The sequence below is a fragment of the Salvelinus alpinus genome, chromosome 5 (genome assembly GCF_045679555.1).
Source record: "Salvelinus alpinus chromosome 5, SLU_Salpinus.1, whole genome shotgun sequence".
NCBI classification, from domain to species: Eukaryota; Metazoa; Chordata; class Actinopteri; order Salmoniformes; family Salmonidae; genus Salvelinus; species Salvelinus alpinus.
The window spans coordinates 20,099,505-20,160,618 of record NC_092090.1 but is presented as its reverse complement, the minus strand read 5'-3'; the positions used below and the strand labels follow the sequence as shown (position 1 = coordinate 20,160,618).

General features: G+C 44.0%; 1 protein-coding gene across 1 annotated transcript; it reads left to right on the top strand.

The window, feature by feature from the left end:
• The first annotated feature begins 20,395 nt into the window (after window positions 1–20,395).
• On the top strand, window positions 20,396–55,918 carry LOC139575668 (alpha/beta hydrolase domain-containing protein 17C). Its single transcript, XM_071400861.1, has 3 exons — window positions 20,396–21,268; window positions 44,120–44,299; window positions 54,781–55,918. The coding sequence occupies exons 1-3, from the start codon at window positions 20,784–20,786 to the stop codon at window positions 54,998–55,000; spliced, it is 885 nt and encodes a 294-aa protein (XP_071256962.1). The 5' UTR covers window positions 20,396–20,783; the 3' UTR covers window positions 55,001–55,918.
• Window positions 55,919–61,114: the final 5,196 nt, after the last annotated feature.

The window sequence follows — 61,114 nt, the reverse complement described above, 5'->3', positions numbered from 1 at the left end:
GATGTCAGATAGGTATTTACAGGCTAATCTTAGAGCGTGTCATGTCAGGTAGGAATGCAGGCCAGGAGAGCCATTGATAATTGACTACCTGTACATTGAAGACCTCGTAAATAGATTCTGGAGAGGTGTTACCAAGTGAGCTTGCCAGCGTGCTTGCGGTGTGTGTGAATTGTATATTCTGCAGGGTACTTTTCTACATTCCTCTCACTGTCAGATTACAACCTTGCTAAAAAAACATTTCCTTTTCCAGAGGGGAGTGTTTTCCAATGCTAGTCCTGTGGTGTCGTAGTCGGGGAAAAACACCTTAGAGCAGTATTTGCCAAACTCCATCCTAAGGACCCCAAGGGCTGCATATTTAGATTTTTGCCTTAGCACTACACAGCTGATTCAAATAATCAAAGCTTGATGATTAGTTGATTAGTTGAATCAGCTGTCTAGTGCTAGGGCAAAACCAAAACACAGGGGGTGTGTGGGGCCCAGAACCAAGTTTGGGAAACCCTGCCGTAGGACATCAATTATAACTGATGTTACCCACTTCTATACATCAGCCACATTGTAGTGTTTCATGGTTGAGTGCTTTTACAGCACAGGTACATGAATATGATGGTTTCCTACCACACACACTGAGGGGCAGGAAGGAAAGGGCGCTCATTGGCTAGGAGCTTTACCCGCAGGCAGAATGTGTGACTTTGTTTCCTTGTCATATCTCTCACAGGAAGAGAGGCTTTAAAGAACAATTCTTTGGGGATGAACGGAATGAATTAGATTCTGCTTGTTTCATATTTCTCTCGATCTCACGTCGAGAGCCAGAGGCAGATTCTGGAGTCTTTTATGTATTTTTCTGTGCATTCAACTGTTAAAGGTTCTACAGTGTATTTAATATGATGCCTAAAGCATTTCACTGCTGTCTTATTCAGGTGTTTGTAGCTTCAGGACATTAAAACTAGTACCATTAGTAACATACTTGTGTACTTTATCCAATCAGTGTAACACCTTACCAGCAGCTAGGCTACTAGCTGAAGGCTGAATACAACAATCTGCTGAAGTCACCAATGACCATTTGCCTAAGTAAATAAATATAATTTGTCATTTTAACGTCAATTGGATGATTTACACTAAAGGTTATTGAGTTAAACTCATTCATTTAAAGTCAAACCTCTGTCTTTTAACCCCAGGGGAGTGAGGTTGCTGAAAGCAGGAATCCTCCCCCGGCCTTCTATCCTGATCGGCCCAGGCCCCGGCTGGACTGAACCCAAGGAGGAGGTATGCAGGGCTGGTGTCTGCCAGGGGCCTTCTGGGGGTCAAATCTCCTCCAGCTGGGAGCCTATCAGTGTGGGAAACCGTGGGGGTCAAATATGTGCGTGATTGCATGTCAAATCAAAGTTTATGGGTCACGTACAGAGATTCCCAGATGTTTTCTCAGGTGCACTGAAATGCTTGTGTTTCTAGTTCCAACAGTGCAGTTATAATACCTAGCAATACAAAACAATAAACACATAATCCATAAAGTAAGAATAAAGAAATTAAGAAATATCAGAACGAACAATGTCAGTCTGGAATATATACACACACAACCAAAAGTATGGGGACACCCGCTCGTCGAACACATTCTCATTTAAACCACTCCAGCCGATGCTTGGCAATGCACATGGTGATCTTAGGCTACTTGGCCATGGAAACCCATTTCATGAAGCTCCCGATGAACAGTTCTTGTGCTGATGTAGCTTCCAGAGGCAGTTTGGAACTCGGTAGTGAGTGTTGCAACCGAGGACAGACGATTGTTACACGCTTCAGCACTCGGAGGTCCCGTTTTGTGAGCTTGTGTGGCCTACCACTTCGCGGCTGAGCCGTTGTTGCTCCTAGACGTTTCCACTTCACAATAACAGCACTTACAGATGACCGGGGCAGCTCTAGCAGAGCAGAAATGTGACAAACTGACTTGTTGGAAAGGTGGCATCCTATGATGGTGCCACGTTGAAATTCAAATGAGCTCTTCAGTATGTGCTATTCTACTGCCAATGTTTTTCTATGGAGATTACATGGCTGTGTGCTCGATTTTAGCCATGCTGGTTAAGTGTGCCTTGAATTCTAAATAAATCACAGATAGTGTCACCAGCAAAGCATCCCCACATCATTACACCTCCTCCTCCATGCTTCACGGTGGGAACCACACATGCGGTGATCATCAGTTCACCTACTCTGCGTCTCACAAAGACACGGCGGTTGGAACCAAAAATCTCAAATTTGGACTCATCAGACCAAAGGACCGATTTCCACCGGTCTAATGAACATTGCTCGTGTGTCTTGGTCCATGCAAGTATCTTCTTGTTATTAGTGTCCTTAAGTAGTGGTTTCTTTGCAGCAATTTGACCATGAAGGCCTGATTCACGCAGTCTCTTCTGAACAGTTGATGTTGAGATGTGTCTGTTACTTGAACTCTGTGAAGCATTTATTTGGGCTTCAATTTCTGAGGCTAGTAACTCTAATGAACTTATCCTCTGCAGCAGAGGTAACTCTGGATCTTCCTTTCCTGTGGCGGTCCTCATGAGAGACAGTTTCATCATAGCGGTTGTTGGTTTTTGCGACTGCACTTGAAGAAACTTTCAAAGTTCTTGACATTTTCCGGATTGACTGACCTTCATGTCTTCAAGTAATATTGGACTGTCTTTTCTCTTTGCTTATTTGAGCGGTTCTTGCCATAATATGGACTTGGTCTTTTACCAAATAGGGATATCTTCTGTATACCACCCCTACCATGTCACAACACAACTGATTGTCTCAAACTCATTAAGATGGAAAGAAATTACACAAATTAACAAGGCACACCTGTTAATTGAAATGCATCCCAGGTGACTACTTCATGAATCTGGTTGGCAGAATGCCAAGAGTATGCAAAGCTGTCATCAAGGCAAAGAGTGGCTACTTTGAAGAATCTCAAATATAAAATATATTTTGATTTGTTTAACACTTTTTTGGTTACTACATGATTCCATATGTGTTATTTCATAGTTTTGATGTCTTCACTATTATTCTACAATGTAGAAAATAGTAAAAGTAAAGAAAAACGTTGAATGAGTAGGTGTGTCCAGACGTTTGACTGGTACTGTTTATAATGTGTGTACATGAATAGAAAAGGTGTGTACAGCACTAGTTATAGAGGATGAGCCATGACTAGATTACACTATATACATAGAAAGTGGGTTAAACAGTATGTAAACATCATACACCACGACGCCAGGTCAGCGGTCAGGTCAGCGGTCAGCGGAATCAATCACCACCTTCCGGAGACACCTGAAACCCCACCTCTTTAAGGAATACCTAGGATAGGATAAAGTAATCCTTCTAACCCCCCCCCCCCCCTTAGAGTTAGATGCACTATTGTAAAGTGGTTGTTCCACTGGACATCATAAGGTGAATGCACCAACTTGTAAGTCGCTCTGGATAAGAGCGTCTGCTAAATGACTTAAATGTAAATGTAAAATTAATGTGACCAGTGTTCAATGACTATGTACGTAGGGCAGTAGTCTCTAAGGTGCAGGGTAGAGTACCGGGTGGTAGTTGGTTAGTATCAGTGACTAAGGTCCAGGGCAGGGTACTGGGTGGAGGTCGACTAGTGGTAACTGTTTAACAGTCTGATGGCCTGGAGATAGAAGCTGTTTATTAGTCTCTCTGTCCCAGCTTTGATGCACCTCTACTGTCTCCTCCTTCTATATGGTAGTGGGGTGAACAGGCCGTGGCTCAGGTGGCTGAGGTCCTTGATGATCTTCTTGGCCTTCCTGTGACACTGGGTGCTGTAGATGTCCTGGAGAGCAGGCAGTGTGCCCCCGATGTTGCGTTGGGCTGACTACACCAACATCTGGATAGCCCTGCGGTTGCGGACGGTGCAATTGCTATATCAGGCGGTGATACAACCCGACAGGATGCTCTCAATGGTGCATCTGTAGAAGTTTGTGAGGGTCTTAAGGGCCTAGATGAATTTCTTCAGCCTCCTGTTGCGCCTTCTTCACCACACTGTGTGTGTGAAGGGACTATTTCATCTCTTCAGTGATGTGCACGCTGAGGAACTTTAAGCTGTTGACCCTCTACTGCGACCTTGTCGATGTTGATGAGGGCGTGCTCTCTCCATTGTCTCCTGTAGTCCACAATCAGCACCTTCATTTTGTTGACGCTGACGGATAAGTTATTTTCCTGGCACCACTCCACCAGGGCGTTTGTGTGTGTGTGTGTGTGTGTTTATTTGCGTAATGGAGCATGTGTGGACTCTTCAGACGATAAGCGTGCAGCTTGCCTGAGAATGGACTCCCATAGGCCCATTAAGGCATCATTCCTACAGAAAATGAATCCGTCTCGATCTAAGTGCAGATGCTGGCGCCCAAATCCACCCCCCTGCAAGACATCTCAGATCAAAAAACAATGGACTTTGGCTGCTTGTCTAGGTGTCATTGAGTGTGTCTTTGCTTTTCTGTGGGAATGAGGGCTTTGATAATGGAAGTCTAATATCGGGGCAAGAACGTCACATTCAGTACTGTTGTTGCGCTAGCATAGCTGTGACTGCAGTCTGATGACCTCAGATTGTTGTTGTTCCGGGGGGTGATCATAGCCGTAAAACATCTCTCTTCTCCATCTCCCCAGTGGGTAAAGTATCATTTGTCGTGGTCCCTTTGATCGTTAAGTGCCGCATAATGGATGTTTCCTCTCTCTAGCTGAAATGAACACTGTTATTTAACTCTGAGGATTTTAGATGAAGTCCCTCAGTGGTTGGTAGTGATGTGATTGTGGAGCGTGTGTGTGTGCGTCTGAATGTTTGTATGATCTGTATGTGTGTGTGCCTGAGAACGCTTCTCTTCCCAGAAGGAGTGAGTCAGGTACTGTTGAGTAATCAGCTAAATTGGCTCCCTCCATTGTTGATGTGAATACTGTGTGGCTATGGTGAAGGAACCAGGTTATATTAGTGTCTTTGACGTTGCCTGAACAAAAGCCTTGGGAGAGTCCTGGTCAATTGCGAACGTAAGCTACCCGGTGACTTCTCCCTGTTTGCTCAAAGCCCTTTTTATTGCACCATCTGGGTGCGTCGGCTACTGTCTTGTTATGCTAATACAAGAGGGTTACGTCCCAAATGGCATCCTATTCCCTATATAGTGCACTGTTATGAAACACAGCTGACCAGCCCTTGTCAAAAGTAGTGCACTATATAGGGAATAGGGTGCCATTTGGGTTGCAATCTAGGATATGGCAATGAAAGGATTTACGGTCCCCAGCATTGAGTGAACCGGAAATTGGAGTTTTGTTTTTGGGCAGGGATTTCCCCCTGGCAGACGATAGGCATGACAGGGAGAGGGAGGGGAGCAAACACATACAGGAAGTAGATGCTGATAGAGTTGGCAGAAAGAAGAGGTACGGGATGGGAGTGCTGATGCACAAAGCGGAAAGCTGGCTAGAGTGTGAAAGGCGTCATATCCTCATTGTGTCCTCTGAAAGAACAAGCTATGGTTATGACACACAGCCGGTTATCAAATGTTATGACACACAGCCGGTTATGACATGTTATGAAACAGCTGGTTATGACATGTTATGAAACACAGCTGCTTATGACATGTTATGAAACAGCTGGTTATGACATGTTATGAAACACAGCTGCTTATGACATGTTATGACACAGCTGGTTATGACATGTTATGACACAGCTGGTTATGACATGTTATGACACAGCTGGTTATGACATGTTATGACACAGCTGGTTATGACATGTTATGAAACACAGCTGGTTATGACACGTTATGACATATAGCTGGTTATGACACAGCTGGTTATGACATATAGCTGGTTATGACACGTTATGACACACAGCTGGTTATGACACGTTATGACACACAGCTGGTTATGACACGTTATGACATATAGCTGGTTATGACACAGCTGGTTATGACATATAGCTGGTTATGACACAGCTGGCTATGACATGTTATGACACAGCTGGCTATGACATGTTATGACACACAGCTGGTTATGACCAGTGGAAGGTAAACGCACTTAAACGATCCCACCTTTTTATTTTGTGCGTATGGTTAACCCACCTTTTGCAGAAAAGTGCAAAGTGTAGCGAAGTATAGGGAGCTTTACTTTACTCACCCTGACCAGCGTTTTCCCACCTTTTTATTAGCACTACATCACTAGTTATGATAGTCTCCTTATCACACTCTCTCCACAGTATGCGTCTTCCTTTGTCTCTCTCTCCCTATTTTTGACATCTTTCTCATGTCTCTGGCCTCTCACTCCCCACCCATCTCTTTTTATCTGGGCACTTGCTCCCTCACCTCCATTAAACCTGTAATGGATTTAACGAGTTGGCGGTACGAAATGATGAACTAATCAACCTCACATAAAACCTCACATAAAAACCTACTTTAAAGTTGTTCGGCGTAAGAACAAAGTCTTGTTGTTGCAGTCTAGTATTTGTCTAGTCGATTTAATAGATATGGTGCTGTACACATTTTAGTGGTAGCCATTGTAGGTCTAGCATGAAAATAATGTTTGTTTAAAGTTGAGAACTCTTCCAGATATTGCTGTCATAAGGATGACACTCTTAAAAAGTCCTTTGTTTAAGACTGAAAGTCAGAAAGCCATTTTAGCACCACGTGTTGATATGCATTTGCAGTGATTGTGTGTCTGGGTGACTGTTACCAAATCCTTTGGGCTGGGGTGTGAGTGGTGAATTGGTGTAAGTACAGGCCTTAGAACCAACCAGAGTAGCCTCTAGAATTCCAAAATAAAGGATCTTATGAAATGTGTTCCTTTAAAAATACATTCTGCTTCGTTTGATTACACTTACTGTTTCAAATGTAGAGTTCTCTTCTTCTCACTACCACAGGCACAGCTGAGTATATGGACATGAGATACCATCAGAATAAAAATACTGCAATGTGTCAAAACATGGGATGGATTATTGTGCAGACAGCTTGGCAGCAAGAGGTCTGTTATAGCAGAAATTCAAGACGGTGATTGTTGTCCCTGCTTGTGACCGGACTTTAACCCAACCCTCCATACTCATCGGTCTCAGAGAGACAGATCTAAACCGCTCTCTCTCATAGCTGGAATCAGATCCATTTAAACAAACATTCACTCCAGGTTAAAAAGTTGCCCTTTGGCACTGATCTAGGATCAGCTTACCCCTCTCGACATCCAACCCTTAACCACTAAGGGGACACTCAAAATTGGCCTAAGATCAGTCTCATACTACTCTGCAAACAAATCATATGGAGGGGAAGCCATGCCATGATCTTCCCAGTTGGGTAGAGGCAATGATCAGCAGGCTGTCTTTGTATCTTATTTGTCTTGGGATAGACAAACCCTTGTTCTGTCCTAAGGGCAGAATTTCATAACTAGAGGGCAGCTTGTGCAACTGAACCAACTTGCCGCCCACCAGTACACATTTTCATTGTAGCCCCGGACAAACACTCCTCATTCAACTCACTGATGGCTTAATGATTAGTTGACGGGTTGAATCGGGTGTGCTTGTCCGGGGCTACAGTACAAATGTGTACTGTTGGGGGAACTCGAGGACTGGAGTTCAGAAACACGGTTCTAATGCATTTGATCAGCTGATTTTCATAATAAATGTCCTAAGAAAAGGAACTCTACAGTTGCTTCATCCATTTTTGGACTTCTGAAGCGATGCAATGTACCCATTGATTCTTGAAGAATATAACTTATGCCTCATGAACTTAGTTCAACTGTCATACCCCATCAGAACCCAGAATATAAGCTTGTTTCACGCCAATGTTTGAAAAACAAAGTAAATGTAAAAACACCATATAGCCTATCATTTTGATATTATGGATCGTCAGTCCTTGCATCCATAGCTCTGTCTATGAATCTGAGTGGTTCCATTTCTCCAGCCCTAACCCTCATCTTTTTAACGAAACAGGGGTGGGGAAAATGCTTTATTGTTTCAACTGCTGATTTTTGCTTTAAACCGGGCATTACTAGCACGTATTAAACTAAATGTTTAATCTCTAATAGCTTTGCTAATGAGGCTTTTGTAAACTTGAAATGTGTGAACTTGTTCAAATGTCTTACTAGTGCTTTTGCTCAAGTGCAGTGTGTGACATGCACTTTGCTCAGGGCTCAGATCGTGTTACATGATATGAAACAAGGGACATGGTGGCCAATCTGGCCATTGCTAATTTCTCCCAGTTTCTCCCACACTGAAACTAAGAGAAAGACAACATCGGATAACTACTAGGACTCAGAGCAACGTGCCTGCAAGATGATCAGGGTTTAATCTGACATTCATTTCTCTGGTTCATCTTTCATCCCAGGATGATGATGATGTGTATTGCCACTGTCTGAGGTTAAAGATCTGCTTCGATTGGACAACTAGACATTTGATACAGTTAAAATGATCCCTGTCCGTCTCCTTCCATTCATTTGAGAATGCGCTTCAACGTATACAAACAAGAGGAACATAGGGCAGAGGATGAAAGAGGTGTGTGCGTTGTGCATACCTACCTAGGGATGATGAAGGGCAGATGATGACGAGGAGAGTAGGTTCATGACATTCTAGGATGCTTCTCTTTTAACATGTGCATGACTGAGTGACTGGTAGATGCCTAGAATACAGAACACACTAACATGCGAGTGACTGGTAGATGTCTAGACTACAGAACACACTAACATGCGAGTGACTGGTAGATGTCTAGACTACAGAACACACTGTAACATGTGAGTGACTGGTAGATGCCTAGAATACAGAACACACTGTAACATGTGAGTGACTGGTAGATGCCTAGAATACAGAACACACTAACATGCGAGTGACTGGTAGATGTCTAGACTACAGAACACACTAACATGTGTGTGACTGGTAGATGCCTAGAATACAGAACACACTAACATGTGTGTGACTGGTAGATGCCTAGAATACAGAACACACTAACATGTGTGTGACTGGTAGATGCCTAGAATACAGAACACACTAACATGCGAGTGACTGGTAGATGCCTAGACTACAGAACACACTGTAACATGTGAGTGACTGGTAGATGCCTAGAATACAGAACACACTGTAACATGTGAGTGACTGGTAGATGCCTAGACTACAGAACACACTAACATGTGAGTGACTGGTAGATGCCTAGACTACAGAACACACTGTAACATGTGAGTGACTGGTAGATGCCTAGACTACAGAACACACTGTAACATGTGAGTGACTGGTAGATGCCTCGACCACAGAACACACTAACATGTGAGTGACTGGTAGATGCCTAGACCACAGAACACACTGTAACATGTGAGTGACTGGTAAATGCCTAGACTAGAGAACACACTAACATGTTATTTATATGGTGCATATGGGTATCAGTGGAGGCTGCTGAGGGGAGGGCGGCTCATAATGGCATCAAACACATGGAAACCATGTTATTACCAGCTATTACCACGAGCCCATCCTCCCCAATTAAGGTGCCACCAACCCCATGTGATGGGCACATGCCTCCACTTTACAGCTGCATGGGGCTCTACATGGGAATTGAAGTTATGCTTATCTCCTCTGAATATTAAACAGATGGGTTGGAGCAATCGGCACTTTATACTCCACTTAATTTCCCAGGCAGCCGAGTGGTTTTCAGACAAGTCCCAGGCCACGTCTCTCTGCACCCTGCCAGCTTTAAGCACATTAGTCTATCTGGTCATGTGCTTCACCCTTCTAGCTATGATAAATCCAGCCCAGTCTCGACTCCATATGGTTATTACTGATTATGGCAGTGTGTCCGAGTGAGTGTTTGAGATTGCAATGTGTGTTTGTGTAACGTTGGTGGATCCCCACCAGAGGGATTCTATGATACTGCAGAAACACTGCAGAAACACCACTCCCAACACACACACAAGAAAAGGATGCAAGTTGCAACCTCTATGGTAGGGGTGTCAAACTCATTCCATGCAGGGCCTGGTGTCTGCAGGATTTGGGGTTTTCCCTTTCAATGAAGCCTTAGACAACCAGGTGTGGGGAGTTCCTTACTAATTAATGACCTTAATTCATCAATCAAGTACAAGGGAGGAGCGAAAACCCGCAGGCACTCGGCCCTCCGTGGAATGAGTTTGACACCTGTGCTCTATGGTATTCAAATATGCTTTCATGCTAATTCACATTTCCACTTACCAGGAATACTTGTGTTAAGAATTAACTACAATTCAGGTGAGAGGACTAGACTTGAATGCAACACTTTAACTAGTTGCCTTATACACAGATCCCTAGCTCCTCAACAAGCACCAGCTGCTACTAATTGCCAATCAGCCTCCACACTCACCTTAATCACCACTGCCTCCCTACCTAAACCTGACCAAACTAACATTCCTCCTCTTTGCTCTGTAGTGCATGTCAAGTTACTAGCCTTATCAAGTTGTGCATCCCATCTCCACCTTCTAGCTAGTATCTCTTAGGTTCTTCCACAGATCTCCGGATTGCCATCACCACAGCAACCTAACGACGATGTCTACCTTAGACTCCAAGCCCCACTCTAGAGTCCACTGATCAATCATGAGCTGCCCAATTCTGTACCAACGTGAAAATAAAATTCAAAACCAAATAAATCCTTAACTTCGACCACACCCTCCCCAACCCCATTAAACTTTATCTATGTCATGCTGAAACACTCCACCCTTAGAATTGTTCAGCATATCAACAACCATTTGAACAGTAACATGTTACCTCCAATATCCATTTTCCCGTCTCCACAATAGCATTCAACCTGGCATTTGTGCTTTCCACAACCCGAGTCGTATTGATAACCTTACCAATAAAAGCTATGAAGTCAACTTTATTCATTATCAAAGTGTCCTTTGACACCGCACATTCATGAGGACAACATTTCTGAACAGGCCTTGAAACCATGCCAAGACCACTTGAAGCACCAGCCTCTACAGTAGGTCCACTTACTACAAGTACATCAATGTAAACTCCAATCTGACAGTAGGTCCACCTACTACAAGTACATCCATGTAAACTCAATCAGTCTGACAGTAGGTCCACCTACTACAGGTACATCCATGTAAGCTCAATGAGTCCACTGTAGTTCTACCAATCTGTTTTACGGCCTCTGCACATGATATATAGGATCATTCATGATGTCTCTGAGCCTCTCTCTACACCTGGCATCCACCAAATGCTGCACTGTGTTCTCCCCCACAATTACAGCACTTAACCTTCACATTGCTTCCACATTCACCATAATCACACCCCCTCCACACTTGGCACATCTTTTCTTTCCTTTACCCTGAGCAGCTACATGTCCTATTATTTGACATTTAAAACACTGCAGTGCATGTGTGACAAATTCTCTAACATTGAAACAAAGGAATTCTATCTGTACTTTTCCCAGCAAGACTTTCTCAAACCTCAGCATCACTAATAAGCTTCACTTATTTGACCCTCTTTCCTACTGATCAACTTTTTTGCCTCAATCACTCTGTCCCCCTTCACATTTCCTTTAATATCTGTAGCCAGATTATTATTTAATTTTTTACCTTTATTTAACCAGGTAAGCCAGTTGAGATCAAGTTCTCATATACAACTGCGACCTGGCCAAGATAAAACAAAGCAGTGTGACAAAAACAACAGAGTTAGACATGGGATAGACAAACATACAGTCAATAACACAATAGAAAAATCTATATACAGCGTGTGCAAATGTAGAAAGGCAATAAATAGGCCATAGTGGCAAAATAATTACAATTTAGCATTAACACTGGAGTGATTGATGTGCAGATGTGCAAGTAGAGATACTGGGGTGCAAAATATAAAAAATATAACAATGTGGGGATGAGGTAGTTGGGTGGGCTATTTATAGATGGGCTGTGTACAGGTGCAGTGATCGATAAGCTGCTCTGACAGCTGATGCTTATAGTTAGTGAGGGAGATGTAAGTCTCCAACTTCAATGACTTTTGCAATTCGTTCCAGTCATTGGCAGCAGAGAACTGGAAGGAAAAGCAGCCAAAGGAGGTGTTGGCTTTGGGGATAACTAGAGAAATATACCTGTTGGAGCCCGTGCTACGGGTGGGTTTTGCTATCAAATCAAATCATAAATCAAATCAAATTTTATTAGTCACATACACATGGTTAGCAGATGTTAATGCGAGTGTAGCGAAATGCTTGTGCTTCTAGTTCCGACAATGCAGTAATAACCAACAAGTAATCTAACCTAACAATTCCACAACTACTACCTTACACACACACACACAAGTGTAAAGGGATAAAGAATATGTACATAAAGATATATGAATGAGTGGTGGTACAGAACGGCATGGCAGATGCAGTAGATGGTATAGAGTACGGTATATACATATGAGATGAGTACTGTAGGGTATGTAAACATAAAGTGGCATAGTTTAAAGTGGCTAGTGGTACATGTATTACATAAAGATGGCAAGATGCAGTAGATGATATAGAGTACAGTATATACATATGAGATGGGTAATGTAGGGTATGTAAACATTATATTAAGTGGCATTGTTTAAAGTGGCTAGTGGTACATTTTTACATAATTTCCATCAATTCCCATTTTTAAAGTGGCTGGAGTTGAGTCAGTATGTTGGCAGCGGCCGCTAAATGTTAGTGGTGGCTGTTTAACAGTCTGATGGCCTTGAGATAGAAGCTGTTTTTCAGTCTCTCGGTCCCTGCTTTGATGCACCTGTACTGACCTCGCCTTCTGGATGATAGCGGGGTGAACAGGCAGTGGCTTGGGTGGTTGTTGTCCTTGATGATCTTTATGGCCTTCCTGTGACATCGGGTGGTGTAGGTGTCCTGGAGGGCAGGTAGTTTGCCCCTGGTGATGCGTTCTGCAGACCTCACTACCCTCTGGAGAGCCTTACGGTTGTGGGCGGAGCAGTTGCCGTACCAGGCGGTGATACAGCCCGACAGGATGCTCTCGATTGTGCATCTGTAGAAGTTTGTGAGTGCTTTTGGTGACAAGCCGAATTTCTTCAGCCTCCTGAGGTTGAAGAGGCGCTGCTGCGCCTTCTTCACAACGCTGTCTGTGTGGGTGGACCAATTCAGTTTGTCCGTGATGTGTACACCGAGGAACTTAAAACTTTCCACCTTCTCCACTACTGACCCGTCGATGTGGATAGGGGGGTGCTCCCTCTGCTGTTTCCTGAAGTCCACAATCATCTCCTTTGTTTTGTTGACGTTGAGTGTGAGGTTATTTTCCTGACACCACACTCCGAGGGCCCTCACCTCCTCCCTGTAGGCCGTCTCGTCGTTGTTGGTAATCAAGCCTACCACTGTAGTGTCATCCGCAAACTTGATGATTGAGTTGGAGGCGTGCATGGCCACGCAGTCGTGGGTGAACAGGGAGTACAGGAGAGGGCTCAGAACGCACCCTTGTGGGGCCCCAGTGTTGAGGATCAGCGGGGTGGAGATGTTGTTACCTACCCTCACCACCTGGGGGCGGCCCGTCAGGAAGTCCAGGACCCAGTTGCACAGGGCGGGGTCGAGACCCAGGGTCTCGAGCTTGATGACGAGTTTGGAGGGTACTATGGTGTTAAATGCTGAGCTGTAATCGATGAACAGCATTCTCACATGGGTATTCCTCTTGTCCAGATGGGTTAGGGCAGTGTGCAGTGTGGTTGCGATTGCGTCGTCTGTGGACCTATTGGGTCGGTAAGCAAATTGGAGTGGGTCTAGGGTGTCCGGTAGGGTGGAGGTGATATGGTCCTTGACTAGTCTCTCAAAGCACTTCATGATGACGGAAGTGAGTGCTACGGGGCGGTAGTCGTTTAGCTCAGTTACCTTAGCTTTCTTGGGAACAGGAACAATGGTGGCCCTCTTGAAGCATGTGGGAACAGCAGACTGGGATAAGGATTGATTGAATATGTCCGTAAACACACCAGCCAGCTGGTCTGCGCATGCTCTGAGGACGCGGCTGGGAATGCCGTCTGGGCCTGCAGCCTTGCGAGGGTTAACACGTTTAAATGTTTTACTTACCTCGGCTGCAGTGAAGGAGAGCCCGCAGGTTTTGGTAGGGGGCCGTGTCAGTGGCACTGTATTGTCCTCAAAGCGGGCAAAAATGTTGTTTAGCCTGTCTGGGAGCAAGACATCCTGGTCCGCGACGGGGCTGGTTTTCTTTTTGTAATCCGTGATTGACTGTAGACCCTGCCACATACCTCTTGTGTCTGAGCTGTTGAATTGCGACTCGATTTTGTCTCTGTACTGGGACTTAGCCTGTTTGATTGCCTTGCGGAGAGAATAGCTACACTGTTTGTATTCGGTCATGCTTCCGGTCACCTTGCCCTGGTTAAAAGCAGTGGTTCGCGCTTTCAGTTTCACGCGAATGCTGCCGTCAATCCACGGTTTCTGGTTTGGGAATGTTTTAATCGTTGCTGTGGGTACGACATCGTCAATCCACTTCCTAATGAACTCGCTCAGCGAATCAGCATATTCGTCAATATTGTTGTTGGACGCGATGCGGAACATATTCCAATCCGCGTGATCGAAGCAGTCTTGAAGCGTGGATTCAGATTGGTCGGACCAGCGTTGAACAGACCTGAGCGCGGGAGCTTGTTGTTTGAGTTTCTGTTTGTAGGCTGGAATCAACAAAATGGAGTCGTGGTCAGCTTTTCCGAAAGGGGGGCGGGGGAGGGCCTTATATGCGTCGCGGAAATTAGTATAACAATGATCTAGGGTTTTTCCAGCCCTGGTAGCACAATCGATATGCTGATAGAATTTAGGGAGTTTTGTTTTTAGATTAGCCTTGTTAAAATCCCCAGCTACGATGAATGCAGCCTCAGGGTGTGTGGTTTCCAGTTTACAAAGAGTCAGATAAAGTTCGTTCAGGGCCATCGATGTGTCTGCTTGGGGGGGAATATATACGGCTGTGATTATGATTGAAGAGAATTCCCTTGGTAGATAATGCGGTCGACATTTGATTGTGAGGAGTTCTAGATCAGGTGAACAGAATGACTTGAGTTCCTGTGTGTTGTTATGATGATCACACCACTTCTCGTTAATCATAAGGCATACCCCCCCGCCCCTCTTCTTACCGGAAAGATGTTTGTTTCTGTCGGCGCGATGCATGAAGAAACCAGCTGGCTGCACCGACTCCGTTAGCGTCCCTTGAGTTAGCCATGTTTCCGTGAAGCAGAGCACGTTGCAATCCCTGATGTCTCTCTGGAATGCTACCCGTGCTCGGATTTCATCAACCTTATTGTCAAGAGACTGGACATTGGCGAGTAGTATGCTAGGGAGTGGAGCGCGATGTGCCCGTCTCCGAAGCCTGACCACGAGACCGCCTCGTTTGCCCCTTTTTCGGCGTCGCACAGGGTCGCCGGCTGGGATCAGATCCATTGTATTGGGTGGAAGGCAAAACACTTGATCCGTTTCGGGAAAGTCATATTCCTGGTAGGAACGATGATGAGTTGACGTTAATCGTATATTCAGTAGTTCCTCCCGACTGTATGTAATGAAACCTAAGATTACCTGGGGTACCGATGTAAGAAATAACACATAAAAACAAAAAACTGCATATTTTCCAAGGAACGCGAAGCGAGGCGGCCATCTCTTTTCGGCGCCGGAAGTATACTATGGTGACCAGTGAGCTGAGATAAGGCGGGGCTTTACCTAGCAAAGACTTATAGATGACCTGGAGCCAGTGGGTTTGACGACGGATATGTAGCGAGGGCCAGCCAACGAGAGCATACAGGTCGCAGTGGTGGGTAGTATATGGGGCTTTGTTGACAAAACAGATGGCACTGTGATAGACTAAATCCAGTTTGCTGAGTAGAGTGTTGGAAGCTATTTTGTAAATTACATCGCCGAAGTCGAGGATAGTCAGTTTTACGAGGGTATGTTTGGCAGCATGAGTGAAGGAGGCTTTGTTGCGAAATAGGAAGCCGATTCTCGATTTAATTTTGTTCTGGAGATGCTTAATGTGAGTCTGGAAGGAGAGTTTACAGTTTAACCAGACACCTAGGTATTTGTAGTTGTCCACATATTAAGTCAGAACCGTCAAGAGTAGTGATGCTAGTCTGGCGGGCGGGTCCGGGCAGCAATCGGTTGAAGAGCATGCATTTAGTTTTACTTGCATTTAAGAGCAGTTGGAGGCCACGGAAGGAGTGTTGTATGGCATTGAAGCTCGTTTGGAGGTTTGTTAACACAGTGTCCAAAGAGGGGCCAGATGTATACAGAATGGTGCCGTCTGCGTAGAGGTGGATCAGAGAATCACCAGCAGCAAGAGTGACATCATTGATGTATACAGAGAAGAGTCGGCCCGACAATTGAACCCTGTGGCCCCCCCCATAGAGACTGCCAGAGGTCCGGACAACAGGCCCTCCAATTTGACACACTGAACTCTATCAGAGAAGTAGTCGGTGAACCAGGCGAGGCAGTCATTTGAGAAACCAATGCTGTTGAGTCTGCCGATAAGAATGTGGTGATTGACAGAGTCGAAAGCCTTGGCCAGGCCGATGAAGACAGCTGCACAGTACTGTCTTTTATTGATGGAGGTTATGATATCATTTAGGTCCTTGAGCGTGGCTGAGGTTCACCCATGACCAGCTCGGAAACCAGACTACATAGCGGAGAAGGTACGGTAGGATTCAAAACGGTTGGTTATCTGTTTGTTAACTTTGCTTTCAAAGACTTTAGAAAGACAGGGTAGGATGGATATAGGTCTAACAGTTTGGGTCTAGAGTGTCTCCCCCGTTGAAGCCCTCTTCACCGCGGCAGCTTTCCAATCTTTAAGGATCTCAGACAATACGAAAGAGATGTTGAACAGGCTAGTAATAGGGCTAGCAACAATTGTGGTGGATAATTTTAGAAAGAGAGAGTCCAGATTGTCTAGCCCAGCTGATTTGTAAGGGTCCAGATTTTGCAGCTCTTTCAGAACATCAGCTATCTGGATTTGAATGAAGGAGAAGCGGGGGGGGGCTTGGACAAGTTGCTCCGGGGGGTGCAGGGCTGTTGGCCAGGGTAGGGGTGGCCAGGTGAAAAGCATGGCCAGCCGTAGAAAAATGCTTATTGAAATGATCAATTATCGTGGATTTATCAGTGGTGACAGTGTTTCCTAGCCTCAGTGCAGTGGGCAGCTGGGAGGAGGTGCTCTTATTATTAATTAAGATGGTGAGCAAAGCACTTTTAAAGAACAACCCGGCATCCTCTACTGACAGGATGAGGTCAATATCCTTCCAGGATACCCGGGACAGGTCGATTAGAATGTCCTGCTCGCTGAAGTGTTTAAGAGAGCGTTTGACCGCGGACCCATTACGGACGCAGGCAATGAGGCAGTGATCGCTGAGATCCTGGTTGAAGACAGAGGTGCATTTGGAGGGCAAGTTGGTCAGGATAATATCTATGAGGGTGCCCATGTTTTCGGATTTAGGGTTGTACCTGATAGGTTCCTTGATATTTTGTGAGATTGAGGGCATCTAGTTAAGATTGTAGGACTGCCTGGGTGTTACGCATATTCCAGTTTAGGTCACCTAACAGTTCGAACTCTGAAGATAGATGGGGGCAATCAATTCACATACGGTGTCCAGGGCACAGCTGTGGGGTGGTCTATAACAAGCGGCAACAGTGAGAGACTTCTGAAAATAACTGTTTGGGCACAGACGTGGATAGTATGACAGAACTCTTCAGGCTCTCTCTGCAGTAGATTGCAACTCCGCCCCTTTGCCATTTCTATCTTGACAGGAAATGTAGTTGGGTATGGAAATTTCAGAATTTTTGGTGGCCTTCCTAAGCCAGGATTCAGACATGGCTAGGACATTAGGGTTGGCTAAAGCAGTGACAATAACAAACTTAGGGAGGAGACTTCTGATGTTAACATGCTTGAAACCAAGGCTTTTACAGTTACAGAAGTCAACAAATGAGTGACCTGGGGAGTAGGTGTAGTACTGGAGGCTACAGGGCCTGGGTTAACCTCTACATCACCAGAGGAACAGAGGAGTAGGATAAGGGTACGGCTAAAGGCTATAAGAACTGGTCATCTAGTGCTTTGGGAACAGAGAATAAAAGGAGATTTCTGGGCGTGGTGGAATAGATTAAGGGCATAGTGTACAGACAAGGGTATGGTAGGATGTGAGTACAGTGGAGATAAACCTCGGCATTGAGTGACGAGAGGTTGCGTCTCTGGGGGCACCAGTTAAGCCAGGTGAGGTCTCCGCATGCGTGGGACAAAAGAGCTAGCTAAGGCATGTTGAGCGGTACTGGGGGCTCTACAGTGAAATAAAACTAACCGAAACAGCAGCAGACAAGGCATATTGACAGAGGCATAAAGCAATCACAGGTATTGGTAGGGAGAGCTAGGACAACAGCTAAATGGCGATGAATGGGCAAAGGGGGTCAGTTAGGTACACACAGGGCCTGAGTTCAAGGCTGGGGCCGACAGATAAACAAAAAGAGGTAGTGTTAATGAACAGTCCAGCAGGTATCAGCTGTGTAGCCGAGTGATCATAAGGGCTAATGAGCAGCAATAGGAGAGTCAGGGAGCCGTTCGGTAGTCGCTACTATGCTAGGCAAGCGGGAGACACGGCGTTCAGAAAGCTAGCGGGCCAGGAGATGGGTCTTCGGCGACATCGCAACGGAAAGGCCTGTTGAAACCACAATCGGACGATTACGTCGGCAGACCAGTCGTGATGGATCGGCGAGGCGTCGTGTCGACAATAAGGGGTCCAGGCCAATTGGCAAGATATTGAGACCCCGGTGATGACTCCTCAACCTAGCATAAGCACCAGGTCTTTTAATCTTCCCATTAAGCTTTCCCATTTTCAGAATCTTCTCTTGCTGAGCCTGGCTATCACACAATATAAACAATCTACCATTTCCAATGAACCAAGCTAATTTCACCTACCCCTTTCTCTATGGCATTAGTTAGTTGGATAGGGTGTAAGGCCCTGTAGTCATATCAAAAACCATCACCACTCTTGCTTTCTACTTTGGCCCTCTTTATGCTTTCTTTACTAGATGCTCCAATGCATTCTGTATCACGATCTGTCTTCTTCCTATGTTGTTACGTACACCTCTTGGAGGGAACACAACACCCTGTTACATCTCAACTCCCCATGGAGTGAAAGTAGTATGTGATTGTAGGTGCAGATAAGGATGACAGAGGCAGAGAATATTACCATTTACAGGGAATTTATTTCCTTAACACAATAATGTGGGGGAAAAGGGGTTAGACAGAACCAAAGCAAAGAAAGTAAAAGTTAGAGTTCCCTCTCCTACCTACCCACTACTTACCTAACCTTTTAGCACCTCCTGGCACGCTAACCAAAATACAGGGGGTGGTCTGCCAAGGTCTTACCTAGTGTGCATAGTAAATACTACAGGTTATGTATGCCTGCAGGCCTCTTGCCTAAGCACTCCCAAGATGCCTTCTTCCCCCCTGGGAACAAACACAGAATAATTACTAACATAAAGTGAAAAATGTCAATAATCAAAAACACAGTCCTATAGGGATTAAAACCACACAAACAAAACACTAAGTCCTACCTTAGAAGTAGCAGCTACAAAATACCTTCAACAAAACTGTCACTGGGACACAACCAACACAGAACATCAAAAGAAGGGAGCTTCTTTGATAAAGGAACACTGGCTTTTATCCAGCTGGAGAAGGAGTTGGTAATTGAAAACAGCTGTTTCCCCTGATGAGAGGGAGGGTTCAGAGCTCCAATCATCGATGGGACCAACCAATCAGCTGCTTAAAATCCAGGAAGCCTTCCTGAAATATACACATACAAACACATACAAATCCAAAACACAGAAACTGGGGAAGGTAACATATGTCTTTCCACTACTGACCATTCTGGTCATTGACCCTTATCCTCCCGCTCCATAACATCAGAACTGACACCCATATGGTTGCTTCACCAACTTTTTCTCCTTTTCGTCCACATAACTCGCTGCCCTTTCCGACCTCGAATCTGTATGTCAGACATTTACTAGCCTTTAGTGCTGAGCATTAAGCAACATTTGGGGGTGGGTGATCACAACCAAACTGACAGGTGCATATACCGCCACCTATCATTCTCACATGCATTCCATTTTCTCAATGAATATTCTAAACCTATTTAAATTTCTGGTCCTTAAACTGTACGTTTTCTTTTCACAGCAATTTGCATGTTTGTTTTCAACCCAATGGATCTACAACTAATGTGCATTTATTCAGATGCAATTACAGGAAAAGCAACACTCTTTCCATTCAAACTGTGGTTTCAGGCAAACTATTGATGTAGCTAGCATGAACAAAGCTGTTGCATGATTGCATATGCATTAGAGAAAACACTCATATTTCAATAATAGCCTACTATCAAGTGACTACATAATATGCATATTATTGCTACTACGGTTCTGTCATCGACATGATTTTGACGAAAAAGTGCGAAAGGATATCCGGTTCGACCGGAAATCTTATATTTGGCGTTACTGCTGAAAGATATGGCTGCATACACTGTATTAGCCTGCTAACTCGACGTTTACGTTTGACATAAGCTTAATTCTTCGACCAACGTTTTGAAATTGTATGATAACAAGCAAGTTATATCGCTTCTGTAGACACAAAAAAATCGTTAACTATGTTAACGACTTTCTGAGTTTTGTAAATCACGTTAGCTACCAAGCTATACAAAGGAGAAACCAGTTAGCCAGCTACTAGCCTAGCTAGTACTAGGTGGCTAGCTAGTTTAGCTCCTTACGAAGTGTTTTATTGTTATTTTGTTACCAGCTAGATAAAAAAAACATAACTGGATACATTTGCTGGTGTTACAAAGAAAAAGCGTCTATCGAGCCTCAATGCCCGAACAAGGCCCAAGGATGAATGGTTTTTCCCTCGGCGAACTATGCTGGCTATTCTGTTGCCCGCCCTGTCCCAGTCGCATCGCATCCAAACTAGCCTTTCTCCCTCCCGAACCCACGTACTCCGTACACACCGATGCTAACGGGACGAGTAGCCTGCATCTATCCGAGCGAGCAGACTGGCAGTACTCCCAACGCGAACTGGACGCTGTCGAGGTGTTCAACACCAGAACCAGTCGGGGAAACCGGCTGGGTTGCATGTTTGTACGATGCGCACCCAACAGCCGGTACACGTTGCTCTTTTCCCACGGTAACGCAGTGGACTTAGGCCAAATGTGCAGTTTCTACATCGGCCTCGGTTCGAGGATAAACTGCAACGTCTTCTCGTATGATTATTCGGGCTACGGTGTCAGCAGCGGGAAACCGTCAGAAAAGAACCTGTATGCGGACATCGAGGCTGCCTGGCAGGTGCTAAGGAACAAGTGAGTATAGCACTAACCTATACAGCCAGTGTCAACAAGCTAACATGCAAGCTACATAGCTAGTTGGGTTTATTGTATTGGGCTTTGTTAGTTAGCTAACGTTTGCTAGCTACTGTACTCCATTTCTATGGCTGCTCCCCCCCTCCATATTTGATTGCTATGACAACCACTATAACATGCCTACACAGCTTTTTTATTTATTTGCCTACACAGCTGAGAGCAGAGCATTAGCTATTCATTTATATGACTGAGAGGACTGGTAACATTAGATTCTGTGCACACGTTTAGGTGGTAGTTAGTTGCATAGTGATTTGATACTTTGCACATATTCAATTGATTTTGTGGCATGCTACTCTGAACATGTCCAGAAGCTTCCATGTTTAAACTTTGATGATCTGTGCAGGCCAGACAACTCCTCTTGAAGCCCACACTGGAACTTTAAACATTAATTTACAATAGTTTGCATCTTATACTTAATCAGATAAAACCTTCTGAATGAGTCCAAAAACGTTGATCTTCCAGAAATCATAAAAACGATGCTTATGGCAGGGTCAGGGCTGGACGGACTGCCTGGCGTGCTGTGTCATTTTAGTAGCTAGATTACTGAGAGACAACCGCCAGCTCCCAGCTTCTTTTCGTTGTTTACTTGCTCTTTATCCCGACAGGCTGTTAGTTCCTTCAGTTTCAGGTAATGTGACTGTCTGTCACAACTCTTCAATGTAGGCCTATGCCTAGCACAGGAGGCTGGTGGCACCTTAATTGGGGAGGACAGGCTTGTGGTAAAGGCTGGAGTGGAAGCAGTGGAATGGTATCAAACACATGGTTTCCAATATTATAAGCCATCCTCCCCTCAGCAGCCTCCACTGATGTCTTGGTGCTGCCCACGGGACTTAACTCCCAAATTAAGTAGGAAGTAAAGGAGGCCTGGTGCAACTCTGCTGCCGGCGCCTTTTCAGTTCCACATTCAATATTCAAGACAACGACAGTGGTTGGATAAAGCAGAAACTTATAGGCAGCCATGTTGCTAGTCTTAATGATTATCCACCAGAAAAGAGACACAAAACGATTATTTTGCACCTGCCCACCCGTCCAGCATCACTACTCTGGACGGTTCTGACTTAGAATATGTGGACAACTACAAATACCTAGGTGTCTGGTTAGACTGTAACCTCTCCTTCCAGACTCACATTAAGCATCTCCAATCCAAAATTAAATCTAGAATCGGCTTCCTATTTTGCAACAAAGCATCCTTCACTCATGCTGCCAAACATACCCTCGTAAAACTGATCATCCTACCGATCCTCAACGTTGGCGATATCATTTACAAAATAGCCTCCAACACTCTACTCAACAAATTGGATGCAGTCGATCACAGTGCCATCCGTTTTGTCACCAAAGCCCCATATACTACCCACCATTGCGACCTGTACCAAAGCCCCATATACTACCCACCATTGCGACCTGTACGCTCTCGTTGGCTGGCCCTCGCTTCATACTCGTCGCCAAACCTACTGGCTCCAGGTCCTCTACAAGTCTTTGCTAGGTAAAGCCCTGCCGTATCTCAGCTCACTTGTCACCATAGCAACACCCACCTGTAGCACGTGCTCCAGCAGGTATATTTCTCTGGTCACCCCCAAAGCCAATTCCTCATTTGGCCGCCTTTCCTTCCAGTTCTCTGCTGCCAATGACTGGAACGAACTGCAAAAATCACTGAAGCTGGAGACTCATATCTCCCTCACTAACTTTAAGCACCAGATGTCAGAGCAGCTCACAGATCAATGCACCTGTACATAGTCCATCTGTAAATAGCCCATCCGACTACCTCATCCCCATACTATATTTATTTATTTTGCGCCTTTGCACCCCAGTATCTATACTTGCACATACATCTTCTAATAGGTGAAATAAAAAAAATACAAATTTAAGGGGTGCCAGAGCATCTGCCCTCCTATGCAAGAAGTGCCCTTTTGATTGGTGCCGTTTTTATAAACGAATTACTTTTAACATTTTATTTTTAGTCTCTTTTCTCAACTTGAAATGCAACAAATTGCCTGTCAAACTAGATACTTTGTCATGAACTCATTAATCTTGATAAAAGTCCCCTCCCTTCTGCCTTATGCGCTTGTCCTCATCGCATGCACCAGCTTCCCACCTGCGCCGGGCAGCGAGTTTGAAATGAATACTGCTTATAGGTTACTTTGGAACTGCTGACATATGTTTGTCCAACTGTGTAGTGAGATGAGGTTAGATACACTTTGAATGCCTAGTGGTTTCACTTAGTGATGCACTGATATGACATACCGATATCCAATATTTTCCTTGCCAAAAAAACTATACCTATATTTACAATTGTAGCTGCCTTTTAGCATTCTAGTGTAGTTTAAATAGTTGAAACGCACACACTGACGAAAAAAGTTATTTTGTTGGCATTTACGTATTTCCCCTTTACCAGTAAAACAATCAAAACCTCTTTCTTTCACTTACTTGCTGTGGTGTTTCATTGTTCATTGGTTCAGTCTCAACCAGGATTTCATCATACATTGTCAAGCAGTGAAGTTTCAGCTCTGTCTGTCTGTGGCCTCTCTTCCTCGGTGCGCACTGTCACTGTGTCCGTTTCCATCTTGTCCAGCTGTATCTAACATTTCACATAAACCCTGTTTCTTGTCTGCGTCGAAGTAGTGGTCCTTGTACCTAGCATCAAGCATGGTGGCGACACAGGAAAGAGGCTCAGAGAGAATGCCACAAATCGCTTGTTCACAGCCTCGAGTACTTTTGCAAGTTTTAACTGCCGATACAGACCGTGGGGTTTTGTTGAGCAGGCGTTTCAATGCCATGACAGAGGGTATCCCGTCTGCTGCAGACACAGTTGATTAGCTTATTTCTTGAGTCCGTTCGAATGGCGCTAGGAGTGTTTTCATGTTTCCAAGTTTCAAACATGTTCCCCAAAAGCCATTGAAAAGGCAGCAGTGGTATGAGAACCAGCACATTCTTGAGCATGCAATATGGCTTTCCTCAGTACCAAATTCTCGTTGACCCACTGTTGCTGTCAGACTCAGCATGCTCATGGGGCTGACGTCGCTGGTCCAAATGTCAGCCGTGAAGCTAATGGCAGTAACATAGCAAGTAACTCATAGATGTGAGTTTCAACAATACTGTGTAACTCTGGTAGGGCAACATCTGAAAAATAGCGCCTACTTGGTAGTGTGTACCGGGGCTCGACCAGTCGGCGAAAGCCTACATCATCCACGACAGAACGGTTGATTGTCAAGGGAAATGAATTCCGTTTCTTGGCGTTAATGGATTTTTCCTTTTGAGTTGTCTCGCTGAAATGTTCTTACTCTTTCAAATGACTGCTCGACTTGAACTTGTTTAGTTGTTGGAAGTCTGCGCTTAGTATTTTTCAGATTTTGTTCTGTGTAGCGCTGTGTTTTTCGTGGCGTCATTACGTTATCTAGGTATGCACGTCAGCTTTGACATCGGTTTTGCATATCGGCATTAAACTAGACATCGGGCCGATGATGATTTTGGCATTTTTAGCTAATATCGTCCGATATATGTTCATCGATATATCGTGCATCCCTCATTTCACTAGCTGACCAATCTTACAATGTGTGTTAAGCTCTTAGGAATAATTTTTCCACCTTATCAGTTATTTTAATACATTACTCTGCATTTTCTTGGAACCATTAATGTCCCTAAAAATTGTGAAGTATAAGCTGTGTTAATGAAATCGATTAATTCTATAGGCTACATTTAACAGTGACTCCAGGCTTGATCACTCAAGTGTGAGTCTTTACCAGTTCAAAGCCAGGGAGAAAAGCCTTTCAATTCAAACCGTGATCCTTATTAGGTCGAGGAATAACCATTTAGCGATATTGCATCTTGTGCATTCTACTATTACAACTTTCAAGAGTAAGTTTAACCACCCCACACACACACACACACACAGACAGACATTTTGCCAACCACGGGTCCAGACTCTAGCTAACCACCATATACTAAAATATCCACACCAGCCACTAGCCAGCCAACCATATATCATGACTTAGAATATTAGGAATATTAGGCTACATTATGAAGATATTATTTAACATCATTGAAGATAAATTATTATAGGTCTAGCTAACTAGCAGATTTACATTCATCGTCATCAACATCAATGTTCAGCTGATAGCCTACCCTCTTTTCCCCATGTCAATCATGTTTTTGTGCCACACTGGGCGGCAGGTAGTGGTTAAGAACATTGGGTGAGTAACAGTAACAGAAAGGTCATTGGTTCTAATCGCTGAGCAGACTAGGTGAAAAATCAGTCTGTGCCCTTGATCAACCCCCTTAACCCCAATTGCTCCTGTAAGTCTGCTAACTGACTCAAATGTAACGAACTAGCTTGTAATTGTGTTGCATTAATAAATAGGCCGATGCTAAAAAATAGCTAGCTACAGAAGCAGTTTGTACAGTATGTTATACATTTCTACATATGAATTCTGAAAGTATATATTTTTTATATGGTGCTTTTTATTTTTAGCACCTGTCCCCTGAAAGGTCTGTGCACGGTCCTGCACACCACCAGTGTTCAACAAAGGAATAGGGGCCTTGGACTAGCTCCTTTTGTTATTTCCAACAGTTTTCAAGTTACCTTTTCTTATTGGGCTATTGTCGCTTGGCAGCAGTTGTCAAGCAAAGTGGTGTCAAACCATTTTCCCTGGACGTGTTTGACACAATCAGCCTTTTCAGGAGAATGTCAGCTGTAATTGAGTGAGCAAATGAATGGCTCTATAAAGTGGGCTGCTGCTGCCCTGACGTGCTTCAGGAGAAGCCAGTGTGACACGTTGAGAGCCTGCCTTCAGTGCCTGGTGATAAAGCCCTCTTCAGTCACAATGGCCTGGTGATAAAGTCCCCTAGTGTGGGAATGCACGTGTGTTTGCAATTGTGTAAGCCTTTCATCATTGCTCTCTTAAACAGCAGTTTGAGTGATACATGTTTGCCTGGAGGACTGTATCATTATCAACTTCCCACCACTATTTCAACTAGTTTAATTTGCATTCTATTCCGCTGCCTTCCGATGCGTAATGGCAGGAGCTTCTCCATCATAAACCTCACAGCCATCCTGTCATGGGGATCTGCCACCATATTTGTTATATTGTGTTTATTGTACTTATCAGTTCAGTGCAACCGTGGCATCTTTACCAGTGTTGCAGCCAACTTCACGTCATTGCTCTGTGAGCTTTCTTTGGCCTTGTGTTTTAATACAGCTATGATTACGGAAGAACAAATGACTTACACACTAATTCATTTTGTTTGCTCGCTGTCACACACTGATCAATAATCCTGGCGCTGAACCTCTTCCCTCAAATGAACATGAATTAAAAATAGGATCACAGAAGAATAACACGTACTCCAGCCAGGCCATCTCATCTCCCATTCCAAACACGTCTCTAATTAAAACTGGATTTGACAGATTGTCTGAATGCCATTGAAGGGAGAGCCTTTAACAACTCCTCCTTTTTTGCATTAAACATGACAACATTTTATTATGCCCTGACCCTCCTGAGCTGCCTGCCCATGCATGAAAACACTGTTCATCATTTCTCTGCTCTTTGCGGTGGCTGGCGTACCTGCGGAAAATATTTATGTTTATTCAATATCTTTTTAATCACATTTGGTGGGAAACCATTAAGATTGTGCCTGGAAACAAACACGTGCGCACGCACACAACCAATTTGATTTCTTAGAAATGAAAAATGCCTACCTCGGGCTACTCTCTTGAATTGGACAAAGTTGACTAGTGTTCAGTTATTCAGATAGCTACATCAATACTGCTCATTAACGGCACACTTGATGTGGTGTGTCTCATTCCTGTTGTGGTTTTAAAGCATCAGCTGAGGAGAGCCCATATCTCCCAACCACCCTGCCTGTAACACACTGACTTCACATCTCTCGGATGCCGTTGATTTAAAGGGATAGTTAACCCAAAATATCAGTCTGTCTGCAGGTTTTAGACTTAAAGGGGTCTGTTGTGTCGATCCCACTATATGCGTTCAGAGAAATCCGCAGGCCTCAGTCCCATTTGAATTGGAAAGATTGTCAGTGGCACCATATTATTCCATTTCATTAAATGGTGCCAATCTTTTCCACTGTTTGACTTGAGACTGTTTTTTAGGTATATGTGAATGCATATGTCATTCTTTTATACAGGGGTGGGTGGTGAAGTAGGCCTATCCCTTGAAGCAGGGTGCAGGGTTTGGTTTTTGCCCCGGCACTACACAGCTGATTCATCAAGCTTTGATTATTTGAATCAGCTGTGTAGTGTTAGGGCAAAAACCAAAAGGTGTAGTTTGGGAAACCCTGCCTTGAAGTATGCCATGCAGTTAGTTGGCACTATTGTATAGGCTAGGCTTAGGTTAGCCTACGTAATGAGACCAATATACTAGGGCTGGACGGTATACCGGTATTGATGCACAGACTGGTTTGGGTTTTTACTTTACTTTCTATAATGGTATTTCAATGTTTGGTTTGTTAAATGTGATACGCTACTTTGTTTTTATAGTTTACTCCACTACTTGAGTCGTCTCTCTCCCTCTCTCACCAACCCCGCCCCCTGTCACTCAAGGAGTGCAGTTGTTGATCGACCATGAGATCATTTGCTGACTGTTCACTCTTCAGTCTGCATGATCAATGCGCTGATGCAACAATATGTTGATGACAACGATGCTGCTTTCCACTTCGCTTCTTAATATAAATCCACAAATGCAATTTATAATGACACCTAGTCTGTGTATCTTACTGTCTGCAAACAGCTTGTCTTTGCTTAGCAAGTTGTGGCTACAATAAATCATTAGCCGCTAATTGCTAGTTAGATGAAATGTACTGAGCCAGCGAAAACATAGCTAGCTAATACAGCCTGATACCTGTGCTGGTGTAGGCCGAAATCAGAGAGGAATAGGCAAAGCATGAATATGTTAACTACATGAAGTAAGATGACATTTTAATGTAACCAAAGTTTATAGGGTCCCACTCCCCTGGGAAACACTGACCAACAATTTGGTTCCTACCCTGTCGCAATAACGCCTCCATTGAGAATCTATTAGTATTGTAATTCCTAATTCTATGAACGCCTCCATGGCTTTTTCATTGCTTGTCACGTCAAACAACACTATTATTCAGTGCCCAATATTACATTTTAACTTTAAAATTTGAATAATCATTCGATTTCCATGATTCCAACAGTTCACCTAAGTATATTGATCTAAATCGCAATTGCAATATTTGGTTAAAAATAAGGCCTTTTTTTGTTGTTGCCCTGCCTTTATAAAGTGCAGAAAGCATTCACACCCCTTTTTCCACATTTTGTTGTTGGAAAGTGTGATTAAAATAGATTTTTTTAAATTCTCGCAACAACCTACACAATTATTCAATGTCAAAGTGAAAGAAAAGTTCTCACATTTGTAAAAAAAAAAAAAAAAAAAAAAAAAACATTGTTTTACAAATTATCTTGACTAAATAAGCATTTAACCCTGAGTCAATAGATGTTAGAATCGCCTTTGGCAGCGAGTCTTTCTGGGTAAGTCTCAGCGCTTTCCACACATGGATTGTGCAACATATGCCTGTTATGTTTTTAATTTCTTAAAGTTCTGTCCAATTAGTTTGTTGATCATTGCTAGACAACCATTTTCAGGTCTTGCCATAGATTTTTAAGCAGATTTAAGTCAAAACTGTAACTCTACCATGCAAGAACATTCACTGTCTTCTTGGTAAGCAACTCCAGTGTATATTTGGCCTTGTGTTTTAGGTTATTGTCCTATTGAAAGGTGAGTTCATCTCCCAGGGTCTGGTGGAAAGCAGACTGAACCAGATTTTTCTCTAGGATTTTTCCGGTGCTTAGATCCGTTTAATTTTTATGCTGAAACTCCCCAGTTGATAATGATTACAAGCATACCCATAACATGATGCAGCCATCACTATGCTTAAAAATATGGAGAGTGGTTCTCAGTAATTTGTTGTATTGGATTTGCCCCAAACATAACAAAAGGTTAGTTGCTATGCCACATTTTTTGCAGTATTGCTTTAGTGCCTTGCTGCAAACAGTATGCATGTTTTGGAATATTTTTAGTCTCTTCAGGCTTCCTTATCACTGTTATTTAGATTAGTATTAAAGAGTAACTACAATATTGTTTTCTCCTATCACAGCCATTAAACAAAATGTTTTAAAGTCACCATTGGCCTCATACTGAATTCCCTGAGTGGTTTCCCTCCTCTCCAGCAACTGAGTTAGGAAGGATGCCTGTATCTTTGTAGTGTCTGGGTGTATTGATACACCATCCAAAGTATAATGAATAACTTGCTCAAAGGGATATTCACTGTCTGCTTTTTTATTTTTGCCCTTTACGAGGCATTGGAAAACCTTCCTGGTCTTTGTGGTTGAATCTGTGTTTGAAATTCACTGCTTGACTGAGGGACCTTACAGATAATTGTACGTGTGGGGTACAGAGATAAGGTAGGTATTCACAAATCATGTTAAACACTTATTGCGCACTGTGAGTCCATGCAACTTAGTATATGATTTGTTCAGCAAATGTTTACTCCTGAACTTATTTAGGCTTGCCATAACAAAGGGGTTGAATACTCAAGACATTTCAGCTTTTCATTTTTTATTATTTTGTAAAAATATCAAAAAACATAATTCCACTTCGTCATTATGGGGTATTGTGTGTAGGCCAGTGACATAGTCTAAATGTAATCCATTTCAAATTCAGGCCCTAACACAACAAAATGTGGAAAAAGTCCAGGCGTGAGAATATTCTGAAGGAACTGTACATATGACTTGAGGTGACGCCAAGTTTCCAGAGACTGAGGAGGATTCTCCAGGATATTTGAAAGTAATGAGACGACATTAGCATGTAAATCTTGGTGGGGCAAAAAAAAAAAAGAAGTGGGATGCATGCCAGCAAAGCCACAACACAACATTAATTGCACTATAACGGTGACAAGCGGTGCCCACAAACTGTTGGGGCCTACATAATAAAGATGTCCCAACAGCGGAGTCCCAACACCTTACCATTGTTACACCTGGCTTTCAGCGGAGCCTTGTCTGGCAGCAAAACAGTTCATTCAGCCTCATTTACTGCCTTTTAAAAAAACATAGCTGATATGGCTGACTTGCTTAAACAAATGTGGTTTCTTCTGACAATTGAGATGTACAAACTATGGCATAAGGCGACAACAAGCAGATAAGAGGGAATCCATAATTTCGATTAAGACATTAATGAGCAAGCAACAACGGACGTAGTCAATATAAGTATTTGTTCAGCACTTTTGAAATGTACAGCGACAGAATACAGAACATGGGCCATTCATAGTGTACTCCCTGTACACCAAGTCAAAACCGTAGCCTAAATAAAGGGCGCATATAAACAGACAATGAAAGATCTTAGTGTTCGATGATTACGTTTCTCTAAAACAGGTTATAGGCTGTATGTGCACCACCAAATTAGAACAGTAGGTGAAAATAGACACAATTATTAGGGTGAGGCACATTGAATGCCGTCATGAATGGGTCTTTGCGTGTCAAAGATGCACGTCATATAACGCTATTTGACGCGTTAAATAAGCTTTTAATTTGACACGTCAAATAACACAATTCTGTTATAGAATAATGTGTGTGCTGAATTTGCAAGCACTACCACAACTATCAGTAGCACTGTCAAAGCACTTAGCTACAGTATACATTTCTCCCTTGCATATTACATTTATGCAGCAGCATACAATACATTTTTGGACTCACCTTGTGAAGGTGGCGCAGTGGTCCTTTGTGATGACAAAGTTTGACACAATTTGCCCAGTCTGGCATTCTCTGGATTTATGGTGTGAACTTGGGGGGGAGAAACACAGCCACTCCATTGAATAGCAGGCTAACATTTGTGGTTTCTTTGCAAAGCTTGCAGTTAGCCACTGATTCCTTCCAAACGACTCATTTCCAACTTGTGTAATCTTTATGGCCGATGAGCACTGATATGTTTTTATATATTATTTCTCTTCATTATTTCTCTTCATATGACAAGGATTAAAAAGGATTTGCCAGTAGATTGTCGACTTGATTCATGATGATGACTGCTAGCTAAGATTTTTTGAAAGTAAGATGTTGACATGATCAGTCCAATCAAAGCTACTGTAGATATAACGTAATTTGACGTTGTTTTATCTGTGGCCAATGACCTTGAGCCTTCTTGGATGGACACTTCTAATCGAAGTCTATGACAGAACCCAAGGACTCACATTTTTTATGTCTACCCTTACTAAATGCAGGTGACGTAGTTTCCCCATGAGTGACAGAACACTGAGCCAATCACGGTGCAATGCTGAGCTAATCACCGTGCAATGTTCCTTTTTTCTGCTGGCCTGCCCCACCATCACAGAAAGCACTGAGCTTGGGTGAAACACCTGCATTTTGTAGTTGCCTTACTCAAGAAAACAAAAAAGAGACCATGTTTGTATGCGGCTTTATTAACTCAATGATATATATTTTTACATTGTTTGCAAACTGATATGTGACACGTATTGCCAAAATAACAGGCAAGACAGGCAAGCCCCCAACCACCCCCCCCAATGTATTTTCTGTCCCACCTGCCCTGAATGACGGGTCGCCATTGTGTTGTGAGACGAGCCTGATGCTGCTCACCTTGCATCGCACACCGGGATATTCTCTCCAAGCTACAGTCATATTAATGTCATGTCAGTTTGATTAGGCATGTGCAGGCCTCCGTCCTCGTGCATTATACGGTTATTTTCAACACAGCTAAGGGCAGTCACAAAGTTAAGGGACAGATTCCTCAAATGTCATTGCTATCAGAGGGCAATGAAAAGAAAGCAGAAAAACCCTCCTTTATTGGTTTCATTCTTTTATTACTACTTGTCTTTCTTTCTCTGTCATCCCTCACTGTTGCCGGGGTAACGCTGGCGGGAGTGGAGGTGTGCTCCGGCATAGATGAAGTGTGGTTTCCCCCATGCCCTGAGAGAAGATTACTGCCCATTTTAGAGGAGATGGCTGAATGCTAGGGAAGGGCCAGACACAATATCCCCAAGCTTCCAGAAATGATTTGGTCTGTTATAATACCCTACCTGTAGAATCAATTCAAATCCAACCTAATGTAGGCCTTCTGAACATGAATGCATAGGGTTTTGCCAGCTGAACATGCAGGTTACTCAGTGCATTAAAAGTACTGATAAGAAAGTGAGGATGAAGTTTTCATGATGTCAGATCATATACCAGTAGTCCACAGCATGGCCTTAATATATGGTCTGTGGCTGCATCTGAAATGACACCCTGATCCTATTATAAGGGCCCCCCCTGGGTGCATGCTTTGGTTTTTGCCCTAGCACTACACAGCCTATTTAAAATAACCAACTCATCAAGCTTTGATTATTTGATTCAGCTGTGTAGTGGTAGGGCAAAACCCAAAACGTGGGTTTTGGACAGAGTTTAGGAAACCCTGGGCAAGTACACTACATTTGTTTTTGCCTGGGTTGCTTGGCGCTCTGCCCAAAGGAGTGCACTATAGGACATGAGGTGCCATTTCAGACGTATACACTAATATAGGCCTTCTGATTTCGACTGGTCTACCTAGCTAGCACAAGATGGGCTACCTCAACCTCTCTAGCCTTGGTAATGCTCTGCAGGCAGGTGTGATATGTTTGTCTAGGTTACCACAGGAGCTGCTTTGTAAATGATGTCACCCTCTGCATTAATCTGCCCTCCGGTACAGTACTATAAAGTCCTGTGGATGCCATAGCCTGCCTAGTAACACACCCTCTGCATTAATCTGCCCTCCGGTACAGTACTATAAAGTCCTGTGGATGCCATACCCTGCCTAGTAACACACCGGCTGCATTTCATTCCAGATAGGTTTTTCTCCTTGCTTGCTCAACGTTTCCGAGATGGTCGTGCCATGTTATTGTTGAAATAGTGGTGACGAGACACTTGACGTACACATGACGCAGAGCTGTAGTCGTGACTCACTGTTGTGCTCTGCTTGACCCCCTGAGGTTACAGGGGGACAGAATTTACAGCGCTCGTTACACGCCATGTTGGCCTTCTGCTTTATTGGCTTGAAGTACATGTCTGTAGGTCGTAAATCTCCTTCTGTATCTTCACATCACGACTCACCATCACCCCTGGGACTGTCTCTGGGACAGGTTGGGGATGGGAGAGAAGGGACAGTGTTACACTGGTTAACCTGTAGGTGGTATTTGATCATCCTAGTGTAGGCCTAGCTGATTATTACCTCATACCCCTGCACATTGACTTGGTACTGGTGCTCCCTGCATATAGCCATGTTATTACCTCATACCCCTGCACATTGACTTGGTACTGGTACTCCCTGCATATAGCCATGTTATTACCTCATACCCCTGCACATTGACTTGGTACTGGTACTCCCTGCATATAGCCATGTTATTACCTCATACCCCTGCACATTGACTTGGTACTGGTACTCCCTGCATATAGCCATGTTATTACCTCATACCCCTGCACATTGACTTGGTACTGGTACTCCCTGCATATAGCCATGTTATTACCTCATACCCCTGCACATTGACTTGGTACTGGTACTCCCTGCATATAGCCATGTTATTACCTCATACCCCTGCACATTGACTTGGTACTGGTGCTCCCTGCATATAGCCATGTTATTACCTCATACCCCTGCACATTGACTTGGTACTGGTACTCCCTGCATATAGCCATGTTATTGTTATTCACTGTGCATTTATTCCTTGTGTCACTAAATGTTTAATTTGTTACTTTTTATTTGTAACACTGCATTGAAGGACCCGGAAGCAAGCATTTCACTGTTAGTCTACACCTGTTGTTTACGAAGCATGTGACAAATCAAATTGGATTTGATGTCCTATTGAGAGCCTGACAAATAACCTGCCTTGTTGCTAAGCGACATGTTGTAAACTAAGTATAGGTTCAGATATGGAACCATATTTCTTGTCCAGTTTGAATCCCTGTAATAAATCATATACAACAGGCTGCTAATTGTTGCCAATAAATGAAAATGATGAATAAGCAGACCTTAAAATCCCTCAACTTCACCTGGCCATGCACACCTTCTCTACACCAGCTCTAGTCACAACTTCACCTGGCCATGCACATCTTCTCTACACCAGCTCTAGTCACAACTTCACCTGGCCATGCACATCTTCTCTACACCAGCTCTAGTCACAACTTCACCTGGCCATGCACATCTTCTCTACACCAGCTCTAGAGTCACAACTTCACCTGGCCATGCACATCTTCTCTACACCAGCTCTAGAGTCACAACTTCACCTGGCCATGCACATCTTCTCTACACCAGCTCTAGTCACAACTTCACCTGGCCATGCACATCTTCTCTACACCAGCTCTAGTCACAACTTCACCTGGCCATGCACATCTTCTCTACACCAGCTCTAGAGTCACAACTTCACCTGGCCATGCACATCTTCTCTACACCAGCTCTAGAGTCACAACTTCACCTGGCCATGCACATCTTCTCTACACCAGCTCTAGAGTCACAACTTCACCTGGCCATGCACATCTTCTCTACACCAGCTCTAGTCACAACTTCACCTGGCCATGCACATCTTCTCCACACCAGCTCTAGAGTCACAACTTCACCTGGCCATGCACATCTTCTCTACACCAGCTCTAGTCACAACTTCACCTGGCCATGCACATCTTCTCTACACCAGCTCTAGAGTCACAACTTCACCTGGCCAGGCACATCTTCTCTACACCAGCTCTAGTCACAACTTCACCTGGCCATGCACATCTTCTCTACACCAGCTCTAGAGTCACAACTTCACCTGGCCATGCACATCTTCTCTACACCAGCTCTAGTCACAACTTCACCTGGCCATGCACATCTTCTCCACACCAGCTCTAGAGTCACAACTTCACCTGGCCATGCACATCTTCTCTACACCAGCTCTAGTCACAACTTCACCTGGCCATGCACATCTTCTCTACACCAGCTCTAGTCACAACTTCACCTGGCCATGCACATCTTCTCTACACCAGCTCGAGAGTCACAACTTCACCTGGCCATGCACATCTCCTCTACACCAGCTCTAGTCACAACTGGTTTTGTGGAGGAACCCTCCTTCTTTCTTAACATGCACATCAATAAACAAGCTAGTGTATGCTAATGTCGCTCATTACAGTTCTCACACAGCCCCATCATTTAGGCTTAGCCCCATGCTGCACCTCTGTTTACGTGCAGCTAATAACATTGCACTAAATTATTCATTGGTGGGAGGCTTAGCTTTATCAATCCAGCTGAATTAATTTGACCCTTTTCCCCACCCATAAAGCACGTGAACATTGAACTATATCCACCAGGGGATTAAGTCATTACGGCAAAATAATTGAAAAATATTTTGAAAAGGGGTCTGGGATGTACGTTGTGCCCAGTTTCTAATCCTCCACAGCTGTCAACATGTTAGGGCGATTTGGAACAAGGATCAATCAAACACTCACTGTCGTGTTGGCAGTGTCTTCTCAGAAGCCCTCAGTGGTGCGTCATGGTCTCTTTGTGCTCCAGGGACTAAGGACTTGACAGAGCATAGCCCTACACCAGTTGTTTCATCCTCCAGAGGGGATGTGCTTTTTAATGCTCCTTTTCTACAAGCGTTAAGGCTTTTTAACACCATGCCTCTTTTGTGTTTTCAGGCAAATAGGGTCAACGGGCCAAATGGTTACAATGTGGGTGAAGTGCACCAGAGTACTCCATAAACGCTTGTCTGTACCCTTGGCTGACCCCGGCCCTACTGCTCCCTCAGGATGCTCATCCTGTCTTTTCCCTGTTCCCTTCCTACCGTGGCGGGGTCTGGCTAGCCTCATAGCTATGCCTGATGCTCTGTGGGAGAAGCAGATTCTAGTATGGACAGTAAAGTACAGGCCATGCTAAAGAGAGGCTGGGTTGCATTTGATGGTAATGCGCCCACATCCAGCAGACTGTCCAGGTGCAGGCTGTAGGCTATTAGACCATGTGACCTGACATGGGAAAACTCCAGGGCCTGGCTTAAAGATATTCTTTGAAAATAAAGGAAAAGACGAAACTCTGAAATCCTCAATACAATGCAGCACTCTTCCGCCACACGGGGGTGGAGTATCATTTTCAACGCAGCACCCTTCAGCCCCACGGGGGTGGAGTATCAGTTTCAACGCAGCACCCTTCCGCCCCACGGGGGTGGAGTATCAGTTTCAACGCAGCACCCTTCCGCCCCACGGGGGTGGAGTATCAGTTTCAACGCAGCACCCTTCCGCCCCACGGGGGTGGAGTATCAGTTTCAACGCAGCACCCTTCCGCCCCACGGGGGTGGAGTATCAGTTTCAACGCAGCACCCTTCAGCCCCACGGGGGTGGAGTATCAGTTTCAACGCAGCACCCTTCCGCCCCACGGGGGTGGAGTATCAGTTTCAACGCAGCACCCTTCCGCCCCACGGGGTGGAGTATCAGTTTCAACGCAGCACCCTTCCGCCCCACGGGGGTGGAGTATCAGTTTCAACGCAGCACCCTTCCGTCCCACGGTGGTGGAGTATCAGTTTCAACGCAGCACCCTTCCGCCCCACGGCGGTGGAGTATCATTTTCAACGCAGCACCCTTCAGCCCCACGGGGGTGGAGTATCAGTTTCAACGCAGCACCCTTCCGCCCCACGGTGGTGGAGTTGACCAGTTGCGTGTGGTTTGAGCCTAGATGTTGATGGGCCTTTGTGCCTCATTTCTGTGCACTCTCCACAGCCTGTGACCAGTTGTCAGAGCTGTCTAGGTGGTCTCTGCCAGTCTGTTTTCCAGTGAATCGTTTGAATCATGACATGCGTAAAGACCTCACACTCCTGTGCCTCCCACTGATGGACACCTCTCCTCTTCTCTCACCTCTCCTCAGGCTGGCCATCCCAGTGCCTCAGGCATCCATGGACATATGACCTGGCCAGTTCTGAACCTCCTCTGTCCTCCAAAGAGAATACCTACTCATGCTGTTTAACACGCTGTTAATGAGCATCTTTAACCCAGCATGTATTCCTATGTGATAACATGGTAATATTATTATTTTTCTTAAATAAGACATGGGGACATTGAATGACAATTGGTGCATAAGATGAGTAGCTATATGGAAACACAGGGCAATAGGCTGAAATGTGGCTAAAACCCAGATACAGAAAATAACTAGTGTAAAAGAATCAAATAAAAACTCAATTACGACAACACAAAGAAAACAAAAACAGCCAATATACAGGAAAGGACAAAATGGTAGGAAATAAAAAAACTAAAATCTCACAATCATTATTAATGCATTGAGAACGGCGAATGGGCTTGTAGAATGCCAAGGCTAGGTCTCGCTAAATGTCATCAGAAGTTCAAATTAAATTGTCTGTACCGCCGAATACCCGAGGCCCTTGCCCCTTTGTCCTCTCCACGTAGCTTACATCCTTGGAAATGTTCTCTGAACACATTTGCACATACTGTAGGCTGCACCATGGTTTAAAGTGGCTTCCTCTCCTCGTCTTCTCCTTCATCTGACAATTTGAGGGTTGAAAGTATTGTTGGTAGTGTCTACTTGGAATTGGCATGAGTACAAATGAAGGCAAGGAGACGAGAAAAACGAGAGAACTACTTGAGATGCATGCCTGGAGTCTGAATAACAACCAATAAGATCCTCTCCTCAAACAACAGTGCTCAACTCCAACTTCTTCTAACAAACTATTCTTCCAATTAAACATGATTTATTGTGATAGAAAACACCAAAGAAATTCACTAGTATGGGTGAGCTGGTATTTGCAGTTGTATTTCCACAACAAGTTTGGTTTCGTGATGTTTCAAGTCCAGTCTGAGGATTTAATTCACCTCAGAGCTGGGCTATTTTCAGGGTAAACTGTAAAGACTGGCAACCGGAGGGAAGTTTCTGCCTGAAAACATCTGGAAATGTTTGTTTTGGCTCCCATGAGACGTTTCGCAAAACTGAGACGACTGTATATAAGGCGCTCTATCTCGCTAACACACTTCTCTCGCGACACAAAACACTATTTTAGTTCATGTCCAAGGCACTTAGGGCTTGCTTTCATTATTTCTGCTGCCTGTTAACTCGCTCTTCTTCTGGTTCTAGTGAATACTCGAGTTCAACTCGCTGCTGGCTTTTTGACTTCCAGGGTTAAGAAGGTTGATTTCTAGTCTGTATATTTGGCACGCTATGATGATTAGTCTACTGTTATAAGGATTCAGAGGACTTTTTCACTGAGCACTTCTTTGCAATTTCTTGACTTGACAAGGTTTCCCAGTACAACTGCTTTCATTCTTGCTCTGCTCTCTCTCTCTCAGCCTGACTCTTTCTCTTTCTCTCTCACCATTTATGGTAAAAAATATGACGTGTACGGGGGAATGCAAACCTAGCCTATATATATTGGGCACATTTCAGTGCTGGCCTGGATGTCAAGCTAGCCCCATTTTTTCCCATTGAATCTCACCAATGGATGTTTGTTTATGGAAACATGGCATCCGCACTGGGCTTGACTACTCTTTTGAATATCTCTTTTCCTCTCTAGTAGTTCTCTCTCTGTAGCTTTCCTTCCATTTAGTGCCTCTGGTGTTTGGACAAGTGTTTTCACTAAACACTTTATTTTCCCTCACTCCACATGTCACTTCTTCTCCAAGCGGTGGGTTATGATCAATTCCCTGATTTAGCATGGAATAAGAGAATGTTCTTGTTTTTGTCCAGTTTAAACGCAATTCAATTTCCTGTCCATTTTTCTCTCTCGAGCGAATGGCCCTTTTTCCAGTCATACTTTGGCAGTGGATGTCTTTTTAAATTCCACATCTGAAATCACAACTCTGTGTGTCTCTGACTTTTTGACCTGTTTATCTCAATGCCTGACCTTTACTCAGGTCAGGGGTCATTATTCCTCATATTGGAGACCCACATGGTTTGTTTGCAGGTTTTCTTTATTTTCTTCTAACCCGGTTCTAATATACCTCCTTCAACTAGGCTTGAATATTCACTACATTGGTGTTAGAATGGCGTCTGATATGGTATGTTAATACTGGGCTGGAACAAAAATCCTGTACACCTTGTTGCTTTCTCCAGAACTGGGAGAACACTGCCTTAGGGACCACAATAACAGCCGTGTCTGCAAACAGAGATGTCCAGCCTGTGATGCCTTAGCAGGGGAAATTAAAAGGGAAGTGGACTTGTCTCATCCTTTAAACATCCCTGGTTAATAAATGCCTGCATCAAACTTAAAGCGTCAATCAGCAGTTGAAACGATAACAAAGCGTTTGCTAAAAAGCTGAGGGACGGGGCTGGAGAAATGGAACCACTCAAATTCATAGACGGCGCTATGGATGCAAGGACTGACCATCCATGATATTAAAATAATAGTTTAACCATGTTTTGAGGTTATACAGTTTTTAGTTTTTACATTTACTTTGTTTACAAACCATTGGAGTAAAGCTTATTGTGGGTTCTGATGGGGTAGGACAGTTGAACTAAGCTCCTGAGGCATTTCTACCATATATTCTTTAGTCAATTGTTTTTGTAGCTACTGCAGCTTGCCTCTAAGGCTAAAACCATGAACTTTTCCTCCTGGATGGAACAGTTAGATTTGGCTCGGGATCTTGTTATTAAAGCGCTCATGCCTGATGGCTGAAAAGTGAGGGACACGTCGTTCACTCCTCTGTTTATTTCTTGGTTACACTATTTTCCTCACTCACCTTCTTGCTCTCTCTAGCTGCCTCTCTCAAACACACAAACATTGTAATTTCAACTTTCGTGGGTCCGTGACTCGTGTCCTCTAATATAGGTATCTTATTGATACCGGCTCAGTTTCCTACTGTAGGCAGTTGGCTGCCTAGTGATTGCAACATTGGAATTATCCGATGTGAATAGATGGCAACGATGTTTAGTTTCCAAGTGCTACTGAATAAGCTCAACTGAAATGCACCAATTACTCATGATCCACATTACTCTATAGCAATCCATTCCAAATCTTTATACTATACATGACACGGCCGGCATATGTTGATCTGGCCTAGGGCCGCAGCAGAACTGCTAGGACCAGGCCTGAATAACACAATTTGCCTCTAATTTACTTGCGTTTGCAGCGGACCTTTGCCTGCTCAAAGTGAGCCGCTGCTGTTGGGAAGTCCAAACTGTCCAACTCCTTGGAGTAGCTTTAATGTGCATCAGCCTCGTTACTGTGTCTTCGAGAAGGAGCGATCTAGAAGCCATCGGCCTCGTTACTGTGTCTTCGAGAAGGAGCGATCTAGAAGCCATCGGCCTCGTTACTGTGTCTTCGAGAGAGCGCGCTCTGGAAGCCATCTTTACTCTGTTTTGGAGAAAGAATCCCCTCTCGGGCTCAGTCCCTTATGGGAACCTCACATCTTTTGCGTGAGTGAAAATAGAAACACACATGAATTTCCCAGCAGCCTGAGGATTCATTAACCCATGCAGTATATTTGCCTTTGAAGTTAGAGCACGTTGCCTGGCATTTCCATCAGTTGATAAAAAGCATTAGGCATTGGGCCGGCAACATTTTGGCTGACTTGATCGGCTTTTCATTTATTTTTTGGGTCCAAAAGCCAGCATTTACTGGCTAATGGAATCCCTGTGGCGCACATCCTCAAACACACACACACACACACACACCCAATCGCACACCTCCTTCAACCCTCCGCCTCCTTAGCTGGGCCTAATTGTACAGCGTAATTTCATGTGTAAATTTACATGCACCTACTCACCTTCCACATATTTAGCCATGCCTAACTGTAAGGCGTGTTACATCTTAGCTTGTGGAGAGTTGTGTAAGCCTTTGATTCACCCCCATGCATTCCACACTTTCTTGGAGTTCTCAGAGTTCATTCTAAACGGCCCAACAAAGCAGAACGTGACGTTGAGGGCAGTGAACACGATGTACAGCACTCCCTTCCTCTCTGCCTTGGCTGCCTTTGTACGCACACACACACACACACACACACACAGGGTTCGCAGCTGTTTTGTCTCCTCGGCAACTTTCGCCATCAAAGGGGACTAGCCTTTCGAAACCTTTGTAAGGCCCAGCCTTTAGGTCACGTATCAAATGTGTTTCCATTTTGTCGGCAGACTTCACCGCATACCTGACACACAGCGCCCCGAAGATCGGGTTCCCTGAGGTTTGCTCTCGCCATGGGAAAGCCTGCCAAGAGTGGAGGAGGAGGAGGAGTGGGAGAATGAAATGTAGGGCTGTCCTCTCGCTACCTCTGTCCTCCACCCATCCATCCCTTATTTTTATCTCAATGCTCTAGCTTGAGTTTTTATAGGGCAGAACTGATGCCTGAAGTGTGTGTGTCAGTGTACCAGGCAGACAGCTGCCCCGGCCGCAGCACTGGCAGCCAGGCTTTAAAGTGACAAATGATCCTCCCCTATTCGGCCTGCTGCCTCCCACTACATGCCTGGAGACTAAGCTATATAGCAACGTAGCTTAGCTACATACAGTGTATATATAAGTATAGCTCTGTACACACGTCTGGATTTAACTACACGGCTCTCCTTTCACTGTGTAAACTCATCTCAACTCTAACTGATGTGCTGATAAGAGTAGATGTTTGTCAGTCGGATTTGATAAGGGTTAAGTATATCAGTGTTTGGTAAATAGGAATTACAGTCTCTAGAAGCTTATTTCATGACATCCTCTGTAGCTCAATTGGTAGAGCATGGTGCTTGCTACTGCAAGATAGTGGGTTCAATTCCTGGGACCATCCATACATAAAATGTATGCCAGCATGACTAAGTCGTGTCGGGCTAAAAGCCTCTGCTAAAAAGCATGTATTATTATATTGCATTGTTTACGTATTACATTATAAACTTTTTGTTATGGCGTGTTGTACAGTGATGTTAGATAGGAGGTATCGTCTACTTGTTGTACAGTGATGTTAGATAGGAGGAGATATTGTCTCCTTGTTGTACAGTGATGTTAGATAGGAGGAGATATTGTCTCCTTGTTGTACAGTGATGTTAGATAGGAGGAGGTATTGTCTCCTTGTTGTACAGTGATGTTAGATAGGAGGAGGTATCGTCTACTTGTTGTACAGTGATGTTAGATAGGAGGAGATATCGTCTCCTTGTTGTACAGTGATGTTAGATAGGAGGAGGTATCGTCTCCTTGTTGTACAGTGATGTTAGATAGGAGGAGGTATCGTCTCCTTGTTGTACAGTGATGTTAGATAGGAGGAGGTATCGTCTCCTTGTTGTACAGTGATGTTAGATAGGAGGAGGTATCGTCTCCTTGTTGTACAGTGATGTTAGATAGGAGGTATCGTCTACTTGTTGTACAGTGATGTTAGATAGGAGGAGGTATCGTCTCCTTGTTGTACAGTGATGTTAGATAGGAGGTATCGTCTCCTTGTTGTACTGTGATGTTAGATAGGAGGAGGTATCGTCTCCTTGTTGTACTGTGATGTTAGATAGGAGGAGGTATCGTCTCCTTGTTGTACAGTGATGTTAGATAGGAGGAGGTATCGTCTCCTTGTTGTACAGTGATGTTAGATGGGGGAGGTATCGTCTCCTTGTTGTACTGTGATGTTAGATAGGAGGTATCGTCTCCTTGTTGTACTGTGATGTTAGATAGGAGGTATCGTCTCCTTGTTGTACTGTGATGTTAGATAGGAGGAGGTATCGTCTCCTTGTTGTACTGTGATGTTAGATAGGAGGTATCGTCTCCTTGTTGTACAGTGATGTTAGATAGGAGGAGGTATCGTCTCCTTGTTGTACAGTGATGTCATGTTGGGTTAGATATCTCCTAGGAGGAGGATGACGACGGTAGTCTGGGTCAGATATCTCCTAGGAGGAGGATGACGACGGTAGTCTGGGTCAGATATCTCCTAGGAGGAGGATGACGACGGTGGTAGTCTGGGTCAGATATCTCCTAGGAGGATGATGATGGTGGTAGTCTGGGTCAGATATCTCCTAGGAGGAGGATGACGGTGGTAGTCTGGGTCAGATATCTCCTAGGAGGATGACGACGGTGGTAGTCTGGGTCAGATATCTCCTAGGAGGAGGACGACGGTAGTAGTCTGGGTCAGATATCTCCTAGGAGGAGGATGACGGTAGTAGTCTGGGTCAGATATCTCCTAGGAGGAGGATGACGGTAGTAGTCTGGGTCAGATATCTCCTAGGAGGAGGATGACTGTAGTAGTCTGGGTCAGATATCTCCTAGGAGGATGATGGTGGTAGTAGTCTGGGTCAGATATCTCCTAGGAGGATGATGACGGTAGTAGTCTGGGTCAGATATCTCCTAGGAGGAGGATGACGGTGGTAGTCTGGGTCAGATATCTCCTAGGACGAGGATGACGGTGGTAGTCTGGGTCAGATATCTCCTACGTGGAGGATTACGGTGGTAGTCTGGGTCAGATATCTCCTAGGAGGATGATGACGGTGGTAGTCTGGGTCAGATATCTCCTAGGAGGAGGATGACGGTGGTAGTCTGGGTCAGATATCTCCTAGGAGGAGGATGACGGTGGTAGTCTGGGTCAGATATCTCCTAGGACGAGGATGACGGTGGTAGTCTGGGTCAGATATCTCCTATGAGGAGGATTACGGTGGTAGTCTGGGTCAGATATCTCCTATGAGGAGGATTACGGTGGTAGTCTGGGTCAGATATCTCCTAGGAGGATGATGATGGTAGTAGTCTGGGTCTGATATATTAACCTTATTTTGTTTCTTTCCTTTTTTCATCACCCCCTTTCCTTCATCTCCTTGTCCACAACTCGGTCTGTCTATCCCCCCATCTTCTCTCTTCTAACCCCTCTCTCCTAATCTCTCGCCTAACCCCTCTCTCCAGGTATGGAGTGGCCCCAGAGAACATCATCCTGTATGGCCAGAGCATCGGCACGGTACCCACGGTGGATCTGGCAGCGCGCTACGAGTGTGCCGCCGTCATCCTGCACTCACCTCTAATGTCCGGCCTGCGAGTGGCCTTCCCTGACACGCGCAAGACCTACTGCTTCGACGCCTTCCCCAGGTGGGTTATTATGGGGTGAGATGGGGTGGTAGTGGGTCGGTGGAAGTAGATGGAGTCTAGGGACAGAGGGATGGGATGTTGGATGTGTTTCCTGGCCTGTTGTCTTTGACTGACTGACAGTTGAAATACAGCCATGTGCCACAGCCCTGATTTGGATTTTGGGTAGGTAGTGTTATCTCTCCTGCAGGGTGCTGATTTGATTTGATTTGGATCTCTTTTAGTCCTCATTTGGACTAATCTTCCAAGAGTCCTTATACATTAAAATACAATTTATAATATGAACACATTTTCACATATAACACACTATTACAAACATACATAATGACCCAATAAATACTCAATCTAAAGAATATTGATTCTTCATCTACTATAGTCCCACAACATTTCTATGTATTATATTTAAATTGTTTTAAAATAATGTTTAAATGTATATATTGAAAGGTTTCTAGTTTGCTCAGTTAATTTATTCCATTTCTTTATTGCTCTAAATCGAAATGTTATTTTGCCTATTTCTCTTTTCTGTCTGGATAACACATAGATGGTAGACAATCTATTCCTAGTATTTACGGAATGTCTGTCTCTTACCAACTGAATACCGTTGTGAATAGAACTTGGCCGTTTTAAATTATGTATATTATGAAATAAAATAAGCATGTTTTTTCCAATTATCTTGTCGATTGATGACCAACCAAGAACACTGCACATGACTTTAACAGAAGAACCATATCTCCACCTTAAAACAATCCTTGCTGCTTTGTTCTGTGCATTCTGCAGCCTCCTAACTTCACTTGATGATGCATTTCCCCAGACCACAGAACAGTAGTTCACCTGACTCTCAATTAATGCTTGTGATATTTGCTGAAGAATTTTTCCTGGTAAATATTTAGCTAACCTTCTGATTATGCATGCTGTTTTAATACTTTTTTTTACATAGATGAGTTATTTGAGACGACCATGATAAGCAGTTGTCTAGCTGCACTCCCAATAGTTTGGTTTCTGCCACTTCTTCAATTTGTACTCCTCCCATACTTAATTGTATCCCAGGCTGTTTTGGCCTTTTCCTAGTGGAACAGACTAACATAACTATGGTTTTCTTGGTGTTTAAAACAAGTTTGTTTTGGCAAACCCACTCCCTAATATTCTCCAAATCTCCTTGTAAAGCCTGTTGAACCGATTGTCTTGCTGCATAAATTGTAGTATCATCTGCAAATATAGTAGCTTGAGTTTCAGCTAAGGCATAAGGAAGGTCGTTGGTATATATTAAATAAAGAAGTGGCCCAAGGCAGCTGCCCTGCGGTATTCCACAGTTTAACACATGAGGGGAAGAAAATGAACCATTGATATAGGTGGACTGTTTCTTGTCAGTTAGATATGACTGTACCCAATTCAATGCTACCTCCTTAAAACCATAATGCATTCATTTTGTAAAAATTATTTCATGATCCACTAAATCAAATGCTGCACTGAAATGTAAAAATAGTACACCCACAAACTTGCCATTATCCATAGCATTGAGCCACTGGTCAGTCATGTCAACCAATGGAATTGTTTTTGTGATAAGCATGCTGATTGGCTGAAATCAGATCATTCTTTTCCATGTAGTCCCACATTTGTCTACTCACAATACCCTCCAATATCTTACTGACTGTAGGGGGTAGACTAATTGGTCGACTATTGGCAGGAGTAATGGGTTCTTTGCAGTCTTTCGGAATAGGACACAGTTTCGCATGCTTCCATACATTTGCAAACATCCCCTTTTCCAGTGACCAATTAAATATGTATCTCAGTGGAACTGCAATCTGGGGAGCAGCACAGCGAAACAAAACAATTGTCCATAAGATCATAACCTGTAGATTTACCATCAGGTAATGACTTCAATAGGTTTAACACCTCCTCCACTGACACCATTTGCAGACTAAAAGAGCAGATCTTGTTGCTCATAATATGATCATCAATCCTTTGGACAATAGCTTGTTTGGAAGAATGTATGTTTACATTGTTGCTCAGTAATTTTATTTTCTTTGTAAAAAAATCTGCAAAATGATTGGCAATATCAACTGGTTTTGTTATTATTCTCCCGTCAACCTCCACAATAGATGAGCATGATGAGATGGATGTACCAAGTAAGCCCTTAACTGTGTTCCATACCTTTTTAGAATCATTTTTTACAATCAATATAAGCATTGTTGTAAAATAACTTTTCTTTCGATTCAATTTAACTGCATAATTACGTAGTGTTCTATAATTCTGTTCATCAATTTCTAATTTTGACTTGGCTGCTAAGACTTTTGCCATATTTCTTTGAGAAAAAGCCTCACCCAGTTCATCATCAATCCATGGAGATGGACGGGCACCAACTATACTCTTTCTTATAGGGGCATGATGGTCCATTACCTCAGTGAGCAAATCAATAAAACATTCTGTAGCGTGATTTAAATCATCCTCTAGATAAATCAGCTCCCAGGGTACAGCAGCCAAATCATTTAGAAATAGCTCATGATTAAATGTTTTAAAATGTATTTTGACCATAATCCTAGGGGGTTTCTTTGGAACCTTGGTGTTCATGGTTATGGTCACAATATTATGGTCTGTCCAGCCCACTGGCATTGATCTGGCTTTTAAGCATTGCAATGGTATATTACAGAAAATCAGATCAATGCATGTGTCTGAACGGTGACCCAACTTAATTGAAGATCTAGTAGTATCATTAACCATTTGTTTCAAACCACAGTTCTTGGCATATCTCATCAATTTTGTTCTATTCGAATTATTGTGCTCCTTCCAATTTATATTAAAATCACCCAAGATAAATACATCTCTGTTGCTATCTGTGGCCTGGTCAAACCCAGTACATAAGTCATCCAAATAGGACACCTTAGAGCTAGGAGGTCTATACACACATCCTACCAATATGGGTGCCTGGTGAGGCAGATGTACCTGAGCCCATAGTGCCTCTATTTGACATATATTAAGGTCATCCCTCCTCTTAAAAGGTATATGATTCTGAATATACAGTGCTACAACCCCACCATTCCTATTCCTGTCCCTTCTCAGTAGACTATATCCTTGAATGTTAATTTGCCCATCATTTACAGATGCATCTAAATGCGTTTCGGTCAAAGCCAAAATATGAATATTATTTATGTTGACCAAGTTAAAAACCTCATGTATTTTGTTAGGAAGGCTACATACATTAACCTGAGCTATATGCAGCTCTTTCCTTATCAAGTGGAGATCAATAGAGCATGTATTGGTTATAGTTGAAGTTGTCATGATACACTACAACACACAAACTCACATTTGAACATTAAATTAAAATAGCCAGGGAGTTACTCCAGAGTCCTGATACAATTGCCCGTTGATATAAAGTTTATCCATCACCATGGAGACTCGTTGATTCAGGCAACGCTTTTCCTTCATGATGGGATATAGTTTTTTTTCTCCTTTCATTGATCTCAGTAGGGAAGTGATCATTCATTCCAAAATCAGTGTTTTTGAGTTCTCTCCCCATGTTCTTTGTCATTTCCTTTTGCTTAAATTTGTCAAAACATGCAATAATAGCCCGTGGCCTATTTCCAGAGACCTTACCTATTCTATGGACTCTGGAGAATGTGGCATTACGCACAACATCAGTGGGCAGTTTTAGTTGAGTTGACAAAGTGTCGGACTGTGTCCTCACAGCCTCTGCTGTTGTCATTCTCCGGTATCTCTGAGAATATTAGATTGTTCCGCATTGATCGACACTGTACATCAAGCAAGGTTTCTTTAAGTTCTTGGTTCTCCCTTTGCACCACCTCCACCTTGCTATGAATAGAGTCTACAGTACCTTTCAGCGCCGTGTTCTCTTTCCTTAGATCATCAATCTGACGTTGGCTGAATTCTAGACTGGCACATAATGCATTTATGTTCTCTCGTAATATATCCAAGATATCAAGTTTGGCAAGCCTTTCATTGATGGATTTTAACAAGTCAACATCCATATCAGTAAACCTCTCCCCACTCGCCACAGGGGATGGTTTGGTTCCATCGTTGATACCTATTGGCCAACCTGGTTTTAGTTTGTTTTGTTGGTTGTCCTTAACAATGCTTGAATCCTCCGAAACCAGCGACATGTTTCTTTGAGTTCGTAAGTATCTTTCGTAAATGAATCGTTCAAGCTCTTCAATGGATTCTGAATCATCCAGCGTGTTTACAGGCAGAGTTAAACACACAAACAAACTGTTCAGCCGCAACTGAAAACCGCTGGTTGAAAGTCTCCGAGTGCATTGGTTTTCTTTACAACAAATCCTCTCGTGAGGTGTGAGTCACTGTTCCGTCCATGTAGTTGTTGCCTCTTGTTGATAGTGCTGTTAAGGTGGAGAACATCGGCGAATGAGGGAATGTTAAGGTGCAGCGGTAGGTACGTAGGTAGGTAGTAACTTGCCATGCTAGCTAGCTATGAAAGGATGGCGGCTGGGCTCACAGACCTAGTGAAAAATAGGACTCCCAGGTCTCGGTCTCTGGCTGGCCTCTATCAAATGCCTGTATTATCCATAGGGTTTGTATTATGTGTCCCCTAGTCATATTCCATGAGCAGCTACTTCCTGTAATGTGCTGCTTTATTGTAAAGGGTCGGACAACTAGAAAATAAGTATTGGTTATCAGATGGAGAACAAGCTATTAGGATGAGAAATACTGTACATTTGGTGCAGGTGGGAGGAACAGATAGCATCAAACTGTTATCAACCCTCAGCCCTGACACCTGTGGAACAATGGCATCAAACTGTTATCAGCCATGAGATCTGTGAGACAGTGGGCAGAAGAGGAGGGGGGGTGGAGAGCAAGCAGAAGGGGGGGGTGGAGAGCGGGCTGAAGTTGAATCTGCAAGTGGCTCTCCTAAGCTGGTACTGCTGTAGAGGACTGCTATAGAGGCCTACAGGTAACTGCCAAAATGGTAACTGCCAAAATGGAAACACTTGAGTAAATGAGGGTTCTGTGGTCTCTGTTATGGTGTGGAGTGCATTATCCTGGCATGGTTTAGGACCTCTCATCCTCTTAGAGGGTCTCTGTTACAGTGCCTTGCAAAAGTATTCATCCCCCTTGGCATTTTTCCTATTTTGTTGCATTACAACCTGTATGAAAGATTAGTGGAATCTGTGTGGGTAGCTGGACAAGTAGGATGACTGACAGTGAAGGTGAACAGGTGATCACGGGTCAGGTGACAGGAATGGATGAGACTGAGGCAGGAATTCCTTTAACCATAAAGTGGTATACTTACTGAGTAGTCTGTGCTGCATAACAAAGGAAACAGAATAACATGTATCCAATCAAATTCATAACATGTATTCAATCAAATTCATAATCACAAAGATCAAGTCATAACAATAATTCATTATTAACATAATTAGGAAATTCAACAATCCAGTTCATTAAGAAGTCAATAGGAATCATCCTTGAGTCATTTATGCTCTTAAGGAAGAGAAAATGGCGTGATCGGGCGATGGCGATTTCCTCCTATTATGGAGTTGAGATCTGTCGGATATTTCCACCTGACCTAATTAAAGCACCCCTGGCCCAGCTGAGCAAGTGGCCATGAATTAAAAGATTATTCTACCAACTCCATGGGCCTTTTCTACACTGTAATTTAAATTGATTTCTATTTGGATTTCATGTCATGGACATACACAAAATCATCCAAATTGGTGTAGTGAAATGAAAAAAATAACATGTTTCAAAAAATTATACAAAATAAAAACTAGAAAAGTGGTGCGTGCATATGTATTCACCCCCTTTTCTATGAAGCCCCCTGTTGCAAGCAATTACCTTCATAACTGGCATAATTAATTAAATAAAGTCCACCTGTGTGCAATCTAAGTGTCACATGATCTCAGTGTATATATACACCTGTTCTGAAAGGCCCCTGAGTCTGCAACACCACTAAGCAATGGGCACCACCAAGCAAGTGGCACCATGAAGACCAAGGAGCTCTCCAAACAGGTCAGGGACAAAGTTCAGGGTTGGGTTATAAAAAAATATCCTAAACTTTGAACATCCCACGGAGCACCATTTAAATCCATTATTAAAAAATAGAAAGAATATGGCACCACAACAAACCTGCCAAGAGAGGGCCACCCACCAGAACTCACAGACCAGGCAAGGAGGGCATTAATCAAAGAGGCAACAAAGAGACCAAAGATAACCCTGAAGGAGCTGCAGAGTTCCACAGCGGAGACTGGCGTATCTGTCCATAGGACCACTTTAAGCCGTATACTCCACAGAGCTGGACTTTACGGAAGAGTGGCCAGAAAAAATCCATTGCTTAAAGAAAAAAATAAGCAAACACTTTTGGTGTTTGCCAAATAGCGTGTGGGAGACTCCCCAAACATATGGAAGAAGGCACTCTGGTCAGATGAGACAAAGATTTAGCTTTTTGGCCATCAAGGAAAAAGCTATGTCTGGCACAAACCAATCACCTCTCATCACCCCGAGAACACCATCCCCGAGAACACCATGTTTTTCATCGGCAGGGACTGGGAAATTGGTCAGAATTGAAGGAATGATGGATGGCGCTAAATACAGTAAAATTCTTGACGGGAAACCCGTTTCAGTCTTCCAGAGATTTGAAACTGGGACAGAGGTTCACCTTCCAGCAGGACAATGACCCTAAGCATACTGCTAAAGCAACACTTGAGTGGTTTAAGCGGAAACATTTCAATGTCTTGGAAAGGCCTAGTCAAAGCCCAGACCTCAATCCAATTGAGAATCTGTGGTATGACTTAAAGATTGCGGAACCCATCCAACTTGAAGGAGCTGGAGCAGTTTTGCCTTGAATAATGGGCAAAAATCCCAGTGGCTAGTTGTGCCAAGCTTATAGAGACATACCCCAAAAGACTTGCAGCTGTAATTACTGCAAAAGGTGGCTCTACAAAGTATTGACTTTGGGGGGGGTGAATAGTTATGCATGCTCAAGTTTTCATTTTTTTTGTCTTATTTCTTGTTTCACAATATAAAATATTTCGCATCTTCAAAATGGTAGGCATGTTGTGTAAATCAAATGATACAAACTCCTGAAAATCCAAAGTCGGGTGAAAACTTTCACAAGCCACTGTATGGTGTGGGCTGCATTATCCTGGCATGGTTTAGGTCCTCTACCCCCTTAAAGGGCCACATAAATGCCAATATATGCATGACTGTGAGTGTGCCTTTGTTGTTAGTCTCTGAACCCTTTGAGATTATAGTCTTATTCCACCTGGAATGTGATGATCCTGCTTTAAAGCTACAATGCAGACATCACATCATTTCTGGGTAACAATTAAGTACCTTGCTGTGATTGTTTTCAATTCAAATGGTCAATAATAGCATAGCAATGAACAATTTCTGAAGCAAGAATTCTGCTAGCACAGTCAGTGTGTTTAAGGGAGGGGAAAACTGAAAACTACCTGTAATTGGGGAAAGAGGTTTGGAAGTCTCTTTCTTATTGATATTTAAACTAATTTATCACCTGGTGATGTCACCAGTCAGGTTAGAACTCCAGCTCTTACACTAAAAGGGCATTGTCCGCAATGTTACTACACTGCTCAAAAAAATAAAGGGAACACTTAAACAACACAATGTAACTCCAAGTCAATCACACTTCTGTGAAATCAAACTGTCCACTTAGGAAGCAACACTGATTGACAATAAATGTCACATGCTGTTGTGCAAATGGAATAGACAACAGGTGGAAATTATAGGCAATTAGCAAGACACCCCCAATAAAGGAGTGGTTCTGCAGGTGGTGACCGCAGACCACTTCTCAGTTCCTATGCTTCCTGGCGGATGTTTTGGTCACTTTTGAATGCTGGCGGTGCTTTCACTCTAGTGGTAGCATGAGACGGAGTCTACAACCCACACAAGTGGCTCAGGTAGTGCAGCTCATCCAGGATGGCACATCAATGCGAGCTGTGGCAAGAAGGTTTGCTGTGTCTGTCAGCGTAGTGTCCAGAGCATGGAGGCGCTACCAGGAGACAGGCCAGTACATCAGGAGACGTGGAGGAGGCCGTAGGAGGGCAACAACCCAGCAGCAGGACCGCTACCTCCGCCTTTGAGCAGGAGGAGCACTGCCAGAGCCCTGCAAAATGACCTCCAGCAGGCCACAAATGTGCATGTGTCTGCTCAAACGGTCAGAAACAGACTCCATGAGGGTGGTATGAGGGCCCGACGTCCACAGGTGGGGGTTGTGCTTACAGCCCAACACCGTGCAGGACGTTTGGCATTTGCCAGAGAACACCAAGATTGGCAAATTCGCCACTGGCGCCCTGTGCTCTTCACAGATGAAAGCAGGTTCACACTGAGCACATGTGACAGACGTGACAGAGTCTGGAGACCCCGTGGAGAACGTTCTGCTGCCTGCAACATCCTCCAGCATGACCGGTTTGGCGGTGGGTCAGTCATGGTGTGGGGTGGCATTTCTTTGGGGGGCCGCACAGCCCTCCATGTGCTCGCCAGAGGTAGCCTGACTGCCATTAGGTACCGAGATGAGATCCTCAGACCCCTTGTGAGACCATATGCTGGTGCGGTTGGCCCTGGGTTCCTCCTAATGCAAGACAATGCTAGACCTCATGTGGCTGGAGTGTGTCAGCAGTTCCTGCAAGAGGAAGGCATTGATGCTATGGACTGGCCCGCCCGTTCCCCAGACCTGAATCCAATTGAGCACATCTGGGACATCATGTCTCGCTCCATCCACCAACGCCACGTTGCACCACAGACTGTCCAGGAGTTGGCGGATGCTTTAGTCCAGGTCTGGGAGGAGATCCCTCAGGAGACCATCCGCCACCTCATCAGGAGCATGCCCAGGCGTTGTAGGGAGGTCATACAGGCACGTGGAGGCCACACACTCTACTGAGCCTCATTTTGACTTGTTTTAAGGACATTACATCAAAGTTGGATCAGCCTGTAGTGTGGTTTTCCACTTTAATTTTAAGTGTGACTCCAAATCCAGACCTCCATGGGTTGATACATTTGATTTCCATTAATTTTTGTGTGATTTTGTTGTCAGCACATTCAACTATGTAAATGAAAAGGTATTTAATAAGAATATTTCATTCATTCAGATCTAGAATGTGTTATATTAGTGTTCCCTTTATTTTTTTGAGCAGTGTATATTGTGTGTGTGTGTGTGTGTGTGTGTGTGTGTGTGTGTGTGTGTGTGTGTGTGTGTGTGTGTGTGTGTGTGTGGTGTGTGTGTGTGTGTGTGTGTGTGTGTGTGTGTACATGCATACGTACATTAATACCAAAAAGTATGTGGACAGCTGCTTGTCAAACATCTCATTCTAAAATCATCGGCATTAATATGGAGTTTGGTCCCCCCTTTTCTGCTATAACACCACTCTTCTGGGAAGGCTGTTCACTAGATATTGGAACATTGCTGCGGGGACTTGCTTCCATTCAGACATGAGCATTAGTGAGGTCAGGTTCTGATGTTGGCCGATTAGGCTTGGCTCGCAGTCATGCTGAAACAGGGAGGGCCTTCCCCCAAACTGTTGCCACAAAGTTGGAAGCACAGAATTGTCTAGAATGTCATTGTATGCTGTAGTGTTAAGATTTCCCGTCACTGGAACTAAGGGGCCTAGCCCGAACCCTTCTGTGAAGGGAGTAGTACACAGCGTTGTACGAGATGTTCAGTTTCTTGGAAATTTCTCGCATGGAATAGCCGTCATTTCTCTGAACACCAATAGACTGACGCGTTTTAGAAAAGTTCTTTGTTTCTGGCCGTTTTCAGCCTGTAATCGAACCCACAAATGCTGATGCTCCAGATTCTCAACTAGTCTAAAGTCCAGTTTTATTGCTTCTTTAATCAGAACTACAGTTTTCAGCTGTGCTAACATAATTGCAAAAGGGTTTTCTAATGATCAATTAGCCTTTTAAAATTATTAACTTGGATTAGCTATCACAACGTGCCATTGGAACACAGGAGTGATGGTTGCGGATAATGGGCCTCTGTACGCCGATGTAGATATTCCATAATAATTCTGCCGTTTCCAGCTACAATAGTCATTTACAACATTAACAATGTCTACACTGTATTTCTGATCAATTTGATGTTATTTTAATATATATATCATATGTGTATATATATCATATGTAGTTCACATAAGGTGGGCACACACCCTCTGTATGATGTGTAGTTAATGGTTTGGGAGCGTGCTGTGTGGAGTCAGTCTCTCCACCCCTGCTGTTACTGCACCGCTACAAGACAGATGGATACATACTAATGCACCCAAGGAGGTCCATTTGTCTTAATGTGTTTGTCTTCCCCACTCTCACCCTTTTTTCTCTTTCTCTCCCTTTTCTCTCTCTCTCTCCCTTTTCTCTCTCTCTCTCCCTTTTCTCTCTTTCTCTCCCTTTTCTCTCTTTCTCTCCCTTTTCTCTCTTTCTCTCCCTTTTCTCGCTATGTTGCGCACGCTCTGCTGCTCTCGCTTTGTTAAAGCATTGATAAAATGTAACCCCTTCTCTCTCCCCAGCATCGACAAGGTGTCCAAGGTGGCGTCGCCAGTGCTGGTGATCCACGGCACGGAGGATGAGGTGATCGACTTCTCGCACGGCCTGGCAATGTACGAGCGCTGCCCGCGTGCTGTGGAGCCCCTGTGGGTGGAGGGCGCCGGGCACAACGACATCGAGCTCTACGCCCAGTACTTGGAGCGACTCAAGCAGTTCATCTCCATCGAGCTGCCCACATCCTGATCTCCTTTGGCCTCCTCCACTAAAACCTGGAGGGGGGCTGCGTATCAAGTCTAAAATGGCCTCATTTTTTCTTTCCTTGATCTGTGCAGAGAGAAGTGGATTGGTGGACATTTGATACCTGAAATCCACCATGTTGGTTTGTATTGTTTATCGGTGCAGATGTTGGAGAGGAGGAAGTGTTGAGATGCTTCCCCCAGGGCTTAACCAGGTCAGGCTGAGCTGAGCCAGGCCAAGGCATCCCCGGCGCTCATATGTGGACAGGTCCCAGGTCTCTTTGCCAAGGAGCTAGGGCCCGCTCACTATTTGCACTTGCTCTTCAATCTGGATCTCGATTTGATTCTCCTTCTCTCTCGCTCTGTCTCTCTCTCTGTCGGTGGGGATGTGATAAATTCCCTCTGCGATCTTGTTCTCTATTTCATCTGTTTCTCTCTTTTATGCTCATGATTGATTGACTTTGTATTCTTTTCTACCTGATGAAGAACAATCTGTTTTGCACCTCAGATACATGATTAATGTTCTTGCTTGTTTGTGTTTGTTAAATTGTTTTGTCTTTTTTTTAATTTTATTCAGGGTCAATTCAAACGAAAGCACTTTTATGGTGCAGATATTTTCAGGTAATCATACTGTATGTTCTGATGTAGGTTTTCTGTTATCCTATTGACATTCCATGTGTTTCACTACACAGAGAAACTCATTCCCATCTTGTTTTCAAGGCCAGTGTGTGACCGTGTGAGAGATAAGTGTGGTTGAAAAACGTCATTACCCAGCTCACCCCTGGGTGTCTCAGATCTGTAACAGTGCTCTTGTTAACTGGAGGTCATGTGGTAAGTAGGGCCAGGTGTTTTTCCTCAACTGGGGTTTTCCAGTGACGGACACCACCTGACCCTAATGATGACACGTGACCATGTATCAAATAAAAACACACCTACAATGTACTGTAATTGAACCTGTGTCCCAGGACTGAATCAACCCCTGACCTCGCGGCCTGGATTTGAACACCCCTATGCGGAATCCCAAATCAACCCCTAGCCAGTACTGTCTCTAGACACACCTGATCTACCCCTAGCCAGTACTGTCTCTAGACACACCTGATCTACCCCTAGCCAGTACTGTCTCTAGACACACCTGATCTACCCCTAGCCAGTACTGTCTCTAGACACACCTGATCTACCCCTAGCCAGTACTGTCTCTAGACACACCTGATCTACCCCTAGCCAGTACTGTCTCTAGACACACCTGATCTACCCCTAGCCAGTACTGTCTCTAGACACCCGTGTAGATCTGAAAGGAGCAGATTTAAGCAGTATTCATGTTTTTCTGCCTTGCTGTTTGGAGGATTTTTGACCATATTGCTAAGACCTATCCATTTCAGATCTAGAGGTATGTCTTGGGCGTAGGAGTTGGTTTGGGATTCGGCACCAGTGTACATGTTTTTCTTCAGAAGTTTTCCGTGAAGCCATTTTTGTTCGTCTGTTCAGAATTAAGATTGAGTTTAATGTAAATGCTTTGGGTTGCTTTCCTTTCAACACTACAAATAAAGCCTTAAGTCTGTGGACATTTCACCCTAACATTCCTGTCGACTTGAGTTGGGGAGTCTCATGGTCTGCAGGGGGACTGACTGCTGCTATCGGTTCGTTTGGAGGAATCTTCTCAATCACTGTGAAAATATGTTTTGGGGTAATACTGATCAAAAAGGTACTTCACCTAATGCAATCTCAATGAGTCTTCACATGTAGATGAGAGATTTTTGAGCCATCTCACCACCATTTGCAGATTCTGGCTGTATCCCTTTGGGGGTAAGGGGGATTCCCCCCAACAGACCCTTTCCCTGCTCCCCATCTCGTTTCACTCCAAACAACTCTGCAAGTGTCACCAAGACTACGTTTTGGAAGAAACACTGCATGCAAACAACTTTTCATAAAGGACATTTTGAGTGTAGCGAGTGAAGAAGCCAGAGGAATCACTGGGTTGGAAGTATTCTGCAAATGTTCTCAGCTGTAAAAAAGAAGAGAGAAACACTACACTGCTCACGGAGTGTCCTTTTCGAAGGAGGTAAAATTGAAGGATATGTGCATAGCAACTTGTGATTAACGTTTTGACTGAACAGTGTATTGCTGTGAGGTGATGGCTGTATTTTGCGGTCGTGGTTGGGTTTTCGTGTGATGAATAAAAGATTCTAGTGTTTTCTCGTCATAACTTACTAAGGGGCCTATGTTTTGACACAACGAGCCCTTTAACTTAACATCTAGTTTTTTCTGCTTGTCTTTTTAAAGAACGAAAAACTGCTTTAGTCCCATTTATTGTTTTGATACTGACATTTTTACAATGTTATTTTCCAGTAAATGTTGATAGATTTACACTCTAATGCTGGTTTGTCAGAACCATATGTAATGTATCTATATCCTCTATACATAATATAAAACATTGATTTAAGGGCTATTCTAGCCTACCTGAGTTTAACACTGGAGTCACAGTATGCAAATCTAATGCATAACAAAAGCTAGTGGGTACAGAGGTTTCTTAGTGTTAAACTCACAAAGAAAAAGCCTTAAATGTGCCGTGCTACAGATTGTCATTCATGTTGGCTGTGTTGCTTTCTGGCAACACAGTGGATGTTTTAATGCTTAATGGAATAAAGAATGCATGGAATTACATATACTTGTCTGTTCTATTGGTTTTAAACGTATTATCTCCATCTTCTGATGTTCCTGTCAATGTTCTATTGTTTTTAAACGTATTATCTCCGTCTTCTACTGTGCTGATGTTCCTGTCAATATTCTAGCATCCATGAAGGATCATTTACTTTTACACTTGAGTAAATGAGGGATACAAAGTATTTTGAAAGCATTTGCTTCTACACAGGTGTAGTTCCTTAGTCAATTAAGCAATTAACATGCCATCATGCTTAGGGTCATGTATGATAATGCCCAGTTGATTATTATTTTGGCTACCATGGCTAGAAGAGATCTGTGACTTTGAAAGCGGGGTCTCAAAGGAGCATAGGGGCTTTAAAGGCTGTGTGTGTCTGTCACCAGATCTCAATTGAACACTTATGGGTGCAACTCTATATTAGGAAGGTGTTTTTAGAGGCGACTAGCTCAGTTTACTAAACTCTTGTTGAATAATCGCCTCCAAGGTAGCCTGGGATAGTAAGCTTTATAGCTAGTTACTAACTTTATTATAGTTACAGTATGTCGGGTGGCAGGTAGCCTAGCGGTTAAGAGTGTTGGGCCAGTAACTGAAAGGTCGCTGGTTCGAATCCCAGAGCTGACTAGGTGAATAATCGGTCTGTGTCCATGAGCAAGGCACTTAACCCTAATTGCTCCTGTAAGTCACTCTGGTTAAGAGCATCTGCTAAAATGACATAAAATACAGGGTACTGTAGGTTATAGGCAATACTCTTTCAGTGTTTAGAAATCTCTGTAGTCCAGGGATGGCGAGGGGAAACTTGAAGCCTCTTGTGAGAGTATAGGAGCAGCGTGAGTAGTGCGAGAGTGTACACTGGCCAGCTGCCAGGCTTAGGGGCTCCAGGCGAGGAAGGGGAGGTGAGCCAGCAACCTATTTTACATGTCTGGGTGCCGGCCTGGAGGCCCAGGAGCTGGGGTCTGGGGCCGTGTACAAACAAAGATATGTGTTATTGAGGTGTTTACCTGATCTGACTGTTGCCATCTGGGGTCTGAAGCCTTACATAGCAGCTACTATACAGTGCATACGAAGGATTGGTCCTTGGAGCCGAATAGCAGAGGTTTTCCTCTAATTGAAGAGGGAGCCGGATTGGTATGACTATGTTGCGGCTAAATACTGTACAGAGCCGCTTGTTCAAAAGTGTCTCATTTGTGTGATGTGGTAGCAGCAAGCACAATTGAAAGTTAGAAGAACATCTAACATAAAAAAGGACAAGTGAGTTTTCATATCAAAGATCCAAGATGTGAGAATTCACTGTAGAACTTCAGGAATGTATTACATTTGCATTGGGGATCATGATCAAGCACATTGACACTTGATCTGAGAAAACACTAGCCATCCAGTGGACCCAAGTACTGCAACAACTACGTTTGAACAAGGGCATTTGTAATTTAGTTTATTTATCTTAATACACCTATGGGTAATTCCACGGTTACAGAAGGATGTTGAGACTCAGATTTTTCACTTTAAAATGTATGCCAAACAAAAAACAATGTTTGCAAAGAACAGTGCAGATGCAAACGTTGGTAACAGAAGGACTGCACCAACAGCACAAACTGTCATTCTGTTACCAAACTTTGCATCTGCACTGTTATACGAGTAAATGTGTTTTTGTAAAATGTTCAGTGTAAGTTAAGTCGGCAAGTTGAATGTCTGTAAGTTTGCAATCATTGGGTTTTGTTTGGCATACATTTTAAAGTGGAAAATCTGAGTCTCAATGTCACTCTGTTTATGGGGAATGACCCATATCTAAAAACAAGCTCTGTAGCTGCAGTGACCTATTGAAATGTCCTTACTACTCTCCTCCTCTCCCTCTCACTCCCTCCCTCGCTCGCTATACCATCCCCAAACTAAAGTAGCAGCACAAACATCAAGTTAAATGTAATCATCCCATGCAGATTTTACTGTGCAGGTCCTTCAGTAATCAACGTGTAGGCTAATTAAATATGTTGTCTAATTCCAGCATTCCTCAGATAACGCCAGAAATCTACAAGGATTATTTAGTAGGAAATGACTGATTAACCAGCTAAACCATTTCTGGCTCTTGATAGATTTAAGTGATCCTTTAACCACAGGTTTAGGATCAGTTGATCATCCCCACATTTGAACTTTTAGTTCATTTCTCTTAGAGGTTATGGTCTGGTCACATCCGTACTGTACATGACTTGTGGGACGTGGAAAAGGTCTGGTCACATCCGTACTGTACATGACTTGTGGGACGTGGAAAAGGTCTGGTCACATCCGTACTGTACATGACTTGTGGGACGTGGAAAAGGTCTGGATGTGTGGTAGGGTGATTAAAGTTCCTGTGAACTTTTTTCCCTGGCGCAAGACAATGACCCTGGCTGGCTGTTTCCTCAGACCATCTTCCTCACTGGGAATTCTGTAATTCCCACACTCTGCTGGAATGAACACAGATTACACACACTTCCCCATAGACACGAAGACATACACACTCACCTCCTGAAAGATTTACAGAGACACACTTTCCACATACGCACTCCCAGATACCCACGTCCTGAAACAGACAGACATCCCACCAAATCCCATGGGCATCCTCAACTAATAATGTCATGTCAAGCCTGAGCAGGGAGCTGTCCACTACCCTCAAGTCAAGTTCTATCTTCAGGGGAAATGTAATAGGCTTTCAGCCTGAGCAGGTTAGTAACCTTCATAGAAGAGTGAGTCTAATGATTAAACTGTAATGCTTGGCTTTCCTTTTGTTCCAGTAATCTAACATATTTTTAGACATCCTATTGATTTATCTGTTGTCTTTGAGTTTCTGGCGATTACCCTGAAACTTCTGAAGCAACATCGACCTAAGGGAGTGCACCAGCCAGGTTCCTGATGAGATCTTGAGAAGATGGGGATGGATCGTCTACACCCTCCGAAAAGCCCCTCCATCCCCACTGGGCATAGGCATGCTCTATCCTAGAGCTCACAAGGCCCCTCCATCTCCACCGGGCATAGGCATGCTCTATCCTGGAGCCCACAAGGCCCCTCCATCCCCACCGGGCATAGGCATGCTCTATCCTGGAGCTCACAAGGCCCCTCCATCCCCACTGGGCATAGGCATGCTCTATCCTAGAGCTAACAAGGCCCCTCCATCCCCACCGGGCATAGGCATGCTCTATCCTGGAGCCCACAAGGCCCCTCCATCCCCACCGGGCATAGACATGCTCTATCCTGGAGCTCACAAGGCCCCTCCATCCCCACTGGGCATAGGCATGCTCTATCCTGGAGCCCACCAAGGCCCCTCCATCCCCACCGGGCATAGGCATGCTCTATCCTGGAGCCCACAAGGCCCCTCCATCCCCACTGGGCATAGGCATGCTCTATCCTGGAGCCCACCAAGGCCCCTCCATCCCCACCGGGCATAGGCATGCTCTATCCTGGAGCCCACAAGGCCCCTCCATCCCCACTGGGCAT

Bases quoted from the DNA above. Each gene is read 5' to 3' on its own strand.
- LOC139575668 (XM_071400861.1), top strand. From the start codon at position 20,784: ATGCCCGAACAAGGCCCAAGGATGAATGGTTTTTCCCTCGGCGAACTA. The intron at 21,269-44,119 runs GTGAGTATAGCA...CCCTCTCTCCAG, and splicing joins TGGCAGGTGCTAAGGAACAA to GTATGGAGTGGCCCCAGAGA. The intron at 44,300-54,780 runs GTGGGTTATTAT...CTCTCTCCCCAG, and splicing joins TGCTTCGACGCCTTCCCCAG to CATCGACAAGGTGTCCAAGG.